At 43.5% G+C, this 61854-nt stretch overlaps 2 protein-coding genes across 9 annotated transcripts; both read left to right on the top strand.

Moving 5' to 3' along the window:
• The first annotated feature begins 1175 nt into the window (after positions 1-1175).
• Positions 1176-31746, top strand: C1H5orf34 (chromosome 1 C5orf34 homolog). 5 transcript variants are annotated; one of them, XM_061617487.1, is made up of 14 exons: positions 1179-1296; positions 7619-7848; positions 8234-8323; positions 8551-9197; positions 11578-11679; positions 13127-13247; positions 14491-14526; positions 15295-15386; positions 15907-15979; positions 17663-17833; positions 21711-21805; positions 23963-24055; positions 30470-30510; positions 31226-31746. In XM_061617487.1, exons 2-14 carry the CDS (start codon positions 7654-7656, stop codon positions 31465-31467), a joined length of 1998 nt encoding a protein of 665 aa, XP_061473471.1. In that variant the 5' UTR covers positions 1179-1296; positions 7619-7653; the 3' UTR covers positions 31468-31746. The 5 variants fall into 5 exon arrangements, with proteins under 5 accessions (XP_061473488.1, XP_061473498.1, XP_061473471.1 ...); XM_061617477.1 differs by having other exon boundaries at positions 1179-1305; XM_061617504.1 differs by lacking the exons at positions 30470-30510; positions 31226-31746 and adding an exon at positions 28684-28907 and having other exon boundaries at positions 1176-1305.
• Positions 31747-36493: 4747 nt separating this feature from the next.
• Positions 36494-51252, top strand: TMEM267 (transmembrane protein 267). 4 transcript variants are annotated; one of them, XM_061617404.1, is made up of 3 exons: positions 36494-36587; positions 39748-40135; positions 46485-51252. In XM_061617404.1, exons 2-3 carry the CDS (start codon positions 39812-39814, stop codon positions 46818-46820), a joined length of 660 nt encoding a protein of 219 aa, XP_061473388.1. In that variant the 5' UTR covers positions 36494-36587; positions 39748-39811; the 3' UTR covers positions 46821-51252. The 4 variants fall into 4 exon arrangements, with proteins under 4 accessions (XP_061473388.1, XP_061473378.1, XP_061473359.1 ...); XM_061617394.1 differs by having other exon boundaries at positions 36496-36602; XM_061617375.1 differs by lacking the exon at positions 36494-36587 and adding an exon at positions 36628-36758.
• Positions 51253-61854: the final 10602 nt, after the last annotated feature.

The raw sequence follows: 61854 nt of genomic DNA, 5'->3' as shown, positions 1-61854 counted from the left end.
CATCCTGTGTTATCTCCCATTTCCCAATAAAAGGAGAGGCAGCAACGTGTGGTTGGTGAATTTGGTAGGTCTGGCTCATTGGGAAGTCGCCGTTCTGGGCTGTCTTACGTAGAAGAGTATTATAGCCCAGAACAGGTATCGGGACATAGTTTTCATGGAAGTTTTGTGTCTTATTGCATGCATCCCATGTAGTCATGTGGGACTGGTGAATTTGGGAGGTCTGGCTCGCTGGGAAGTTGCCATTCCGTGCTGTTTCATTCCGTTCCAGAGGGCATTTTGGTTGTTAAAGGGTTAATAAAAATCCTATCGGAATGGTTTTTGTTCCTAAATGTTGTTCTCAAGTGTCTCTAACACATCCCAGAGAAAAGGCAAGGAAGAGTATAACATTATGCATAGTATAAGGAAGTGGATAGAGAAAAGTTTTTCTGTCTCAACACTAGAACTTGGGTGCATCCAATGAAGCTAAATGCTGGAAGGTTTGATGAAGCTAAATGCTGGAAGGTTCGGGGCAGGCAAAAGAAAGTACGTTTTCAAACAGTGAAATTATGTAATTTCCTCCCACAAGAGGCAGCGATGGCCAACTTGGGTGGCTTTAAAAAAAGGAACTGGGACAGCAGCGCTCGTTTTGTTCTCTATGCACGGACAGTTTTACATCCCGGTGTTGAAAATCCAAATGATGCAACTAAATGATCAGAGACGTAGAAACACTGAAAAAGGGGTGTTCTGGAGGAGGAGGCTAGGTGGTTATCAGCTAAGATTTGAGGGTGGGATTTCGGTACATCCGCTAAAGTGTGGTTTTGTGTGCCTTGATGGCGCTACGCAATTTTGGATCCACAACGTTACCGTGATCAGTGATTTAACGGCGGATTTTTGCGTTCTGCGTAAAACACACGAACACTCAAATTCAGCAAGCTTTGTCAATAATCCGAGCTTGGGTATGGGGGTTGGGAGATCCATACTTGCATTCAGGACGCGGGAAGAGTTCTTTGACACGTATGTTAAGTAAAAAAATAAAAAAAAATATGCAAGCGAACAAGCACACCTTCCGAGAAGTCCTACGCAAAATTGGCAGCGCGCTGCTGTCCAGCAAGGACACCGGTCTTGGAAGCCTCCTATCCAACGGGAGAAGGTCAACACCCTGCTTCCTCGTACAGGAGCAGCTACTCCATACGATCGCCCGCCCGGCGTTTCTCTTTAGCCCCGCCTCTTCGGTTTTCTCCCGTCGCGCCCTCGGGTTGGTCTTTCCCCGCCTTTCGGCGCGCCGGCTGGAAAGAAGTTTTGCTGAGCGGTTCTTCCGTACGTTGGGTAGGCTGAGTTTGATTGTCCGTCCCTTTAGGTGCATTTTCCCCCTTTCTGCTTTGGAAGCAGGACTTGCGCGGGACATGGTGCCTCGGTTCTGGCCCTGCAATAAAGAGGCGGGAGGCTCACTAGGCGGGGAGGGGCGGACTCCCACGGATAGCGAGGGGGGAAAATAGTATGTACAAGACAAGTGGGAGAAAATGTTGTTGCTGTATCCTCATTTCCTAGCCGGGCTGCTTCTGTTTGGGGTTCCTTTCAGCCAGCCGTGCCCTCCTCCACACGGGTGTAGTTGTTAGGGGTCTTGGACTCCTTACTTTTTTGGGAGCAGGGTTCCACTGTCTTCAGCATCCTACAAGCCAATCAGCATGAAAGGGGAGTGTATTAACAGCCGAGAAGAGTCTTTTAACATGTCCTTCCTGCTGCTGGAGCCAATCAGAGTGAAAGGGAGTGAGTTAGCCAGTGAGAAGACTCTTCTCAGTAGCTAACTCTCCCCTTTCATGCTTATTGGTTCCTAGGGATGTCTGTTCTTGTGGGAGAAGGCATGAGCAAGGAACTCATTCTCAACCCAGCAGCAAAAAAGGAGGGGAGGGGTGTGGCTATCACTAACATGAAGGGACTCTGCATTTTTGAATTTGTCACTATGCTACTGCTCCTCCAGCATACTACAAGGACCTTAAGCGGGTTGTTCTGCTTCTTGCCTTCCATTGACACTTTTTTGTCTGTGTCTGCTGACCATGCTCATTTCTGATTGGGTGGCTTTGTGTTGTTGTTTTGTTTTGTTTTGTTTAAACCCCTTTGCAGGGTTGTTGCTGGGGGGGGGGTAGGGTGCAGTTAAACCCAGAATGCAGAGTTTGGAAAAATATGGTGCAGTTGGAAAGCTGATAATGTGTATTTTGAAAAAACAGGATGGAATTAGACACATTAGGCAATTAAGTATTTAATTGACAGGCAATGTCAGGGACAGCATGTACACAAATTATGTAAGAGTAGAATGCACTCAGTTTCCGTCCTTAAAATAAACTGCTCAACCTGTATTAAAACACCTTCTTTTTGGCCAGAACCTCCACTTCTATACCTTCCTCTTTGGCCAGGTAACGCTTTGTCACATCCTTGTAAAGTACTCTTTTTTGTGTGCCTGTTAGTTACTGAACTAATGCAGATTCATAAATGAATCATTGCTGAATAGTAGATAAGAACTACCGACTCCTTGGAGAAACCGTCAGTGATGCAGGGTGTAAGCAAAGAGCCAGACACACTTTGTTTTATTTATTAATTTGGAATGTCTGATGGAGGATTTGTGCAGTTGGGAAAGCTGCTTTTAAAAAAAACCTGCCTCTTTGTTGCTGTTTTTAAGATGTTTTGTACTTCTGTAAAGCTTGGGGTTCCCTTGAGCATGTGGATTCCTCCATTTTCTTTCTTAGTGCTCAGTGACATTTTGGCTCAAGTCCTATTGGCATTCAGCGCTTGAGGTTGCTATTAGAAGGAATGGTATTGGATTCAACTAGATGATCAGAGTGTTTCCTTTGGGTGATGAGCCGATGATGCCATTGCTTTTGTATTAGCAAGCACCACAATGGGTAGCTATGTTGGCCCATAAGAAAAAATTGAGAATACATAATTAGGGCATTATCTTTATTAGGCCAATCAAGATGACATAAGATAGTGTGCAAGTGTTTGAGTTCTCCAAAACTTCATCAGGCTAGATGGTAAACAAAGCAAGAGGGGAGCAAGGAAAAAAAGGTGGCTGAAACCATGGGGTCTGTATCTGGTCACAATCAGTGTAGGTTATCTAATTTTATTCTCCCCACAACCCTATTAGGTAGACTAGGCTCAGACAGTGGCTGGTATCAGGTTACCCATGGCTAATCAGGGATGTGAACTGAGGTCTCCCCAGCAAAAAACCAAGACAGTCACCACTGTACTCCCCATTTTGCCCGCTCACCATTCTATGATTGTCTGCTGACTCTGACAAATTGGATTATTAGGTTAGGTATTGCTGCTCGATCAACCATTGCCTGCATTTTTGGACTCTCCTTGGGGGAATAGCTAAGGCTGTCATGGTGAGATCCTGCACTTCAACATTTACCACTTCCCAACTGATCCCTCTCTCCCACTCGTGCCTAGCCAGGGAAGGTTGTAGGACAGGCTTTCAGCTGTATGTGTGTACTCTTTCGGGTGATTTCTGACAGAATGCACATTGTAGGCCAGGAGTAGCCAATTTGGTGCCCCCTAGAAGTTGTTTAATTCATTACATTTATATCCCACCTATCCTCCAATAAGCTCAAAGCAGCATACATGATTCCCCCATTTTATTCTCACAACAACCCGGTGAGCTACATTAGGCTGAGCTATAGTGCCTGGCCCAAGGTCACTCAGTGAGCTTCATGGCCTAGTGGGGATTGAACCTGGGTCATCCTAGTCCAACACTCTAACCATACTGGCACACTGGTGGGATCACAACTCACATCATCGCTGACCATTGGCCATGCAGGCTGGGGTTGATGGGAGTTGGGAGCCTAACAATATCTGGAGAACACCACGTTGGCTGTCCTTAGGTACTTTTTTTTCTCCCCAGAGGAGTGTGAAGCCAGACACATAGGACAGGAACTCAGCTACCTGGCCACAAAAGAAGAGGAGGTAGGCCCCACGGAGCCAAGGCCTGCTTCTCCACAAGAACTGCTGCCATTTGCAGCGATAGGAAGGAGGGCCTGAATGATGCTCTGATCCTGCTAAGCAAGGCCCTGGCTGTGCTAGGCCAGTGTTATACTTGCTCAGAAAGGAGGGTGCAGATCCTTGAAGAGAGAATTTTTCTTCGGGGGATGCAATTACAGTTAAGGCAGTTTTGATCTGTAGACCAGACATTGACTTATTAGAGAGTGTGGCAGCGAAAGGACAGAAACAAAGAGTAAGAAAGGACAATCCCATCACTCTCTAATACTACTGCGCCTAGGTGTATTTTCATGAGAGTAAATTAGCAAAATTATTATTATAATTTATTATAATAATTAATTAAATTTAACTAGACTAATACAGTGGCCTAGCTGTGACTGTTCTAAGCAGTTACTCACTTTTTAAATAAATGTTATCTGGCCAGACCTTTGTTACCACTTGCTAACTTTTAATGTATTGTATTATGGGACTTTTTTTAAAAAAAATCACAAACCTATTTTTATTATAACAAAACCACACCAAAAATAAAGAAAAACACAAGAAGCTGCCTTGTACTAAGTCAGATCATTGGTACATCTAGCTCAGTGTTTTTTTCACTGACTGGCAACGTTCTCCAGGATTTCAAGGCAGGAGCTTTTCCCACCATATGTGGAGACGCCAGGGATTGAACCTGGGACCTTCTGCATGCAAAGCGGATGCTGTACCACTGAACTATGGCCCTTTCCATGGAAGAAATAAGAGAAAAATAAGAGAAGATTTAAACTTATATAATATATGTAGCTGCCCTCAGTTCTTGGGGTCATTTCCCAAAAATAGGTGTTTAACAGCTATAAATTCCCCTTTAGAGTGGTGGATAGGAAACATAAGGCTGAACCTTTTCCTGAATCTTATAATTCCACAAATGTATAAGAAAGACTCATGTACCCATGAGTGTTCCTTCTAATTCCAACTCAATATGTTAGTTGAAATAACAGTGCTGTATCCCTTATTTTCCTCAAGCATTCTGAGTTGGGAGGGGGATTTACAGTTTTCTAATAGTGCTCAAGACATCGGTGCACTAGTCAAGAAACAAACTGTACATCAGCTTTTTCAGCTACTGTCTTAATCATAAGTAACAAAATTGTCTTAGGACTTCTGTGTATACAATACCCTGTAATGGAGGCAATAGTCAAGAAATTAGAAGAAGGCTAGGACTGGGGAGGGCAGCTATGAGAGAACTAGAAAAGGTCCTCAAATGCAAAGATGTATCTCTGAACACCAAAGTCAGGATCGTTCAGACCATGGTATTTCCTCTCTATGTATGGATGTGGAAGTTGGACAGTGAAAAAAGCGAGTAAGAAAAATCAACTCATTTGAAATGTGGTGTTGGAGGAGAGCTTTGCAGATACCATGGACCACAAAAAGACAAATAATTGGGTGTTAGAACAAATTAAACCAGAACTATCATTAGAAGCTAAAATGATGAAAATGAGGTTATCATACTTTGGACACATCTTGAGAAGACATGATTCACTAGAAAAGACAATAATGCTGGCAAAAACAGAAGGGAGTAGAAAAAGAGGACGGCCAAATGAGATGGATTGATTCCATAAAGGAAGCCACAGACCTGAACTTACAAGATCTGAACAGGGTGGTTTACAACAGATGCTGTTGGAGGTGACTGATTCATAGGGTCGCCATAAGACTTGAAGGCACATAACAACAATGGAATATTGATTATAGGATTTTTTAAAGAGAGAATGTGGGGTTAAGGGATGAAGCTTCAAATCAAACTACCTTCGAGTATGAGCCTGAAATCCTAAATACACTTAAAAGGGAGTAAGCCCCATTGAACACAGTGGGACTTACTTCTGAGTAAACATGCCTAGGATTACCATTTTGGCAGAGTGAGCAGGCAATAGTCAGAGTAACTGAATAACCCAGGGATGGGGAACTTTTAGCCCTCCAGATGTGTGTTGGTGTTTTTTAACTACAATGCCCATCAGCTCTAGCCACAGTGGCCAATAGTGAGGGATGATGGAAGTTGCAGTCCAACAACTTCTGGAGAGCCGCAGTTTCCCCATCTCTGGAATAATCTCATGTACACTGCACTAGGTTCTTTGTGAGATTTGTAAATAGAGGACAGTCCACTATACAGCACGTAATAGTAATCTAGGCATGAGATCTTGAAAGTGTGAATGATGCTTGTGAAGCTCACATATCTGACAAAAAGAAAAGAAAAGAAAAAAGAGTCAGCTGACTAGATGTGGTTTCTGGCCACTGTCTCAGTCTGGATTTCTCCGTGCAATGATGGATCTAGGCATGCAGTGAGGCTGCAAGCCAGGAGAAGACCAAACACAAATCTTCCAACACCAGGTCACAAGACCTGTGGGCTTCATCATTCTTTAAATCTTGCCTGGGTTCAGCTTCTATTGGCTGACTTATGTACAAGTCTCCAACCACAGGCAAATGCCCTGTAAGTAGCGAGATTGCAGATCCTGGGTCAGTTGAAAAGGAGAGGTATAGTTGTGTTAGACGGATGAAGCCTGACCATAGAATATTCTCATTTCCGTGGTTACTTGCTGTAAGTGTCGTTGCTTATGTAGCCAAAACAGTGCCATCCACACACAAGAAACAGGTATCAAGGAGCTTAAGGGAAACCCCAAGTTTTACAAAATTAAAAAAAACTTTAGAAAAAAATTCTAAAGGGGGGGGACCCCCAAAACAGCCTAGTGAGGACTAAACTTACTCAGTGGTCACGGAATGCTGGCTGGTTGTTGGGGTATATGTGATGGAATGGTGTGGCTGGAATCCTGAGCAGAAGCAACCTAGGTCACAACATTTTGTTGAAGGTCCCACTTCTCTCTCTCCAGTCTCAGTCCTGCCGCACTGGCCCTTTTAAGGTAGAAGAGAGAGCGGTGTGTACAGCCAGTGCAGTTGCTGGATTTCCACCCCCCGCAAGGTGGCTTCATATACAGTTCTCTTTTCAACACTCTGTCCTTTCAAAGAGAGATGTGCAGGGGAATGATCCCTGTTGCTCCTTGCCTCATTCCCAGGACCCCCCTGGATCTGAATAAGATCATGGCTCAGGTCTCCCTATGGGTGGAAGCAGTCACAAGGAGCACACAAGCGGACTCTTTTCCTCATATTTCTGTTTGTGGGACCCACTGGCTGCAACGCCAGTGGTACTGGAGAGAAGGTGCGATTACCCCTGTAAAGCTATCGTAATTGGATAAATTGAGCAGAATAAATATAGTGGACTTGCCAGGGGAAACCCAGGTTTGAAACACTCTTGAAACACTGGGCCAGTTGCTCTTTCAGCCAGATCTCGAGAGTTTGTGAGGCTAAAGTGAGAACTCTGAGAGGCCTTTGGAACAAGGTCAGAATGCAAAAGACTATTATCGTCACTCCCCAATCAGAGCTTGGAAAAGTTACTTTTTTAAACTACAACTCCCATCAGCCCCAGCCAGCATGGCCACTGGATTGGGCTGATGGGAGTTGTAGTTCAAAAAAGTAACTTTTCCAAGCTCTGTCCCCGTGGCAGTCTTTCACTGTTCTGCAGAGCTTTTTTCGCTGCTCAGAGTTCTGAAAAGATGTGTAATGTAAATACTGAGGAATGCACCCTGTTACTTGCCTCCATCCCCTGAAGTTGTTGTCCTCTTCTTTATAGATTGCCTCTGAATTAAATGCCTTTTATCTGTTGCAATGGAGTCGGAGAGTCTCATGATCCTTTACGAGGATAATTCTGTTGAAGTGCACTATGCGGGTGGATCCAGGCTGCTGCTTTCTCCTTGCGGGTCTGAATTTTTATTTGAGAAAGCCATTCCTGCCTCTCCCCATCCCATGCAGCCAGCAGAGAGGGTTCGCCAGAGGACACAGTTTGCTATTAGCATCTACCGGGTAAACAAGAACATTATTTTGTCTAAGCAGTTCCAGAAGAGAGAAAGGGTTGTTGTGGGATAATAAGGTACCCCATATCTGCCAGCCCATGCTTTAAGGCAGAGGTGGAGAACCACTGTCAGCCCAAGGGCCTTATTCTCTTCTGGGGAACCTTTTAGGGACCACATGCCAGTGTTGGACAGGGCCAGAAGCAAAAGTGGATGGAGCAATGAGTGTCAATTTTACCTTTGCAAAGTAGGCTAGTTTCTAAATACATACAGGGAGTATTGGAACTAAACGTGGATTCTTAATTGCCATTCCTGTGTTTTAAAAGGGGGGGGAGATTAAATGGATGCTTATGTTAATCTACAAATTCTGTGATATATGTTGTTTTTTGTATTTTTAGGACCAGCTTTTGCATGCAATTGATTTCCGGAATCTGTATTCTGATCGTCCCTATTTACCTTCAAGTATTATATCTCCTGAAAGGAAAAATGTAAGTGCTTTTGTAGGATTTTGGGTGTGCGAGGGGGTTGGAGATAAAAGAAAAGGTCCAAATTAAAGTGCTGGCTGGGGATGATGAGCGTTATAGTCTAAAACATCTGGAGGAGGGCACCAGGTTGGGGAAGGCTGATTAACGTTATAAGTTGACTAAAATATAAATAAATAACATAGGTGACATTACGCTTAAGATACAAGTCATTTTGCTTCCTCTTTTAACAGGTTCTTTTTGCAGATATCTCCAAAGCCAAATGGCCCACTCCTCATACTGCTGATGGGGTGATACGTCTGTGTCACGGCAGCGTGACAGTCTCATCTTTAGATGGCCATGCTTGTCTCTTCTTGCCAGAGCTTCAGCAAGAATTTACAGTGGAGTTTTTATGCAAAGTTAGCCAACAGTTATTGGCACCAAAATTACCAGTTTTGGAAAAAAGGTCTGACGAATCGGTCCAGAATTGCTCTGGAAGGTCCAGCCAGAATCCTGCCTTGAAACCAACTTCTAAGCAACAGAGAACAGAAGAGAGAGAGGACAACCTCTGCAGGGATACAGAAAAAAATTTGCAGGACAGGAGATCAACTCCTATGCAAAAAGATGAGATTCCTTGGTCTTTCCAGAACTGTTCATCAGAATATTGTAGGGTTACCCAACGTATGTCGGTGTTCTCCTGCCCCGAAGAATGGAAGTACGCTTTGTCATTGGCTTTTATGTTTTATCGGTCACACGCTGGCAACAACAGTGAAACAGATGAAGGAAACAAAGGCAATGGGAATGTAGGTCATGACACTTCACCTTCATTGGAAACTTCTAAAGCAATCACTTGTTTGCCTCGGGCTTTACCACTCAGCTGCTGTGCTCCTTATCTGCACAGGTGAATTATTTTTAACGATTTATTAAGAGCGCAGTTTTTACACATAAATATATTTATTTATGTTTTATATTTTAAATGTCCCATCTAACCGTGGTGGCTAACAATCTGCTTAAAAGCAGTAAACGTTCTCCCACAGTTGAAGGAGTTGGACTCTTCAGTGACTTTTCCAGTATGCTTAGATTCCCAAACATAAATGGAGTATAAGGCTCTGTACTGGCCCCAGTGTTGCCCCTGGAGATTTGGGCAAGGTGTCATCAGTACACTGATGACACCCAGCTCTGTTTCTCTGTAACATCTGAATCGGGAGAGGCCATGCAAACCGTTGGCCGGTGCCTGGACTTGGCGCCAGGCTGGAAGCACAAGGAAACTCAGGGGACAGCAGGGGCCTCATTCTTAACTCTGGGCCCTCTCTCCCACCCACCCCGATGTGACTAGGTGTAACAACTCAGTTAACAAATGTGGCAGCCCAGCCAGAGTAATTTTGTGGGAATAAATGTTCCTGCCAGTCAATCATGCAGCAAGTTGAACATTGGGCAACTTGTAGCTATAAATGCCACCATCCTAGCTGGGCGCTGCTTCCTTCCATCTTTACTTCCTCTGTGCCTTCTGGGACCACCTTTGATCTTCCTTGCCCCTGGAGCGATCATGGTGCAGTAGCAATTCTGAATCAGAGAGGGGCACTTTCAGATCTCACAAATGTTGCTCTGGTTATGGCTCATTGCCAGTGGTCAAAAGATTGCCCTTGTATTTGACAGTCCATTTAAAGGGGAATCCCCAACAATAAGGGATTCCTGCCTCGTTTGAAATGGCTGTGTAGGGCCTAAAAACTCTGTGCCTTTTGAGCATTATCAGGTCAGATATCCTGAAAGACTTCCAGAGCCCCTGTCTCCGTATTTAAGCCATAACATGTTTTGGAGCCATCAGAAGATTGCCTCCTTAGTTTTGAATCTTTCAAAGCAGACAACGATATCTCAAGGAAGGTTGGCCATTCATAGCCTTTGACCCAATGGTACCTGCACCCATTCAGTGTCATCCACAGTGACCATAAGCCCCAAGTTCAAGCCATTAATCCAGTCCTCAATAAATGCTGGCATGTCTGCCCCCTCTTTCTTCTCGGGAACCTCAGGCATTCTTGATTTTCCTGCCCCATCTGCCTTTGTTCTAAAACTGTGGTCTCCATATTATGGATGGGTGACAAATTTGATTCAGTTTGAAGCTGAATCTAACAAATTTGCACTTTCTGAAAAGAACTGAAGCACAGCCATTCCTCGAAATTTGAATTTTGCAATGCAGTTCGCCAACCAGTCAGTGTCTACACTGAACTGAATTTAAGATTGGAAAGGTGAGAAACTGAGAGAACCGAAATTGACATCTTTCCATCCCTACTCCAACCTCAGTAGCTGTAATTCAGATTGATTATCACATCACAGTTGCTTGGACATTATGTGCCAGGCCTGCTATTTGGGAGGAGGCAACTTCAGTCTTTGCTTCGAAAGGTTGCAGCACTGCAACCCAGTCTGCTGTCAGAGCCTCCCACAGCTTGGCCACAGAGTTGTCAGTTTCACTTGTCTCTGACAGCAGGCTTGTCAGTTTCGCACACACACCCAGCTCTGAGGAACTTCCACTGATAACTCCTCCAGTAAGTAACTTGGGGATCATCTTGTGCTGCTCTCATGTTGCCCCCAACTTCACCTTGCTGCTGCTGATTTTCCCACTGTTACAGCTTTGTTAATGCTGCTGCTTGCTGCCTATTACACCCCTTAGTTATTAGAGACTCGAGCTGCCATTAGGCCTCATGCAACCACACCCCAAATATCTTTAAAGATACACCAGAAAATTATAGATCAACCCTCGCCAACCTGGTGTCCTCTTGGCCTGCAACTCCCATCAGCCCCAGCCAGCACACCTGATGGGAGTTGTAGTCCAAAAGAACTGGAGGGTACCAAGTTGGTGAAGGCTAGTGTAGATACCTCTTCATTTAGTGGGGGAAAAACTTCTTAAAGGCTCAGAAAGCTTATCTGTTTCCACATAGATAAGTAGATTGGTCTAAACTTCTGGAAATTGTTACCATAGGCTGCACCCCTATACATGCTTACCCCAGAATGATTCACACTGAATACAGTGGAATTTCCTTCTGGGAAAACAGATACAGGATCAGACTGATTTTTAATTTAAAAGCAATATTACCTACAGCAGGGATAGGGAATCTGTGGCCTGCTGACTTCCCCACTCCTCTCTGTCCCAGCCAGCATGGCCAATAGTCAGGTTTCTGATCTCTGCTGTACAGTATGTTTCCTGGATTGTTTTGGTTTTTAGTTATAACAGTAAATATTCCAGTTGAAGTTTGCTAAGTGAAGTGTGCTCTTGGTTTATTTCACAGGTGGAATTTCTCTGATTTCTTCCAGCTGAGAAAGGAGGGCAGTGGGCATTATTTGTACTCCCAGCCAATCAAAGTAGTCTGGAGTGAAGGTGTTATTTTCAGGTGCGTGGATTTTATAAACAAAAAAATTTAATGGCTAACTGTTAGAATTTTTGGTATATGTTACAGCAGAGTGCAGAAATAACTGGTCTGTTAAGACTGGTAGATGAAAGAATAAAGAAACTTAAGCCATGTGGCCTGCACTCAAGGAACCATTACTGTAAACTGCCCAGAGAGCTTCGGCTATGGGGCGGTATATAAATGTAATAAATAAATAAAATAAATAAATAAATTACTAATTAACTGAGAACAAAGACAGGAAGAGAAGGGAGGATGGAGCAAATGAGGAGCAAAGCCTGCAAAAACAACAAACACTTTAGAGGAGGAATCGGCAAAGGAAAAAATAGATTGCCTTTTTTCCTATCTCTCCCCATTGGTTCAGGTCACCAGCATGCATTGGTGCTTTACTCCCAACACTTACAAATTAGCTTCCCTTATCTAAAGTTAGGAAGGTTTTATATATGGTTTCCTGAAAAAAGCCTCCATGTGATTTCTCTCCTCCGCCCCGCAGTAGGGTCCCTTGATCCTCAGAGGACCGTGTTCAGGGAGGGACTGCTATAAGAAGGTGGGGCAGAGAAGTCAGTTTCTGCTAGGGTTGCCTTGTGTCCTACTTTACAGAGGACTGTCCTCTGTTTGAAGGGCTGTCTGGTCCAAATGTGGCTTAAGATAAAGAATCCGAAGGAGGGAGACTTAAAGGGGCCTTGAAGTTGCCCATCTATTGTTAGCACCTGGAGACCAGGCTAAGCTGGCACACAAGACACCTATTCACAGTCTTCCCCACTACTACGAGATAAATTGTATTACTATTTAAATTATTGTAGTTATTTCTAAATCAGAGTAATAGAAATTAGCGTATGTAACTTGTATGCAGATCTGTGTCCCCTTTTTCTGGTGCTGCATTTCCTATATTTTGGTGACATATCAGTGGCCACTCTTCTTTCCGTTGGACCTCTTACGCATGCAGAACTCAATTGAATTCACTGGTTTGAATCTAGAGTTCCTGTGAGCAGGGTTCCCTTCATAGGGTGCTCCTGCTGATGGAAGGGTGGCAGGGACAATTTTTACCAGTGCCTCCTTCACCCTGCAGCCCATGTGTCCTTTCAAGATCTATTCCAGAAGAGGGGATACTGGGCATCCCTACCTAAAAAGAACAACTTTTAAAAGTTCCCAATAGAGTGACTAGCGTGATTGTGGAAGGTGAGTTTCACAGTCTAGGACAGTGAGGCTGAAATCTGGGAGTATGTGTCTACTTCTGAGTGCAGTATACATGTACAAGATTGTACTGTTAATGCACTTAAGGTCCTGTTGACCTCAGTGGAACTGAAGCACAGGACACTGGCTGCAATTCAGTACACAATAGGACTTCAGTCAATACCAGTATTTTATTTGTCAACAATCTTACAAGGTAGTAAAATACTTAGCAGGACTAATTATCAATGTTTTCTCATAGGTTTTTTTCTGGAGCTAGACGCATAGAAATTTACCCTGGCGATGGCTCAGTTTTCAAATCAGAAGCTTCCTTTTTAGGAAAATATTTCACTCGGTATTGTATTCAGGAACAAACAAGGCAGGTAAATGATACAATTTTATCTTTCAAACCCTTTCTCTAATATTTTAAGAATGCTGAAAGGTGAATACTGATGTAGGTCTTCTGTTAAAAGAGCATATGCTTCATGCATACATATATATATATATAAAAAAACACTACAGTTTCCATTGGGGTAGTCTTCAATACTAGGCCTACTCGGAGTAGACCCATTGAAGTTAATTGAAATGACTAGCTTAGGTTCTTTAATTTCAACTGGTCTACTCTAAGTAGGTCTCAGATGGATACAATCCATTATGTTTTTCTTGCCACTTGAAAGATGGCAGGAGATGGAACACACAGGAATTTTTAGAACTACCAAGTAGTTCTAAATATAGGACTACACAGGAATTTTTAGAACTACCAGCGAGATCCCCATCAAATGATAGAGATGTTTGAAATCTGCAAACATTTTTCAGTTTGAAGTCAACATTTTTAAACCTGCACATACGAGTGTTGTGAGCCAAGCAGGGAGGGAGCAGATAGATGAAGGCGAAGCAGAGGATGAGGACTTGGACTGGGAACCTGGGGAGGGGGCAGACAGTGGGATGGACTCATGGGGCACCCCAGCCCCATCTTGGAGAGCTCAGCCCCCTCATCTCCTGACTCCCCTGTGAAAGTGCCATCTGGTGTGTCTGACACTGTCCAACTGGACACGCCACCACCAGAGATTCAGGCTTGCACGTCAGACATTTCTCAGCCAAGCACTGCCCAGCATCCCCCACCCAAACTGACAGCTATCAGCCCCCCTCTGTCAGAAGCTGAGATCAAACCACCTTTGCCCCATGCTAGACTGAGCCAAGGAGGAGCCTTTATTTGCGTGCAAGATCCAAGCCTACTTAAGGGGACTCGGGGGGGGGGGTAGGGAACCCAGTCGCTGCGTCAACATCTTAGAGTCGCAAGGTCATGCTTAGAGTTAGAGTAGTGCAAAATTCCTAAAAAGAGTAGTTAGGTTAATGAAGCGAACTGCTTTGGATGCATCTATTACTTTAATAAAAAGAGAAAAAGTCATAGCCAAGTCTGAGCCTGATTTCCTTGACTTCGGGCAGGACAATGAGAGATGGCAGAGGGCAAGGTTTAGCCTCATGGCTGCTGCTGTTGCTTTAATGACTCTTGACTGTGCATTGAGAGAACCTTTTCCTTACTGCTGTAGCATTTTCAAAATCCTGCTCTATGTGAAATGTCCCAAGTTCCACAAATTTGATCTATTGTCTTACCATCTCTCATAGATCCGTGATGGTACCTCTCCATGTCATGTGCACACAGTAGGTTTTGTATTTTTCTTAATGCCATGGAAAGGTTTAGAGCAGGATCCCACCTCATCAGTGGCTCTCAGGATGTACCAAAGCTGCTTTATGCAGAGTGAGACCATGAGCCTATCTGGCCCTGTGCTGTCTACTGGCAGCATCTCTCCAGATTTTCTGGCTTTGTTTTCCAAGGATCTCTGGCAGGCAGAGATGCCAGGGATTGAACCTGGAACTTTATTGCATGCAAAGCATGTGCTCTACTGCTGAACAATGGCCCCTTACTGCCACTTTGGGATTCCCACAACTGTCAATGGTGCAGTCATGCATAGATGGCTTTTCAGACTTTATTCCTTGTCAAGGCTATTTCAGAAAATTGCGTCTTGATTTATTTGTTCATCCAGAGGTTGGAGGGAGTTGCTTAAGTAACTTAAACAAGCTCTTGCAATTTGAAGTGCTGACATCCACATTTTATTTATTTTTGTTTTTAGTTTGAGCAAGCCAGAACAATGGTGGACAAGGCTGGGATTTTGTATACAATGGTTTAATATTAATTTCCTAAATCTGTGGTCGCCAACCTTTTTGGGACTAGGGGCAAATTCAGATTTTTGAAAGAGTGCTGAGACACTGCTCACACGATGGCTGCCACAAAATGTGGCTTAACACAAAATCACTGCCTGGGGGGGAGTGGCCTCACATCCAAGATTTGCATTGGCAACCCCCATCCTAGATCGCGATTCTTGCTTTGCCCTTTTGTAAGCAGCTTTCTTTCCTTCTTCCATATTCAAGAGAGAAGAAACAATGTATTCCGTAAGTGGGCTGCCACCTGATATACCTGGGAGTCTCTACTCTGTGTGGACAATTATTACACAAGCAGTAAGGTGAAATGTTTTGGCTCAGTATTTTTATAAACTCTCTTCCCCTTGGTATGTGTGGTGGGGAGGGGGGTGAAGGATCACTTAACTACATATTTCTGTGTCTTATAAAGTGCAAATTTAGTAGTTTACTCAATTTATAACCTGCTCCATCCTGAAAAGTTGGGATTGTATTGAACTTAAGTCCTACTCAGAGCAGATGCATTGAAATCAATGAACCTAAGTGAGGCTGCAGTCCAATACATGTCTACTCAGAAGTAAGCTCCATTGGGTTCAATGGGACTTACTCCCAGGTAAGTGTGTATTGGATTGCAGCCTTAGTCATGTCTATTAACTTCAATGGGTTTACTCTGAGTAGGACTAGCATTGAATACCACCCCTGGAGTGAGAATTAAGTTTAGGAAACTCTTGTTTTATTGGTAGGATAAGGTGCCATCAATAAGAATCTAAGTAAAGATAAACTGGCAAAAGATAAAATTATGAAATGTGTGTATCTTTTTCTCTTTTTTCTTTTTTTGCTACGTAGAGTTCTTCAACATAATCTTGAGAACATGCTTTCATTAACACATAATTACACCGTCTGCTGCTGGAAGATGGTGGTAAGTAGGAAAATGCTGATACCTTGTAAAATATTATGCAGGTCTTCCTCATGAGGCTTCTCCTTGTTTTCCATGATGGAACGATTCAGGCATATGTTTTTGTTTTCAACTTTTATGCTGTACTTTTATTTTACACCCAACCAACCTGATGATTCAGGGAAAGAAAATAAACCTAACAAAAAAGAAAGGTTCCAAGTATGCTCATGTTCATGTGACATGCTTTACCTCAGGTTGGACAGTCCATAAGACAGCTTGTGGGCCACTGGCCAATTTCTGCTGGAGCTCTTAGTACCTGCTGTTCTATGGGATTCTTGAATGCCGAATTAGGTGGATCTCTGGTATGGCAAAGTGTTTCTTATGTTACATTACAAAGTTCCTCTGTGACTCCAGAGCAATTGTCCAAAATTTTCAACTCCTTAAATGGCTTTTTAATAAAGTAAAGAAAAAAGAAGCTATGCATGGCACACAGTGACATAGTCCTCAATGAGAAGCAGCACAATGGATATGTGGTTCATGGTACTCATGATAGACCATAGTCCACCAGTGGACCACTGGCAAGTTTTCTGATGGACCACACAGTGCCTGCTCACTGCTAAGATTCTTGCAAAGAATTCTGGACTGGTGTGATGCAGCTGTCAAGACACTTTCTATATTTCATTATCTCATTTATGAATTGCTTCTCATGAGGTATCCTAAAGCAATTTGTAATACAATGAAAACATAAACAGAACAATTGCATATATAAACCTATTAAAACAATAACAGCACACATATAAAGCAATTCAGATCCACTACCGATGCCAACTAGGATAAAAGTCTCCAATTAGAAGGCTTCTTGAAAGAGGAATGTCTTCAACAGACACCAAAATGACAATAGAAAAGATGTCAGTCTGATATATAACGTAAGGGAATTCCAAATGGAAGGTGCCCCCATGCGAAAGGTCTGGTTCTGACATCATGCACAATAGACCTCCTGATAGGATGGAATCTGCATGATGCCCTCTCCTGAAGAACACAGTGAATGGTTGTGCACACAAGGGATGAGACAATCTTTTAGGTATTTTAGATCTTTTAAATATTTTAAAGCAAGAGTGTATGCTCAGATCATTGATGGCAAAGCACAACTAATCCAACTAGTGCGGAATCTTGAATGTGCATTCTTGATTTATAAACTTAAAACTTGGGAGGGGACCCCAAAGAGTCTAGTTTTAAAATGTGACTACAGCATGCAAGACTGATGCTGGGCCACATACATAAATTGCATTGTTCAGTTGTTAGCTTCTTTTTTGTGGTCTTCAAACTTTTTGGCTAGTGAGGCACTGGAAAAGAAGGGAAATAGATTTATAAGGCCAGAGACAGCAGCACCCAAATCCAGTGGTTCCCTGTACAAATCACAATTGTGTTGTGACAGAGATTGTACATGTGTGTATATCTATATTGGCACATTTTGTACTCTGTATTTCTTCCATCATGAAACTGAAGGCAACTTGCATGCTGTGCTCAGGCAGTCTCCTCAGCATTGACCAGACCCAGACCTTAGCTTCAGCAAAGTTGCTGCATCATGTGCCCTTGGATCAGGCCATTAAAGGCCTGAAATTAGCCAAATGCTAGCATAAAGACGTTTACTAGTACTGAATTTATATTTGTTCTATACAAATCTGTCCTATGCATGGTTTGTTTTAGTCTCCTGAAATGGGCGGAGGAAGAATGCTACCAGTCCCTCTGGCTGAAACGGTTATTCCTAATGTAGGAAGATTCTTTGCCTATTCAGATAATAAAGTACATGCTGTTTTTTATGATGGAATGATCCTGAACATGGCGTGGGATTTCAGTTGTCACTATGGAAAATCACAGGTGAGCCTGTAACGCTTCCTTCCCTGGCTCTCCCTGTCAGGTTCCTCTCTGCTTGTCTTTTTCCTCAGCCTCCATCCTCAATCTCTCAGCTTCCAACTCTCTCTGTTTTTCCTTCTCTGCACCTTCCATCCTCAACTTCTCTCTCAAGTACTCTATATAAGCGGGATTGCTTAAATATCCTTCTGGGGTCTCTTCTCTGACAGGTTGTTTTTGCTGGGCAGTTGCAAATCCTATAAGTGCTACCCTCAATTCATCTACCCCTTTACCCTCATGAGGTAAATTGAATGTTATGCACTTCTCCACCAGCTCCTCTCTTTTCATTTTTATGTATTCAGCCATGGTCATTCACTCTTTGCCACACACTCTTTGCCAGTCACTCTCACAAGTAATCTTGTTTTGTTATTTCTGTTTGCCACACCACTGTTAGGGATTCTCTAGTATTCGTATCTGGATTCTCTGTTGTTCGTATCCCACCGCTACTGACACCACCTGTGAGGCGTCCTTCCCTGGCTCTCCCTGTCAGGTTCCTACCTGCACGTGGCTACTGCCTGTCACTAGGCACCACCAGTCCGGACCGCACTCTCTTATGGTTTACCTATCCGCCCTAGCACAGATCTCAACAGATCCCCCTGCTAGGCAACCACCAGTAATGTCCCAATACTAGTATTCCCAGAGACTCTGAATACTGGTATTGTTATTCTCTTCACCGCTGCCACCATTTGTTACAGTTCCCCTTCAGCCTTGGTCATTACCTTACCCTCCCTTCTGGTCTGTGAAACCCCAGCCAAGGATCAGGCCTTTGGTAAACCAAATTAAGTATTTATTACAGATAACAAAGCTAACAAGATTAACAAGATTTCTTCTTAAGGCACATAAGCATATGGTTTTACTCAATACTAATCCGAACTCCACCTCCCTCCTGGTAAACAACTCTCTAAACCCCACCAAGCAATCCACTCTTTCTCTTCTCCCCCCCCCCCAGATTCCACAATTCACCACCTCACATTCCCCCAGATTTACCTGTCATCCTTTCATTTATACTGTCAGCCATTTTAAACATTCAGCCAATCATCAAGCATTCTATTGCCCATTCACCCCCCCTCCTCTTTCACTACTTACCATGTATACTCTAAACAACCAGCACTTACCATATATACACTAATATATAGGAACATCACAGAGCCATATAGGGAGTTGGCTTAATTTTATTCTGTGCTTAGAGTAACTACCTCCCACCTCTCAATTTCCTATATGTAGAATGTGCAGTACATGTGCAAGATCATCCTGACTGTTTCCTGTTTTTGCTTTTTCAGTTTTGTCATGCAGTTGGTCTTTTTCACTTCACGAACACTTAAAAAGAAAAATCATTTTGTGGGAATTTTTTCTCCTTAACAATGATTGTATGAATTGATCACAAAGTATAGTTCAGGGTGCTTCCACTGTTGCTATTTTCAGGTGGGATTCAGTCACATACCCTAAAATTCAGGTTGTGAAATTAAAGTTCATGTGGAGCTCTTGTGCAACAAACCTGTTCCCCCACTCAAAGAAAAATGTGATAAATAGCAGGAGAGTGTGGGATAACATTTGCTTGACCCAATTCCATCTAACTCCCTGCAAGCAAATCAAAATGGGTGCTCAGTATATACCCAACATTGTCTAATTCTCCCCTTCCCCCAAAAAACAAACCTGGATGAATGTTCAATAAATATGTTCTCTGGGAATGACCTAAAACTCTTTGAGGCAGTTTCAGGTGTAAATGAGATACAACACCATAAATAATACAGATGAACTACAAACAGTATTTTGAAGCAATGTTGTGTTTTGTTTTCTTTGCACTTGGGTCCTGCTTGCAAGTTTCCCATGGGCAACTAGTTGGCCACTGTCAGAAGAGGATACTGGACCAGATGGGCCATTGGCCTAACATAGCAGGCTCTTCTTAGGTTCTTATTAAAGCATAAGGGAAGAGTGAATATTCCAGCAGTCTCAGAAAAGGCTGTCCAAAAATATTTTGGATGACTGGGCTTTTCTGTGACCACACCAATCAAAGATATGATAATTTGATCCTTCCAAAGGACAAGAAGAAGCATTAGAGCAGCGTTTCCCAACCAGTGTGTCTCCAGATGTTGCTGGACTACAATTCCCATCTTTCCTGACCATTGGCAATGCTGGCTGAGGCTGATGGGAGTTGTGGTCCAACAACATCTGGAGGCACACTGGTTGGGAAAGGCTGCGTTAGAGGAATCCTTTTAAAAACTCCACTCACCTAGGGAAGCACCTGATGTAAAGAGAAAATGATAGGAAACCTACAGCTACAACAGACTTTTTTCACAAGATAGAATACTAGAAACAGAAAGCCCACACCCAGTTGGATGGAGCTATGTAAACATAATCTGTATAAACAAGTGGAAGAGGACTTTCCCAAGTGATCAAAAATAATCCAGATTTTATTTGTAGAACCTTGGTTCCAGTGAAGATTCAGCAGCGCAATATCCCATCCAAGTGTAATTGACAGGAAGAGACAGAGGATGGCTTTTAAATGGAGAGAGCACTTACGTGTTTGAGTGCTAAGTTGGAGAAATGTTTTTGTTTGCAAGGATTTTTGTTTAGTGTGATAACTTCTAAAATTCACAAAATGGCACAAGCAGGGTGGAGGAAAGGAATTGCTTCATAACATGAGGCTGCAGTAAGCGTCCAACACTAATCACATTGTGCTCATTTTTACATGTTTCCTGGACAAGAAGCTGCATTTTCTCCGCCATAAAATAATTGCCATTTGAACACTGAGAATATGTAATCACACTGTAAGCAAAGTACGATTTCAAACCAAACTGTCTGGAATTCATGCAACAAATAAGTAACACATGCAGAATTTTAGCATAGGAAGATCATCAACTGGGAAGGTCTTCTTGGGTTTCTGATACTTTTGCATATTCTCTCTCATTTAGGAAATGGTAGAAACGGAAGAGCACTTGGTGTATAGGCTAAGAAGGTTTACACTTGAGCCAGGATTATAAAAGGCAACTAGCAAAAGGAAATAATGTTTCAGATTTTTCTCAGAAGAGGGATAGCAAGAAATGAGCAAAGCTACATTGAGTATTGTATGACTTTTGAGGACTACTGTATTATGTAGAAGATGTATTCTGGTACAGTTGAACCAAAATTTCTCAAAAATGCATTTTTTTTCTACCCCATAGGAAAAAGGTCAATTTGCAGAGTTTGCCCCAAATATTTTCTGCCATTTTTCCTCTGCAGCAGATACCATCACACACACACAAACACACACACACACAGAGCGCCCTGAAATGACGCTAGGTCTAAAGCATTGTAAAGAATGCAAAATGAAATCTTGGTGTACCACTGCCACTCAGTGTAGATAATACTGAACAAAATGGACCAATGGTCTGACTCAGTAAAAGGCAGCTTCCTGTGTTCCTATGTTTCACTTGCTAACGGTGAGCCACATCCCTCAGCAATTCTTGGGAGAATTTCTCCTCCCCTTGAAGTGAAATGTTCTCCCACAATTTCTCTGCTCCAGGTGGTGTGAATGTCCAGCAGGTGGTAGTCAAGAACTAATGTAGAGTGGCTCTGCTATGTCTTTAAACAGCGGAAGAGGAAGGAAATTTATCAGTACATTGGAGAGTTCTGGAGGGGCTAGGTTGGGTTTGCTTCTGGGCTTGCAAAAGAACTAGAGTGATAATAGCATCCAGAATGATATTGACCCACTTGGCTCCCAAGGAGAGCTGAGACATGGAAGTGTGCAGGGAATCTGGTGGCCCCAACTTGGAGGGCAAATTCAGAAGCTAACCCCTGCCTGAAACAAATTACAGTGGACAGGAAGAAGTGATAAAGTATGATACTTCTCTTTTTTCCTTCTAAGAGACCTCAAGATGCTAACATAGGTTGGTGCAAACTGACGTCTCCTGAAGGAGCACAGCATCTTCTCCAGATAGATCAGCCCGAGCTCTATGAAAGGTATTTGTAGATCTTTTTGATATTTTCAGGAATTTTAGTACAATTTAATCTGCCATGCTGGAATTGTTAAACTTGCCCAAAAGAAATACAGGGGAAATCTTTTTCCAAGTTATGTTTAATGATTAAATCCTCCCCCACCCTACTCCATTGTTACTGATTTCAGAAAGAGTCACCAATTTGTTATCTTTGACTTTTGTGGCATACATTTTGAACAAATGCTTTTGGGACAATTTAATATTCGGCAATTATTTTCCTAAAGATGGCCAATTTCTGTGCACTGGCAGAACAACATACAGGATCAAATGCTAAGGTCCCATTCCCCCTCTCCCCCACCTATTTTTACAATGCTTCAATAAGAACGTAGGAAGCTGCCTTATACTGAGTCAGATCACTGGTCTATCTGATGGAGGATCCCCCAAGCATCCTGGCCCCAAGCAATTTGGGCCCTTGAAGATGATGAAGAAAAAATGGATTTCTTTCCCTATATTCACACACAACAGGCATTAAAAGCAGGCCTATGTGTAGGGAGAGCAGGCAATGGTCAAGTTCACCTTGCTGTAAATTCCTGAGCTCTTTCTGTGCCAAGATTTTTGCTAATGCATGACTGGTAGATCATTAATTTGGTATTGTTTTATAATCTTTTGATTAATATACTTTTTACTATTTGATCTTGGAAAAGAGGTTCTGGTCTTGTATGCTGCAGAGCAATGGCCTCAACTAAGGGAAGTCTTTATAGTGGAATCAAGGAGAGCTTGATATTGATTTTATAATAGCATGATGTGTATAATCTTATTTCATAAATATAATGTGTTTTCTCGAGGTGAGAGGTATTCTGAGGTGGACTGCCTCCTTCATCCCTCTGTGTTTGATGGAGAGTGGCTGGCTCAGAGTTACCCCTTTTCTTTATTGCGTTCCCTAATTATCCTTTATATTGTGTGGCTTTCAACTATAATATGGTGATTTAAAAATCTTTCTCTATAGCAGTGTAATTACAAGCGGAATTTCACATAGAACTTCCAGTCACTCTAAGGAGAACCCAAACTTGGCCTTGCCTCATGGTATCACTTAAAAGAACATGTTGTAATGTCCTAAGAGATGTTCCTGCCCAGCTTGACTGATCAGAAGCCATAATAGAATGGAACGTATAGTACAAAATCATCAGTAATATATGACAGTAGAATAGTGGTAATATCAGTCAGGGGGACAGACTGACATCAATAAGACAAGACAATAAGATGGGAGGTATCTGCAAATTTATGAATATGCATGTATTCATTAAAATAAAGCTATCTGGTTGGTTGGAAATATTTCAAGAGGGAAGAATTGTGATGTTATGGGGGAAGAAATCTTATGCGATTGGTAAACTAATGTCACATGTGTATTCAATAAGGTATAAAGGATCTGTGCAGACTGTACCTCAGTGCAGTCCTCTCCAGATTTTCTGCGGGACTGACCTGCATATGCTTGTAAGAATAAAGGCCTACCTGTTTGCTTTAAGCCTGTGTCATTGATTACTTAAAGGACCCCCAGCAGAGATCCCACAGGAGAAAATAAAAAAATTCTCCATCACATCTAGGTCAGTATTGTCTACACTGACTGGCAGTGACCCTTCAGGATGTCAGATTGGTCTCTCTCAGCCTTATGTGGAGATGCCAGGGATTGCTCAGCCACTGAGTTACCATCTGTCAACAGGTGGTGACATCAATATGCCCACATATCCCTAATATATATATATATTTGTGGAGATTAAGCCACTTTCGGAGCCAATCTTGACTGATAAGTGATGTATAGAATACATTCTTCCAGGCAGCTAGCATCTGGAAGCCTAGTGCTACTGATCCTTTCAACCCAGACTTGCTGGTCTCCAGGTCACAGGTTTGAGAGGAACTAGCACAGGTTCTTTAGACTGCACAATGAGCTTGATAGGCCAAACATCAGTGTATGGCAGGGTATCAAAAGGAAAAGAGGAACACTTGGCTTGCTTTGGATTGTGTGCAACACTACCTGGCCAAGTCCAGGGAAAGCTGGATGCATCCTAAGAATGAAGAATTTGCCTCCCCATCAGAGACAGATGATATGCCCCAGCTGCCATTGGTACTTTGGTTGGTGCGGCCTGTTTATTCTGGATATAGCATAACCTCTTCCTCTGTAATGCAGATACATCACAACTGTGGTAGAATGGTGCAGAAGCGTAAACAAGGACGGAGAGATGCCTACTGATGCACCACAGTCTAATCCTGAAGATAACTGGTATTCATCTTAAATGTCTTTCATATAGTAGGCAGGCACGGTTTTTATTTATTTATAAATGTCAATTTTAGACATTCCTTTTTACTCAACCTTTCCCAAATACGTGAGCCAGTTTCTATGTTTGTTGGGTTTTTTAATGGTTTTAATCCTTGATTTTGCTATGTTCTCTTGCTTTTATTATGTACACTGCTTAGATAAGACTTTTTCTTCATATGTGGTTTATAAATTTATAGAATAAGTAATTTACAAATCTAAAATTACTCCTCCAGGTCTACAGAGGTATTTTGAAGGAGCCATACCTTCCATTGGATTTGTTAAGCTTGAAGGTCCTGATATAACAACAGATTTTTAATTAAAGCCACTGTTTGTTCTGCTGACAGGTGGCAGACGCAGTGTTCACCTTCTGGGAGTCTGTCTAGAGATGTGTTAGAGTATGGTAACTGGAAGCAAAGAGATAAAATGTTACACACTGTTAATGCCATATCTGTAGACTTTTTCTTTTGGGCTTATATTACCGACAGAACATTATCTATGTCATTGGCCATATGCAACTTGTTAAAATCCTTAAAGGAGATAAGCCTTAGGCCTGGGAACCAAATGCATACCTCTTTATCTGGCACACAGGACTCTTTCTTCCCAGGCCACACCACTCACTGGCCCTATACCAAGCTAGAATGTGTACTTGAAATCTGATAATGTGTTTTGGAGGACAGAAAGGGATGTCCTCCCCCAATTGTCACCACAGGGGCATCTGCAGTAGAACCATCCTGACCCAAGAGGAGAGGAGAAGAAGCAGTAACAGATTCTTCTTAAACAAGCTGTCTTTTCCATTTTTTAAAAAAAACATTGCTTATTGTTGTAATAATCTTATATAAACCACTTTGTGAGGTCCTCCTGAAAAGTGGTATATAAATGCCTTTATTATTATTAACAACAACAACGTGATGATGATGTGGGAGTGTTTATAGAAACAAGCCTACTGTACAAAGATAAAATTAACATTAATTGCCCTGTCGTCTTTGCTTCTGGCCCTGACTACCACGGGCATGTGGCCTCTGAAAGGTTGCGTAGGAGAGAATGAGGCCCTCTGGCTGAAAAAGGATCCCCATCCTTGGCCCGAGACTACGTGTTAGCCATCTGTGAGCTGTTGCCATCTAGGGAAGCCAAATAAATGAGATGGATGAGGACCCAAATTATTTTAACATTTCAGTAGCTAAATATGTTGTGCAAAGTGACCCCACCCCCCAAAAAACCACCTCAGTACTGTGAGTGATCTTAGCAGTATTTGACTAAAATAATGATTTGGGTTCTGATCTGGTACAGGATAAATAAAATTTTGCCTTGTTGGAGCTGGAACTTGAAGTGAAAAGTGGATCAGATATCTGTTACACACACACGCACAGAGGACAGATCAAACTAAACATTACTTGTCAAAATGTTCAGAGCAATATGCTGACGACACACAACTCTACTCTTTACATCTCCAAGTGTAGCAGTGGGTGTGCTAGACCGATGTCTTGCCTCAGTAATGGACTGGATGAGACCCAATAAATTGAAGCTCCATCTAGACAAGACTGAGACAGTGGGTGGTTCCTGAAACCAGGTGGAGTAGATGTGACCTGCTCTTGCTGGGGTTACCCTTCCTCTGAAGGAGCAGGTGCATAGCTTGGGGGTACTTCTGCATCCATTACTGTCGCTTGAGGCTCAAGTCGCCTCAGTGGCACAGAGTGCCTTCCATCAGTTTGGCTAGTGGCCCAGCTACAACCCTATCTGGATAGGGATAACCTAACTTCTGTTGTCTATGCCCTGGTAACCTCTACACCCTAGATTCACTAATAAGGAAAACAAACCTTGTGGTGTAAGAATGTACCTATAGCCAACAGATATTTCTATCAAACTTTAAAAAGCAGGGAGATTGGGCAGCTATAGTGAATGTACCAGGGGAGCAGGAGACCTGACCTCCTCTCTGAGATATTGTACTGCACTACAAACTGGTAAAAACGCAAACACAATTTGGGTTGGTCTTTCACAGTCCAATCCACTTCCTGTGTAGCTTGAAAGAATTTAGTAACAGGGAGGGAGGGGAGGAGATTGGGTGGGTGGGCACTGTGCATGGGGAAAGCTCCTTTCCTTTCCAAAATGAAAACATTGTTAACACTATAGTTGTTTTTCAGGGTTACCCCTACCTTTTTATTCTACAACAGATACAGTGCCTTGCAAAAGTAATCAGACCCCTGACTAATGCTCTCATATTACTGAATTATTGGTACATTATAATTTTGTTCTGTGTGATATTTTATTTTGAAACGCTGAAACTCAAAATCAATTATTGTAAAGTGACATTGGTTTTATGTTGGGAAATGTTAGTAAGAAACATAAAAAACCAAAACATGTTGCTTGCGTAAGTATTCAACCCCTGTGCTGTGGAAGTTCCCAGTTTACACAGATGAAAGAAATTGCCCTATCAAGGACACAGTTACCTTACCATTGGCCTCCACCTGTGAACCATTAAAGTTGTTGTCACATTGCCAGGATGAAAACCCCACTGTTGAAGGATCATTGATCAGGCAGTGGATCTGAAGGAAAATGAAGACCAAACAGTATTCTACAGAAGTGAGAGATAATGTAGTACAAGTGCATAGATTAGGAAAAGGGTATAAAATAGTATCCAAGTGTTTGGATATCCCAGTGAGCACAGCTGGATCAATAATCAGGAAGTGGAAGCTGCATCACACCATCCAGGCACTGCCAAGAAAAGGCCATCCCTCAAAACTCAGTGCCCAAACAAGGAGACTTGTGAGAGAAGCCACAGAGAGGCCAACAATCACTTCTGAAGGAGCTACAGAGTTCAGTAGCTGGGAGTGGAGTAATGGTGCACCAGTCAACCATATCAAGAGCTCTGCATAACACTGGCCTGTATGGGAAGGTGGCAAGAAAGAAGCCGTTACTCAAAAAGTACCATCTGAAAGCATGTCTGGAGTTTGCCAGAAAACATGAGTGTGCCCCAACTGCAAAGTGGGAAACGGTTTTGTGGTCAGATGAGACTAAGATAGAGGTTTTTGGCCAAACCTCAGTGCTATGTGTGGCGCAAACCTAACACTGCCCATGCCTCAAGACATGAAGTCTGGTGGTGGCAGCATCATGTTGTGGGGATGGTTCCCATCAGCATGGACTGGGCATCTTGTTAAAATCGAAGGAAGAATGGATGGAGCAAACTACAGGGAAATACTGCAAGAGAACCTGCTCCACTCAAAAACTGAAACTTGGGAGGAAATTCACTTTTCAGCAGGACAATGATCCCAAGCACAAGGCCAAAGCAACACTGGAGTAGCTCAAGAATAAAAAGGTGAATGTCCCACAGTGGCCCAGTCAAAGTCCTGATCTCAATCCTATTAAGAAACTGTAGTGCTCTTTGAAAATTGCAGTCCACAAGTGATGTCCAACCAGCCTGAATGACCTGGAGCAAATCTGTCAAAAAGAATGAGCCAAAATCATCCGACAGTGTGTGCAAAGCTGATATATACCTACCCCAAAAGACTTAAAGCTGTTTTTGCAGCGAAAGGTGGATCTACCAAATATTAATATGTGGGGGTGGAATACAAGCAACATGTTTCAGTTTTTTACGTTTCTTACAAACATTTCCCAACATAAAACCAATACCTTACAACAATTGATTTTGAGTTTCAGTGTTTCAAAATAAAATATCATACAGAACAAAATTACAATTGTAATTCAGCAATATGAGAGCATTGGTCAGGAGTCTGATTACTTTTGCAAGGCACTGTACATGTGGTCTCCCACTCAAATTTAAACCAAAGCTGCCCTTGGCCATATCCACAGCAGACATTTATTTCACTTTGAACAATCATGGCTTCCCCCAAAGAATCCTGGAAAGTATAGTTTGTGAAGGGTGCTGAGAGTTGCTAGGAGATGCCCTATTCCCCTCACAGAGCTACAATCATCAGAAGAGGGGCTGACTGTTAAACCACTGACCACTAGAGCTCTGTCAGGGGAATAGGAATCTCCTAATAACTCTGAGCACCCTTCACAAACTACACTTCCCAGGATTCTATGGGGGACGCCATGACTGTTTAAAATGGATAAAATGTCTGGTGTGGTGTGGCCTTCTAATTAGCCAAGCCAAGCAGTCTGGCTTTTAGAACACTGACAGTTGGTTCTTACTGAGCATGCCTGTGCTATCATAGACTCCAATGTTAGTTTTCTTAAATTAATTAAAAATCAGCCATGCATATTTTAAACTTTTAAACTGCAGAAGATGAAGGTCAGAGCATGTGGCAAGGTCAGTAATTACAGGTACTCTGTGAACATGGCTGATTTTTAATTAATTTCAACAAATTGCAGGCAGGTTTGAGGCAGCAGTTGTAGGCACTACATCTCTCTGCAAGTTGGTTCCATGGAGAGCCAATTGGAATGGAGTGTAATAAGACCTACATCAGGAGTTAGAACTTCCAGGAGGCTGGGGAAAAGAAGTTATCATCATTGCCCTCCTCAGCATTTCCCTTTTTGCTGCTGTTGGTCTCCTCTGGAGAAAAGGAGAGAGCCAGCTAGAAGTCATCTAGCCTGTCTAGACTTTCTTTTGTAACATGATGGGTGCTCTGTTTTGTCAGGGACTCAACAGAAGTGCTGCCTCGTCCAGCGTCTTGCCTTTCTGCAGTGTCCATCTGGCTGCTTTTGGGGGGAGCATACAAGTAACAGCCTTCTCCCACTGTGGGTTCTCTCCAGCCACCGGTGCCCAGAGTTAGTCTGCCTCTGAACATGGAGTCTTCATATAACAGCAGCAGCCATCAGCAGAGACTCTTAACATCAATACTAGAGTGACAAAAACTGTTTTCTTATGCTTTCATATTGGAATGTTACGTTATTAATGTTATGTTATTAATTTGATATTTTTAATTGATTGATAGCTTGTTTTATGATGACTTTAAATGTGATAATGTTTAGGTAATCAATTGGAGTTATTTTTGGATTGTTTTGAAATGATTTGAAACGATTCTTATGTTTTTTTAATTGATTGCTATTGAAGTGGTCATTTCCATTTTTGTAAGCTACTTTTGGTATATTTGAATGGAAAAGTAGCATATAAATTCAAGGAATAAATAAATAATAACAAATTATGAGACCACTGACAGAAAAAAGTCCAACAGGGGTGTGGATTATTTTACTTGTGTTTTAGACTTAGAACTCTGGATTCTCTATGTGTTTGGTGTATCGCTATGAAAACTTAGAAGGTTGTGAAGCAAGCGTTCCTGAATTCAGGACTATACGTTTTGTAAGATTTGGTTTTGAAATGAGCTTATGAGAATCAACAGAATGGCATGGGGTGTATTTTCAAGTTAACATTGCGGAACGCAAAAAGTCCATGCTGGCTATAGTATACAGCCACTCTTGTGGCTATATAATTACTGCAATGTATTATAGTTGGGGCTGCCTTTGAAGACAGTTCAGAAACTGCAGCTTGTGCCAAATTCAACAGCCTGATTGCTCACAGGGGCAGGACAGTCTGAGCACATAACACCAATTCTGGCACAACTACACTGCTACCAGTTAGTTTCTGGCCTCAATTAAGAGTGCTGGTTTTTATCTATAAAGCCTTATCCGGCTCAGGACTCCAACATCTCAAGGACTACCTCTCCCCTTATGAACCAACCCGGACCCTGAGCTCCTCACCTGAGGCCTTTCTCCATGTGCACCTTCCGAGGGAGATTCAGAGGATGATGACATGGGAGGGGGTCTTCTCAGTGGTGGCCTCCTGCTTATGGAATGCTCTCCCCAAGGAGGCACACCTGGCACCATCATTATCTGTGTTTAGGCACCAGGCATTTCTCTTCTCCCAGGCATTTGGCTCTTAATTTTGGAGGCCTCTTAGTATTGTAGCCTTTTGGGGAGGGGGTTGTTCTGCTGCTGTTATATTTATGTGTTTTTAAACTTTTAATTTTGTGTAAGTTTTTATACTGGTTTTAACTTGTTATTGATTATAAGTTGCCTTGGATTCACATCTGTGAAGAAAAGCAACTAACAGATTTAATAAATAAAGAATAAAGCCCATGCTTTGACTGCTAGTGACAATTTCAATGTTTTCTGAAGTTAGCTGACCCAAAGCACCAAGAGTGTGAGAGCTATTATTACAGTACACAAGGATTTATATAGTTTGTAGTGTCTCATTTTCTTCTGCTTCCTTTACTGTTACAGAAAAAAATGCTTATTACAAAAATTAGGAATACTTTGAAGTCTATTCTTCAATGCATAAAACAAAAATAGGATGCGGTGGATGAAGGGTTAGATGCTCACCTATATCTTTTTTCTCTTTTGTAAAGATTTCTTTTTTAATTTAGCATTGTAATAATTGAAATGGCATTTTAAGAAACATGTTCTCAGTGTTTTTGTTTTTTACAGGTCAGTTGCTGCTGAACTTGAAAAAATAAAAAGATTCAACTGTATCCTTTTCAAACATGTTGAATTCATAGAAATGTTCTTGATTCTTTCCTTGGGACTACCAATAATAAGCCTTTTCCATACTTTGGATCAGTTCATTAGTCAAAGTACTAATAAGATATCTGTGAATAGTATTAAAATATTACAGCTCCTTCACATGACTTATGTCGCATTACAGTTTAGATTTGTTTATGCTAAATACTTTTATTGCTTGTTAAAATGTTTGTCTGATCTTGCCGCATTCATACATACTTAATTATATCTTGAAATAGCCTTGTAGAGGTTTTTTTTTAAAAATCATGCAGGCCAATCCTAGAAGTAGGTCAGAAGAAAGCCCCACTGCGTTCAGTGGGACTTACTCGCAGGTAAGTGTGTATAGGATTGCAGACTTATACTGCAGTCCAAACCCTGGCATGGGGGCCACCACTACATCTGCAACCCTGCCACTCACACCAGCTAGGGCAGAAGGTGGGGGGCAGGCAAATCACTGCAGTAGCCTCTTTTGGGGCTTTCTGTGGGCTGCCGCCAGTGGAAATCCCCGCCCAAACCCAGTATAAAGGGAGTTTGGATTGCAGCCATAGTGTTATACATGTATTGGATTCTGTGATGCCACCAGAGATAGCATCAAACAGTGTATAGATTTCTCCTGTTGCTGGTGTGGGAAGAGGCTTGTGTTTTGTCGTCTTGTTTTTTTTCCCCCTTAACTTACAATTACAGTTTTATTGGAATACAGCAATATTCCAAGCAAGGTTTCAGCTGTGAAAAAAAAAACATCCTCCAACACAGACAGGCGAAACGGACCAGAAGAAGTCTTTCTAGACAAGGACATTAGTAAAAAGAACATAACTGAGACTCTTGAAAAAACTTCAAGAGTTATCAATGATATTGATTCTCTTTTAGCTTCCTCTATAAAGCGAAACATGATCAAAAGCAGTTCAGGTAATGCTGTCCCCCACTAACCTGATTGAAGAAGCAGAAAAATAAATTCAAACCATCAAGGTCAGGCTGTAAAGAGTTGTTCTCAGTCACTCACTTTATATATTTTTAAAAGGCAGAATTATCAGTTAAGGATATTGTTAATTTATTAATTTGAGTATATGTTGGGAGGTTTTAGGGATTATGTTTGTTTTTTGTGTGTATTACTATTTCTTAGCTGATTTGCCTCTATGGAGAGATAGGTGTGACAGAATTTTTTTAAGTAAATAACAATAAAAAATAAACTATGGTTTGTTATAAAAGGCCACATATGAGAGGATTTGTTATAATGTCAGATGTAACTGCACTTAATATCCCTGTACTGAATCAACAGTTAAGAATTAGCCCTTGTTTCCCACATACATGAAAATCTCACATCACTGGCTTTGAATTTTCAGTTGGAATTTCTGATAACATTTATTTTTATTTATTTATTTATTTGTTTGTTTCATTTATAGACCGCCCATAGCGAGTGGCTCTCTGGGCGGTGTACAAAAAGGTTAAAATACAAAATATCAACAATAAAATCAGACAACAAACAATAAACACAAGCAGCAACTAAAGAAAAAAATAAAAAATAAAAAATTTAAATTATAACATAAACGCTTAAAATGCCTGGGAGCATAGCCAGGTCTTAACCTGGGCCCAAAAAGTTAGAAGCGTAGGCGCCAGGCGTACTTCTTCGGGGAGGCTGTTCCACAGTTCGGGGGCCACTACAGAAAAGGCCCTAGATCGAGTAACTGTCCTCCGGGCTTCTCAATGGGTTGGTACCCGGAGGAGGGCCTTAGATGCTGAGCGAAGTGACTGGGTAGGTTCATAGCGGGAGAGGCGTTCCACAAGATATTGCGGTCCCACGCCCTGTAAGGCTTTATAGGTCAAAACCAGCACCTTGAATCTGGCTCGGAAACAAATAGGTAGCCAGTGCAAACGGGCCAGAACAGGTGTTATATGTGCTGACCGGCTGGTCCTCGTCAGCAGTCTGGCTGCTGCGTTTTGCACTAGCTGAAGCTTCCAAACTGTCTTCAAGGGCAGCCCTACGTAGAGCGCATTACAGTAATCCAGCCTAGAAGTTACCAGAGCATGAACAACTGAGGCGAGGTCATCCCTGTCCAGATAGGGGCGTAGCTGGGCTACCAACCGAAGGTGGTAGAACGCATTCCTTGCCACCGAGGCCACTTGCGCCTCAAGAGACAAGGAAGGATCGAAAAGAACTCCCAGACCACGAACCTGTTCCTTCAAGGGGAGTGTGACCCCATCTAGAACAGGGTAAACATCCACCATCTGGGCAGGGGAGGCACTCACCAACAGTGTCTCAGTCTTGTCTGGATTGAGTCTCAGTTTATTAGCTCTCATCCAGTCCATTATCGCGGTCAGGCAATGATTCAGCATATCCACAGACTCACCTGTAGAAGATGAAAAGGAGAAATAGAGCTGCGTGTCATCAGCGTACTGGTGGCAACGCACTCCAAAACTCCTGATGACGGCACCCAGAGGCTGCATGTAGATGTTAAAAAGCATGGGGGACAAAATCGACCCCTGAGGGACTCCACAATGGAGAGTCCAAGGTGTCGAGCAATGTTCCCCAAGTACTACCTTCTGGCGACGATCCGCCAAGTAGGAGCGGAACCACTGCCAAGCAGTGCCTCCAACTCCTAACTCCGCGAGTCTCCCCAGAAGGATACCATGGTCGATGGTATCAAACACCGCTGAGAGATCAAGGAGAATCAACAGAGTCACACTCCCTCTGTCCCTCTCCCGACAGAGGTCATCGTACAGGGCGACCAAGGCTGTTTCAGTGCCAAAACCAGGCCTAAAACCGGATTGAAACGGATCCAGATAATCGGTCTTATCCAAGAGCACCTGGAGCTGATTGGCAACCACCCGCTCCAGAACCTTGCCCAAAAAGGGGATATTTGCCACCGGTCTATAATTGTTCAAGTTATCTGGGTCTAAGGAAGGTTTCTTCAAAAGAGGTCTCACTACTGCCTCCTTGAGGCTACTAGGGACTACTCCCTCACTCAAGGAGGCATTTATCACTTCCTTGGCCCAGCCGGTGGTACCAGTCCTGCTAGCCTTGACCAGCCAACATATTTTCCTGATATTTAAGATTTTCGTAGAGAGGAGAAAGACTATACAACTATTTCAGCTCATAGATATTTGAATAAAGAGACACAGGCTAATTAAGTTAGGTCATAATCATACAGCCACCAGAGTGTCTGTATACTATAGCCAGTGTGGATTTTTTGCATTCCACAATGTTAAATTGAAAATACCCCCCATACCATTCTGATGCTTCCCATAAGCTCATTTCAAAACAAAACCTTACAAAAGTTATAGTCCTGAACTCAGAAATGCTTGTTTAACAACCCTCTACACTTTCATGGTGATACACAAAACAGTCAGAGAGAATCGAGACTTCAAAGTGTAAAAAGAGAGAGAGAAAATCCAAACCCCTTTTGGTCTTTTTTCTGTCAGAGTCCTCATAATTTGTTGAAATTAATTAAAACTCAGCCATGTTCACAGAGTACTTGTAATCCTATTACTGACTTTGCCCCATACTCTGACCTTCATCTTCTGCAGTTTAAATGTTTAAAAAATGCCTGGCCAATTTTTAATTTAAGAAATTTAGCATTGAAGTCAATGATAAGCCCGGGCATGCTCAGTAAGAACCAACTGTCAGGGTTGTAAAAGCCAGACTCACAGTTGCTTGGCTTGGACAATCGGGGGGCCACACCCACACCAAACCTTTATTTCACTTGAGACAGTCATCACTTCCCCCAAAGAATCCTGGGGAATGTTTGTGATGGGTGTTGAGAGGAGACTCCTATTCCCTTGACAGAGCTTCAGTGGCCAGAGTAGTTTAACAATCAGCCACTCTGATTGAAGCTGTCCTGAGAGGAACAGGACTTCTCCTAGCAACTCAGCACCCTTCACTAACTACACTTTCCAGGTTTCTTTGGGAGATGCCATGACTGCCTAAAGTGAAATTAAGGTCTGGTGTGGATATGGCCAGGCACAGCTTTGGTTTAAATTTGGGTGGGAGACTACATGTGCCTGCTATAGAATAAAAAGTTGGGGGAAACCCTGAAAAAGAATGATACTGTTCACAATGTTTTCCTTTTGGAAAGGGGCTTCCCCTCTGCCCATTGCTTGCCCACCCAATCTCATCCCCTCCACTCCACTCCCTGCCCCTCCCCCAAGTCAGTTTCACCTATCCTAAGCATGATTGCACAGGAGTAAATCCCATTGAACCCAAGAAGCATGTAAATGATCAAACCTGCCCTCCTTCCTCCTCCTCCTCCCTCTCTCTTGCCCCTTCCCTCCTCTCATCCCCTTCCAATCCCCTCCTTTCCCCCCCCCATGGTCAGTTTTACCTATCTTAAGCATGATAGAACAGGAGTAAACTCCACTGAACTCAAGCAAATTATCAAACCTGCCCTCCTCTCTCCTCTGCCCCATCACCTCCCTTTTGCCCCTTCCCACCCCCTTTCTTTGCCCCTCCCCCTCCTCTTCCAGTCCTCTCCTCTCCATGGTCAGTTTTATCTATCCTAACCATGATAGCATGGGAATAAATCCCATTGAACTCAATAAGCATGCAAATGATCAGACCTGCCTTTCCCCTCTCCTCTTCATCCCCTCCCTTCTTCCTGCCCCCCCCCCATGGTCAGTTTTACCTATCCTAAGCATGATTGCATGGGAGTAAATCCCACTGAACTCAATAAACATGCAAAGGATCACTCACCATATGCTCAAAGGCACGTTACCAAATTCTTTCAAGCTGCACAGGAAGTGGATTGGACTGTGAAAAACCAACCTGAATTGTTAGCATTTTAACAAATTTGTAGGACATTCCATAGCTCAGAGAGGAGGTCAGGTCTCCTGCTCTCCTGGTGCATTCACTATAGCTGCCCAATTTCCCTGCTTTTTAAAGTTTGATAGAAATATTTGTTGGCTGTAGTGTGGCGTAATGATTAAGGTGCTGGACTATGACCTGGGAGACCAGGGTTCGAATCCCCACACAGCCATGAAGCTCACTGGGTGACCTTGGGCCAGTCATTGTCTCTGAGCCTCAGAAGAAGGCAATGGTGAACCCCCTCTGAATACTGCTTACCATGAAAACCCTTTTCATAGGGTCGCCATAAGTCGGGATTGACTTGAAGGCTGTCCATTTCCATTTTCATAGGTATGTTCTTAAACCGCAAGGGTTTTTTGTCTATTAGTGAATACTTTACTACTCAGCTTTCTGTTCTGTTGTCTGTTTGTCAAATAGTTACAATCAAGTTCCATTATCACCTTTTAAAGTTTTTTTTATCTGCCCTTGCAAATAATTGTTTCATTCTTTTCTTGTGCATGTATCCACGGAAGGATATTCCACAATTTCTCATCAATAGCCTTTCACTTTGCACCCCTTATTGGTAGTGTACACAGACTCTGATATTATATGCTTAGTAGTTTGGTAACTTTTAGCAGGGAAGGGCTGCAACTCAGTGGCACAGCATCTGCTTTGCATGCAGAAAGTCCCAGGTTCAAGCCCCGTTATCGGGTAGGACTGGGAAAAGCTTCTGCGTGAAAACCTGGAGAGCAGCTGCCAGTCAGTGTAGACAACACTGAACTAGATGGGCCAAAGGTCTGACACTGTATAAGGCAGCTTCCTATGCTCCTAAACATTGATAGCAGTGAATGCCAGCCTTCTTTTCTTTGCTTGCCTGCCTCTGTTCGGCAGTCTTATCAATCTCTTTTTTCTTTGCGCGTCTTGGGTGTTCAAGGGTCCCCCTAAATCTCAACCAAACAATGAAGCCCCCATTTGCTTCTTTGCCTTGCATACAAAAGTGAACCACCAATATTTGCTTCCCCCATGCTTTTACCATACATTAATTTTTAGCCATAACCCAAGCAACCTCTAAAAATGGTCCTTTTTTAATGGGGGTGGGGTGGGGGCCTAAGCCGTTGCTAAGGAGTTGCTGGGTAGCTCGCAGTCTCGAGATAGCGCGGGGAGAGGACGGGAAAATGCAAGCAAGTGCGCGGCACTCCCTCTTGCCCTTCGGCCATCCCAGAATGCTGCGCGCGGGTTGCAGGTGGGCGGGGCTCTCGCGTGATCTCTGTGGTACGTCTGAGGGAGGTGAGCGGCGGGTGTTGAGGGGATTCTGGGTGGGGGAATAACCGAGTTGAGGGGGAAGCGGAGAGGGTGATGCTTGATGCGACGTGCGTTGGAGTGAGGCTGGCTATAGGGATGAAGATGAAGAAGGAGGAGGGAGGTGCAGACGCTGTTTTAAGGGTACAGTAAAAGCGGGGGCGGGGAGTGGGCTGTTACATGGGAGTCGGGCTAGCCACGGGCTGCTTTCCTTGCAGGGTGAGAGGAAAGAATGGGGCTAGGAGTCGCCCAATTGCGTGCCTGCCTAACCAGTTTTCCTCGACACCATCGCCATGTATGGGTGCCATTTGGTGTGGGTGTGTGGCTTCCACGGGTAGCTCTCCTGTGCTTTTAAGCCGTAACGCTGTGGGTAGAAGCTCAACAGGGAAAGCTTCACCTGCCCTTGGCAGGTTTATAGTGATGGGGAAGAAGGGATGCGCTGGATCAGACAGAAAGTTGACTATATTTATTCTTCCCTTCCCAAAAAATCATATTTCCATACTAGGGTAAAGCTTCACCTCTTGAGTTTCTGCCTGCTGTTGTTGCTGCTTAAGAAAACAAGATCCTACTGGTGGTGCTTGTAACTGGAATAATTGCACATTCTTCACTCATTTCTGTTTCTCTGTTGTTTCTCGTGTGTCATATTCATCTAGATTGTACACTCCTCGAGGCAGGGACCAACCCCCTCAGGCTCTGTAAAGTCCCATGCACACTGATGCTGCTATACAAGTCTGTTATAATAATAAAATGGAGGAGTAATGATTACAAGGATCTGAAAGCAGTAGGGGGACCTTGACCCAGTGATGGCAGGAACTGAGAGATGTTAAAATTTGGCTGTGGGAGAGAGAAGATTGGGCAGGGAAGCTCAGGAAGATATTGTTTAGATAAGAGCTGGGTTAGTCTTTAAAACAGTCACAATGAATGGTGTGGGCATTAATAGACACTAGGAGAGAGGGGAATTCAGTTAAGGAGGTGCTTGGAAGAAGGGCAGTGTAGGTATGAGCTGAACTGAAGGGTAGAAATGGAGGTAATACCAAATTGGAGATGGGTCTTGGGGTGTGTTGTTGAAGCAACAGTAAGAACAGGGCTGGGCTGTGATGTGTAGGATTAAAATAAGTCAGAAACTTTATTTAGCAGTAACTGCAATGAGATGTTTTTAAGAAGCCATGGGGAGTTGGAGGGGAACATGAATTGCCTTGCAAATAAGTCCACCAAGTCATTACTAACAATCTGCCTATATATGCCTTTGTTAGTCATTTATGGCCTAAAATAAAATAAAGGGCCAGTTTTTGTAATACTTCCCTGCCTGGTTGCCTGTTCATGATTTGTGCATGCCTTGGGAGAATGGGTATTTATTTACAGGCTGAGCTACAAAGAGGAGCTGCAGAATCTTGGGTTGGGTCAGTGCTTATTGCTAGGTGGGGTGCCGAGGCAGGTTAGGAAATGATCCTAGTTGCCTGGATGGCACTCAACTGGCCCATCTTCCTGGAAACAGTGAGCTGATAACAAAAAAGATGGGATAACTAGGAAAATGTGCAGTAGTTCACATTGGATTATAGCTTACTTCACATGCTGCATTTTACATGTACTAATGTAAAGGTGAAAGCAAACGTGTTTGGAAGGCCGTGTATTATAACCTACTCTTGTTAGAAAGATGCAGGTTTGGCTGCCCTCTCAGCACCCCACCCCCACGTTAATTGTGTGCACAGTGGCAAACCTGGGCTTATTGTCATGTGTTGTGTGAAATGGCCCCTTAATGATGAACTGTTCATTTAATAACACTCTTTGTGCCACTCTTATTGTAGGATCTAAAGCAGGGGTGGGCAACCTGCGGCCCTCCAGATGTTGCTGGATTCCCATTCCCATCAGCCCCAGCCAGAATGGCCAAGGGTCAGAGATAGTGGGAAGCTGTAGTGCACCTGTAAATGGAGGGCAATAGGCTGCCCATCCCTCATCTAAGAAATGGTAGACTGCGCATGCAACACTGTGGTCATGACTTCTATACAGTCCTACTTTCTCTTGTGTTGCTGCTGCTGCCAGTAATACTTGCACGAATGTAGCTCCTTCTGCTTCATCCAACGCTTAGCCTACCAACCAACATGTGTCAAACTCCAATACATTCCCCTAGTAGCCAGACCTTTGTTCATCATTTGCCATTTCTCCAGTTCAGGCTTCAGACTTCCGACTTCCCTCCCATTGGCATTGCAGTACTTGGACTGGTAGAACACTAGCTCCTTACTAATTTGTTTTGCTTCTATCACATTCTCCAGTGTTACTTTTTTATAACTTCTGCTACTTGAACCTTCCCATGGTAGCTGACCCTGTAGACCCCCTGGGTCAAAATGTTCTTCATTACAGGACCGCAATAGGGGGATTTATCCATATACTCATTCAGTGTTCAAGTATTATCTAGGATAAATTCTGTCCCTAATTTCAGAACCTCTGTTGTAACACTATAGCACAGCTTTGAACATAGCATTCAAAAAGCATCCTCCCTGTTTGTCCTAAGAACTGGGTGTAGGGATTGTGTTTGGCAAGCAAAAGTGAACCGATCAGATATTAATAGTTGATTAACAAACAATATTAAATATGGCTGATGTGTTTAGTGAACATTAACTTAGTGAACAATGATTTCCTTTGCTGCTAGCATTGCAAAACTAGTCTGCTTTGATAACTGAGTATCATGTGCTGATCTTCCTCAGAACAGCATGAGCTGCAAAGTTATATTTATCTTTTTGAAGATGTATTTATGAAAAGCAGAAAAGAGCAGACCGCCACACACACTGAGTGTTTCTGTTGGAGCCAGGACTGGGGGCGGGGGGAGAAGCAGGGTTGAAGAAGCCTTATATCAAAACAGGCATGACAGATGAGATGGAATAACAACTTGAAAAGGTCCTAGTTGTGAGCTTTGAAAATGTAGCCAAGCAGAAGGGGGAGAGTGGTATTGTGATGTCAAAATGGTGACAGGGAGTGCTATAAGAAACACAGGTTGCATCTAGGACACAGTTTGACACAACTTGCATGGATTTTGTTTTGTATGAGACAGTGAACCAGAGAAATATGTTTACAGATATTCTTACTTAGCTCTTAGATTTCTGTTCTGTTCTGTGATCTTTCTCTGTGATAATTACAGAATGACTGAAGACTTAACAGACAATGGACCAAATGTACCCTGATGGCATTTTGTGTGTGGAGGCATGTTGCTTGCTATGGCATCTGAGACTGAAAAGGCCCATGCTCTTCTCCAGTCATTCAGCACAGCTTCTGTCATTTCAAGCCTAGGATTGGGGTTTTTTTGCTTTGTAGCAGACAAACTTCTACAGTTTTCTTTCATTCAGCAAAATGACTGGCTGCGAGCACTCACTGATAATACTGTGCATGGAGTTGTAGGATTGTGGTCTTGGGCAATAGTGATAGGACTCAAGAAGAAAAGTGACTTTCCAGAAGTCATTTTAGCTGGCCTCCTCTCATCTGTCATTGATGTGGATCACTTTGTTCTCGCTGGATCTCTTTCATTACAGGTAAGGAAAACCATGGTTTAATAACCTGTATTTTCTTTTATTTATGCATAATTTGATCTGAAACTATTGGAAGCATTTTTAATGCTGATTTCATATTGAAACTAACCCTCAGATTACTTGGTGGTGCTAAGGTTTGAAAGGCAGACCTCAGTGCAGGCCATCCTGATGCGCCACCTCCCTCTTTTGTCTGTGCTGGATCTGATCAAAAAAATCTTGGATAGCTTTTTATGCCAATTGGTGTCAGAGCTAGGAGATACATTGCATTTAATTTTAAGGTGAAACGACTATGAATTTCATTCTAGAAATAAGAACAGGCAAGTGGTGTTCATGGTTCTCAGTTGAAAATCAAGTGGTGTATCTTAAATCTGAATCTTTCACAATGCCAGTGTGAGAGCCAGTGTGGTGTAGCGGGTTAGGATGTCGGACTGGGACCTGGGATACCAGGGTTCAAGTGTCCAATTGGCCATGAAGCTCACTGGGTGACCTTGGGCCAGTCACTGTCTCTCAGCCTAAACCTACCTCACAGAGTTATTGTGAGGATAAAATCAGGAGGGGAAGAACCATGTTTGTATATCACTTTGAGCTCCTTGGAGGAAAGGTGGAATATAAATGTATAAATAAATATATATTGATGAACCTCAAACCTGTTTCGTTTTGATGCCATTTCGGTTCTGCTCTTTGATAGTAATAGAAAATATTTCATCTGTGCTTAACTTGAAAGGAAATAACGTTAGCCTGTATAATCCTTAATACGTTTTTAGTCCTCAGCTTCAATAAGACTGAAACCATTGTAGCAACAGTATATCAGCCACGATATCAGCGCAAAATAAGCCCACCTCATACACATACTAAATAATTTGAAATATTACTTTATGCAAATAACAATGATTGGTGGGTTGTTGGTACTATAATGTTCAATTATGTGTTCTTTAAAGGGCTCTTTAAACCACACACATTTCATTTGGTTGCTTGTCAATATCCTTTGATTGTTTCGGTAAACCTTTTTTCTGTCTTTTCTCCACTTCATGTAGGATTGTAGCTTGGTTCATCACACCAGTGGTAACCATGAGGCATGATGGGGGAACACTGAGCTGTTCCATCATCCTTGCTGCATCTAGTGGAGATCCTGCTGTTCTCCCTTTCCCACTCTATGTTCCATCATGAAAACATCTGAAGTGAGATGTGTTGGAGGGGAGGGGGCATCACTTTATGCAAACTCATCATAAGAAGAGAAGCAGTAACAGTTTTTGTTGAGCAGTGTCAGTATATGTGGAAGCATAACCTACAAATTGGATTGTCACCTTCCACGTTCTTGAAGAGCCCCTGTGTGATAGTGTGCAGCTTTCCCCAAGAGTTTCTCTGCATTCTGGGCATCATTAAACTTCTTATGTTTCCATCTGTTACGTACTTTGTAAAATACAGGAGCCCTGGAAGGAAAAAGGTGACAGCCCTACATAAAAACATCTGATTTCCCACTGGTTGCTGCTGCTGTTGTATGCCTTGGTTGTGCTGTGCATGACCCTGGGTGGGAGACATCCTTGCCTCTTGGGTGTTTGACAGCTGCCTGTTTGCCTATGGAAAGACAAGAGACAATGCCACATAATGGATAACAGGCATGGGGTGGTAAATGACTAATTATCTTATCTGAATGTTTCAGGATGACTGCCATCTGAATGTTTTCCCACCCTCATTCCTCCTCCGTTGCAATTTCCCTAAAGCAGGGACAGGGAACCTGTCTAGGTGTTGCTGGACTCCAGCTCACATCATCCCTGACTATCAGCACTGATGGCTGGGGCTAATGAGTGTACAGCAACATCTGGAGGACCAGCCCAGGTTCCCCACCACTGTCCTAATTTAAATGTTTTGGAATTCACTGATGTGGGAAATGTTGTCCAGACAGTAATGGAGGTAGTTCTATCAGTCTCTGTCTCCAATTACTGTTCATTTTGTTCCATGTGCCCTGGCTGTGATTGTGCAAGAATGGACCAGAAATGTTTGGCTAGCAGTACCTATCAGTAGGATGCTTGACATTCACCAAGAAAGTGGCCATGCATCCTATGTTTGTTCCCGGTGCATGGTGTGAAGCTTTTCCCATCTGGGAGTTCATGGTAACAAGGTCCATTTTCCACACAGAAAGACGCATACTATCTGTTTAGTCCAGGAGTATTGTTACACAGTATATAAGGCCCTGTACAGCTCGGGATCAGACTTGAGAGACCACCTTAGCTTTTGTATACCCAGTGGGTCACTGGATTTCTGTAGGAGAGTTGCTCCTTTAAGTTCCAAAGAAATCAGAAGCCCTCTCTACAGTAACTCAGAGCAAGACTTTTAGTATGGCTGCCCCTGTCCTGTGGAACAGCATTCCTGGTGAGATGTGAGAGGCACTCACTATCTGCACTCTCCAAAAACAACTGAAGACATTTTGTTCCAATAGGTTTTTCCAGCTGGATAAATAGGTCTCTGCCATAGGTGTCCATTTTGTGTTGTTTTTAAATTACTTTTTGTAATTTTTTTAGCTGTTTTTATTCTGTTTTGTTAATTGTCTGGAATATGTGGAAGGAGATTGCTAATAATAATAAATATAGCTTCTCCATATTCCAGATGGATGAGGGAGAGGCTCTGCAGTAGTAAGTGTTTAAATGTTCTGCACACAATGAGGTCTTGTGGGGAGTTGGGAGATTCATACACTGAAGTATAACCTCCCCCTTATTTGTTTGTGGGCTCCTTCTCTGTGCAGGCCTAGTTGCCACCCTGGGCTCCTACTGGGAAGAAGGGCAGGATATAAATCAAATAATAAATAAATAAATAAAACTGTGGAGCTGAGGTTTCTGGTAGGTGTTGTATCTGGAGTCCTTAGAGTACCAATAAGGGGTATAAGAATATAAATTATATATATGTATGCATGCTCTTTCTTTTTTATAGGCCATAGCTATTTGTTCAGACAAAGTGTTCCATATATGCTGAGTGTCCTTTTCACCAAATTTCTCATTTTTGCACTTGTATTCTCATAGCTCTGTACAAAGAGTAATCCTGTGGCATGTGCGTCACTGGATTTATACCATGATTGACTACATGATAGTCAGAATCTTATCCTCCAAAGTGGTGGGGATGGGGGTGGGAGGGAGACTGGTGTGTGAGGCTCTCCACTGATTTTAGTGGGTATATTTTTATATATAGCACTTATTTTTGTAGCCATATCTTTGGATCCCCTGAGGAGGTATGAGTGATCCCTGAGGAAGGATAATTTTGTGATTACAGCAGCTACTTCTCTTCTACCACGCATCTGTATCCATCCCTTTTCCCCCTAGCATTGTCATTGTCATATCAGCTAGTACTTTTGCTGTGCCAGACTTCCTCCAACACAACAGCTTTGCCATGCTGGCATGGATTCACTGTGATGGTGTAACTTTGTGTTCCACTATTATAAGGAGATTTGGTTGTGATGCTGTCCTTGTCTAACCAGTGTAACGGACAGAAAGTATCTGCTGGAACTCTTTCAGAGCTGCTATTGTAAGGGATCACAGATTAATATCAAGTTAATATTGACAGAATGCATTGAAGGTCCGCATTTCATTTTTCTTGGCTTTCTTCACCTCTTTTTGTGCGTGATTTGATGAAAAGGAGATGACTCTTTTTAAAGAAAATATGAAACAAAAAACTAGCTTTCTAAGAATTTTGATGTTTCATTTGGAAGATCCATCCTGTCTTTTTAAGCAGGTGGAATTGAAACAATTTCTTTGCATCTTTTTCCAGTAGATGGCACACTTCCCAAGAAATACAAGTGCAGACTACCGTATATTCTGGCATATAAGACGACTTTTTAACCCAGGAAAATCTTCTCAAAAGTCGGGGGTCGACTTATACGCCAGGTGCTGAAAAAGAGCGGGAAAATTAAGTCAAAAAATGGCGGACAATAACGAAGCGGCAATGGCGGGCGGGGGTAGAGCCGCTTGTGCTGCAGCCGCGGGGCCGATAAGCAAGGTCGCGGCGCAGAAAATCAATAAAGGAACGGCTAGGTAAAAAAGGCAAGAAAGCCGCCGCCGCTAAGGAAGCAGGAGGAGTCAGCCGCAGCCGCCGTATGCAGGGACCGTTGCGGCGCGAAACTGTCAGGCAGTGAGGCTCAAGGCAGTCCGAGATAAAAGCCGCAAAGGAAGAGAGAGAGCCACAGCCGCAGACTCTCAATGAAATATTCCCGGGACGGGGGAGACTCAAACGGCCAGGAACGGGAGGGAAATAACGACGGGAGCTGCAGCCGCAAGCTCCCGCTGGGAATAGAGAGAACCGCAGCCGCGGTCCCTCTGATGGCCGTTGGATGAAAGGCTGGGAAAATCAACAGCCCGGGCTACAGGGAACCCCCCCAAGGGAACTCCCCAGGAATGGAAAACATGACGTTAGATACAAGACAGAGGGAAGGGAACACTTGGTAAACACACAGTTCACAAAACCTCCACACTCTGTCAAACAAATACAGCAACAAAAAACACAGAAAACTTAGCTAAGCTACGAGTGGGAGGGGCCTGACGCCCCTAGTCTTGACTTCAAAGACATTCTTGCCTTCGCACGATAGGCTTTGTATACAACAACCAGCCAATCGCCGGTAAGGTACATCGCTTGCATGTCATAAGCAGGGGTAGTCTTATACGGCGAGTATATCCCAAACTCTATATTTTAACTGGAAAAGTTGGGGGTCGTCTTATACGCCCAGTCGTCTTATACGCCGGAATATACGGCACTTTTGCATTTAGGTTTCTTATTTTCATACTTTTATTTTGCTTCTCTTCCCTTTCCCCCCTTTCATCTAAATTAAAATGGCAGAATTATTATATTTTTAATTTGTTTTTACTTGGATTGATTGATTGATTTAAACAGATTGTGCGGAATCTTTGATCCTCTACAAATGTTGCTGATCTGCATCTCCCATCAGCCCTAGCCAGCATGGCTAAGGCTGGGGATGATGGGAGTTGTAATTCAACACCATCTGGCAGGCCAAAGGTTCCTCACACCAGATATAAAACATTTTTCTCCTGCTCTTCAGCCGCAAACTACTCCCAGAGTGGCTTACAAATTATCAGTGATTTACTGTATTGTTTGAGGTTGTATGTTAAAAATGGGCTGTATTCAACATAGTGCTAGATAATTCCATCAGTGCAACAGACCAATCTCCATCTCTTCCTCCTGCACACTCCCTAAATCTCTTCTGGGGTTTTCCCCTAACCCTCCAGAGCACATTTGGGGATTGTGCGGTAGGGGGAGGAGAGGAGGGAAATCACGTTGCACTAGTGCTAACCCTTGTATATTAGTTCCATGCATTTTGAGTAGTTGAACATCCCCAAGATTATATCTGAAGGTTTTTGTTCAGTTTGGATTGATGAATCAAATTACTGAAAAGTAATAACAGAAATGTATGAGAATGGCACTATTTGACAAACTGTTGTTGTTGTCATTTATATCCCATTTTCCAACTCATGAGTTGTCCAAGGCAATTAAGAACAAACACAAGAATTTAAAAAACAAATAAAAAGCAATATGGCTATATTAGTCGCTTTAACCTGACTGAACAGAGGCAAAATCCACATAGTCTAGAATAGCCTTTCCCAACCAGTGTGCCTCCAGATGTTGTTGGACCACAACTCCCATCAGCCTCAGCCAGCATTGCCAATGGTCAGGAAAGATGGGAATTGTGGTCCAACAACATCTGGAGACACACTGGTTGGGAAAGGCTGGTCTAGAACCCAGGCTCCAGCAGTGATCCGCTACATGATCCTGGGAATTCACAGGCATGGCATGTTGATAATAGCTATCCTCTACTGCAGCCTTCCCCAATCTGGTGCCTTCCAGATTATGATGGACTCCAACTCCCATTGGCCCCAGCAAGCATTGCCAGTAGTTAGGGATGATGGGAGTTGTAGTCCAGGACGTCTGGAGGGCAGCAGGTTGTGGGGCAGCTTCTCTGTTTTGCCTCCAGCATTGGAAGTACTAGAAGTATATTGTTTCTGATCATGGCAGTTCTACTTTAAAAAAATACCAATATAGAATAGGTAGTAGAAGTTATAGCAAAATGCAGAAGAGCTATACAAAAATTAGACAATAATTTATAAACCATCTCAAGTGCCAAATGTTTTTGAAAGAACTGAAAGGAATATATTACATCAAAGCATAGAATAGCAGAGAAAACTGGGGCACACAAAACATGAAGTATACAAAAATTGATCATGGAGTCCTTTTTAGGTTGTATGATGGTTTCTGTCAAAATGGAGATAAATGAAGTTGTAGCTGTTAAGGGTCATATAAATTGTTGTAATTCAGGCTGCCACTGTATACTGTGTTTTGTTTTGTTGTTTTCACTTAGGCTGCCCTGACTCTTTCACGAAGACCATTCCTTCACTGTTCTACTGTGATCCCTCTTGTGTGTCTGACATTAAAGATTATTATGCACCTTTTCAAGCTGAAGGATTCCTGGTGCTTTCTTCCCTGGATGCTGTTTATCTCCTGGACTTCGCATCATATTCGAGATGGAATTCGTCACGGCCTGTGGATCTGCCCGTTTGGAAAGACTGCCCCCTTGCCTTACTGGCTTTATGTGGCAATCACGGCATCGTTACCTCATCTCTGTTCTTTTATTATGTATTTAACAGGAACAAGCGAACTGATGGCGATTAAACATGGTATGCATATTGATGTCTAACATTAGTCTAGAACAGTTGTGTTTGCATCACTGAAATAATTCCCTCGTGATTTCTGAGTTAGGTCTGACCTGAAGTTTCAGAGCCTATTATAGCTGCTTTATTGATTCTCCGAAGCCTCTGCTGCACAAGGTAATGTAACTGATTAAATGTCCAAGTAATCTGTGCATTAGCATCTCCTTCTGTACATTTTCCTTCTTTTTAATTCCAAGATTAAGTATTTTGTAACATATCAATAATAGCTGCTGTCCCTTCCTGTGCCAGTCCCTGGTGGCTGAATCAACCCCTAGCTCTTGAATTCTGGTTTCAGGAAGCAGGCAAAATACATCCCTCCCTTCCCAGAATCTGCATTTTATGGCCAAAAAGGGCTAATAAACTTGGGGACAGACATAGCTGTTATATGGCTGTTGGGGCAGGGGGATTTCTCCCAGGCAGCAGAGGAAACGGGTGCATATCCTTCACCCCAGTGCACATTTAGCTTGAAAAAGTTAATAATGGATCAAATGGGAAGCAGAAGAGGTCATTTTTCTCTGTGCAGACACTGCTGGATATTTTCTTAGTGACTCCTTAAAGTTCCCTTGCTTCTGTCTTCTCTGCTATAGGGCCTTTATGCTAGTCATTTTCTGCTATTAGTATTTCTGTTTTCTGAGCCTTATTTAATTGTAATTGTCTTAAGTACATTACTTCGAAGATTGGAAGCTCGTATAAAGAGCATTACATATTGTTTAGAAAACTCTAGCAGCAGTGGTTTTGTACTTTAGATTAGTGGTCAGCAGCTGGAAGTCTTAGAGCCAAGGATGGCTCATTGAGGAGCATTGCTTGTCTAGAGGCAAAAAAGGTGAGGAAAAAATTGTGTGTCTGGCAACAGAGCACAGTAACAGACCCAAGTATTCTGTTTGTCACTTAGAGATTTTACATTCATATAAAGCAATCCTAACTACATGAAGCTGATGTAACTTAGGCTCGCCTAAGTTACCCCTATTCCAAACTGTTCAGGAGCCTCTCGAAAGGCTACTGCCAGCCGAACTAGCGGATGACTGTGGGCCCAAGTTTTGAGGATTGGGCCTTGGGTCACATGACTGGGCTGAACAGGGTTAGGAATATGTGTAAGTCTCTTCCTGCCCTGTTCCTCACCCACCACTCTCCTGGGATGCCCCTTTTTGGGATTTATAAGTTACCCCAGTTTAAGTTCTGCTGGCTGAGCCAGGGTAAGGGACTTGTACCAGCATAGCCCCAGCTCAGCCAGGAGCACTCAAGATCCTATAACTCCAAATTCCCAGTGGATCTTGGGTTTAGATGCATTGGTAGTATTTAAAATATTTGAAAGATTAGGGATTTCATTTTGAACAATGTGAAAGGGATTAAACAAAAATGCTTTTATCAGAACTTTATTTGTGGTATAATAACAGTTTTAAGGAATTTCACTGGAATTATAACAAAATTAAATCAGTGCTGGAAAGGTATCTGCAGTTTGAAAGGTTTTCCATTTACTGTACAAGTTCTTATTTATTTGAGTACCTTTCCGTGAATATTAATAATAATTCTGACTCACAGAAGAATACAGAACTGTATAATTTTATGTTGTTGCAGTTCATCAAGCACTGTTGATGAATGGCTTCCCGCATTTTTTAAATCTATAATACGAAACAGCTGCTTTTAAAATACAGTGATTAAATTCAAGAAGATGGAATTAATGGGGGGGATGTTTTTCCCACCTTCAGCAGTTTTCCAGAAGAGCACTCTTAAGTTAAAACCACTGTAAACATATAGTTTCCTGTTATTTAAAAAAGCTTTCTAATAGCTGTCAGTTCTTCTTGCAAACCTTAGCTGTTGATGCTTTTACAGAGCAACTTCTGTATAGGTGGACACCTAGAATAATAAGTAGTTAAGACAAAAGTAATGAGAAACCTTTGCACATTTTGTGCGCCTTTCTTGTGGTCATGTGTGAGCTAACTTCCCCACAGCTCAAAACATGGTGCATGTTTGCTTATCACGTTAGAGAAGCCACAGTTGCCATATTCTCAAGTGGAAAGATTTAAAAACACAGAACCTGCTTGGGACGAGATACACAGGAGCCATAGTTCTCATACTGGGGCAGATTACGAGCATGGTCTAGACAAAAAGGAAATTGCTTTTGTGTGTATATACATTACATAGCAGAATGTACACTTGACAGTGAGCTCCACTAAATTTTGGTGCACTCTTGAATATACCTCTATAAAGCTTGTGTTTCCATACGTATCTTTCATTTGCACATTCCGTTTTTGGTGTAATGCTTAAAAAATCCTAGCTGTATACATTTTTAGGTATTAACCTAAAAAGTCTAATGCATGAGTTGGCCCTCAACCAGAAGTGTCAGCAGGACCATTGTGTCAATCAGACAGGTTGTGGGAAACTTCTTGAGTTCCTGAATCTCCCAGCAAATTCCTTTATGCCTTAATGTGAATTGCATGCCATAGAAATCTTGCATGTGACTTTTTTAAGTTAGTGTTACCCTGAGAGAAACAAAGTGCTATGAAAACTGTTCATCTATATTTTATATCATTGCCATGCATTTTGAAGAGTTAAACCATAAACTCTTCCAGACTTGTTTTATATGTGTTGTTTTAAACCATAGGGTACCAAATGTTACCAGTTAAAACCCTGTACTGCACAATAATTTTTAATTAGGATACAGGATAAGTTTAACTTTAGCTGCATTCCTGAAAGTCAATATTTCTGAAATCCTTTTATTTGCTGTCTTTTAAAAAATGAATGACAGCACCTCTTTACTATGTTAACTTGTACTATAAGAGCATTACATTTTGTTTCACTATATATTCGTTCATTGTAAATTAAGGGATTTTAAGCATCCTGATTAGGGCTGCATCCTATATGTAATTACCTGGAGAGAGACTCATTGAACTCAGTGGGACTTACTACCATAGGATTGCTCTGAAGTAGCCCCTCATCCCAGTGTTTCATAGTCCTTATCCAAAATAAGAAAATACTCTTAGCTTCTCTTCTTCCCCCCCCCCCCCAAGGAAAAGCTCAGTAATATTTGTGGGCTAACCCGTGGCTCTCCAAATGCTAGCTGGGACTGATGGAAGTTGGAGTCTGACAACATCTGAAGGGCCACAAGTTAGCCACCGCTGATTTATTCCTTGTGTCTAGGATTTGCTGCCATTTATACTTTCTATAAAAAAAAATTATACCACTTTGTTTATATGTTAGAGGTTTTTATTAAGCTATCAAAATACAACAGTATTCAATAAAATTTCGTAAAACCTAGATAAAAACAAAATGCAACTGTATAGAATCCAGGAAGCTTGGGTAAACACCTCTTTTTAAGAGGCGTTACTGTCTCTCCCTCACAAATTACCCAAGAGAATGCATTCTTAGGGTGAATGTTACCACCAAGTGACAATCAGCTGGTCATGGAATAGCCAGTAGGGTCTTCTCAGAAGAGCTAAAAGATCAGCGGGGAAAGGTGGGAGTAGGGAGGCAGTTTGCTAGGTATCCTAGTCCCAAATTTTGTTAGGGTTTTAAAAATCAACAATAAAACCTAGAACTTGGTTTGGTAGCTAGTTAATAGTCCTTGGTGATATGAGCTTCTCTTCTGATTCACTGTAAATTGTCTTATACATGCTGCATACAAATGTATTAGCAACAGGCCAAATTATCTATCTGTATCCGCAGACAGGAATTCTTGAGACTTTGTGGAGATTCTTTGTTCATTTGGGATTTCTTCTTTTCTTTTTTTAGCTCCATATATAAGTTATTATAACAGGAGACTGATAGTTCCAATTAACTTTCATCCTAAAAATTCATTAGTTCTTGTAAATTCTTGAAGAAAGGTCCACGGTATAGAAATATAGCAAATACTCTGTAATCCATTATTATAGATGTCATACTGGGATATTCCTGAGAGAAATTCTAACATGGTAAGAATAGGAATAGGATGCAAAATGACTTCTTAGAACTGTAGAGTGTACCAGACTATTTGACTATAAAGTATACTAGGGCTCTTAGGACCATAGAGTATACCAGACTGCTTGACCATAGAGTGTATTCTCTAGGACAGCTTTTCCCAACCTTGGGTCCCCAGATGTTGCTGGACTACAGTTCCCACGATTCCTGACCATTGGCCATGCTAGCTGGGGCTGATGGGAGTTGTAGTCCAGCAACAACTGGGAACCCAAAGGTTGGGAAAGGCTGCTCTAGGATTCTCAGGGCCATAGGGTATACCAAGCTATCTGTCTCAGGCAGAGGTCTTTCCCATCACCTGCAAGCTAATCCTTTTAACTAGAGATGACAGAGCTTCAATCTGGGATCTTCTGTTTGTGAAGCATGTACTGTACCATGGAGTGATGGTTCTTTCTTGGTCCCTCCTTCAAGGCCAGAGCGACTGCATTGCTGTGAAAAAAGAAGACCTATAAAGAGATTTTATAAGTATTTAGTAGTGTATGTTATTCCAAGATGAATTAATTCGATAGTTCTCAAGTTGTATTCCAGATAACGTTGAGGTTTCTCAGTGGGAAGGTTAAGTGGAGCTTGTCCACCATTATTACAGTTTACCCACTGCTATCTAGCTATAATACACAGCCAGTGTTGGGTATTTCTCGGACTCCCTGTCAGTTCACACAGGACAACGATCAGGCACAGTAAGCCTGGCCAGCAGTAAGCCTGGCAAGCATGGCCAATGGCCAGGGATGATGGGACTTGTAGTTCAGAATATCAGAAGTTCCCACACTTGCCCTAAAGCACATCCCAAAATCTTATACAGTGCATAGGGTTCCTTGGATAGACCCATCAATGAGGAAAAGTTTTCTGATGACAGAAAACATAAATCATTGCATTGTTTGAACTTTTGCTACACAATTTACAAGTGTTGCGCTGCAGCCAACTCAGAAGGGACAGGAAGGGGGGAGGCATGAGTTTCAGGCACCTCCGCAGCCAGAAGAAGCAGAGTTGGGGATTGTTGTGTCTGAGCAGGATCGTGCGGGAGGGGGGCAGCCTGCTCTCCAGCAGGTTCCCACGAGTAATGCCCTTTCCGAGGAGCCGAGCACACCGCCCCCAGTTGATGCAGAGGACTTGTGGGGGGGAGCTTCAGAGTCAGTGCCAGCTCCTCCTTTACCAAGCAGTTCCCAGGAGGATTCCAGTGTGGCACCGCCCCCTGATCTCGAGCCCGTTGCTCGGGAGCAGGTGTCTTCAGATGAGCTGTTGGATGCGCGTCCCCTGTCTCCTCGTTCCTGTCGCCGCGAGAAACGGACAGGGCAAAGACAGGAATTACGAAGGAGTCAGAGATTACGTTCGAAAACATTTCCTATATAAGCCTGCCGCTCCCAGTGGGGGGTCGTTGAGTCAACTTCCTTCACACGCTGCAGAGCATGTCTAGAGTATAGTTAGGGACTCTAGTGAGTTAGCGTAGGGTTTCCTATGAAGCGCAATGCCTTTGATGTATCCATTACTCTAATAAAACGAGATTTACTTGCACACACACTCCAGCCTCATTCTTTCGGCTCTGGACGGGACAGATTGACTCAACCACCATCCCTACTCGAACCTGTTCCCATGGCGGATGACATGGACCAGAACGGAGCAAGAGGGGAGTACCTATCACCATGGAAGCTTTGTATGCTGAGATCCAAAACCTCCGAGTGACTACGCAAGCCCTACAAGCCGAGAACCAAAACCTCAGAGCCGCAACACAAGCCTTGCAAGTGGATAACCAGAATCTCCATGCCTTGGTCGCCCAAGTCCAGGCTGTGCCTCCCGGGTCGGCAGCCCCTGTAAAGTCTCCATTGGGGCTCCCCGTGTGATACGGGGGCCAGAGTGAACAGTTTGCCACGTTTCTAGCCCAATGTGAGTTGTATGTTCAAGTGCGCAGAGCTGAGTTCCCAACTTATGACGCGAAGGTGGCGTTCATCATCAGTTTATTGGAAGGGGAAGCAGCAAAATGGGCCACCCCGTATTTGATTTGCAACGACCAGATATTGCGCCAGTTTGACGCCTTCAAGAATGCGATGGGGGACATGTTCCGAGGCCACCAGAGGAAGGAGACGGTTGCCCGCCAGTTAGGGACCCTGAGACAGGGAAGGGGGTCTGTAGGGCAATACACGAATGCTTTTCGTGTTTTGTCTCAGGAGACAGAGTACAATGACCCAGCCTTGATGTACTTCTACAGAAATGGACTTGAGTCCAGAAGTGTTGGATGAACTGGCGTGCTCCACACACCCCGACTCACTGAGGGGTTTGATTCAACTGAGTTTGCGGATAGCCGCTTAGAAGGAAGAAAGTTGGAGCAAAGAATGGAGCCTTCATGGAGTCAGGTTGCTGCTCCGCTGCCCCGTGCGCGCCCCGTGCCCAATCCTGGCATCCCTACTGTCTCGGGAGAGGAGCCCATGCAGATTGGGGGGGCTAGACCGCAATTGACAGAGGAGGAAAGGGAAAGACCCTGGAGGGAAGGACTGTGTCTCTATTGCGGAAAGTCTGGACACGTCGCCAGAAATTGTGCAGCCAAAACCAGAAGATCCCAGCCGCCGGAAAACTTCACATTCCAGCTCTCGTAGAGGCTAGAGAGTTGGGGGGTGCTACAGACACTGAGCCTCCGTTACGACCCCTTCCCTCCCAAAGGGCCCTTCGGTTGCCCATTCGCATCACCCTATCCTCAGGCGAGAGCTTCTCAGCCAAGGCTATGATCGACTGCGGAGCATCCTCTTGTTTCATAGACCGAGAGTTGGCGCTACACCACGCTATTCCCACAAGAGAACTGAGTCAGCCGTTGGCAGTGGAAACTATAGATGGCCGGCCTCTGAAGTCTGGGGGGGTGACTCGGGTGACTGAGTCCGTGGAAGTGAAGGTCCCTGGGCATCGGGAAGACCTGTCGTTCTATGTGGCGTCCTTGCCGCGTTTCCCGGTGGTGTTGGGTATGCCTTGGCTGGTTAGGCACAACCCACAATCTTTTGGGATGAAGCTGTGGTGGTTTTTACCTCCAAGTACTGCCATCAACATTGCCAGCCTGAAGAGGAGCCACAGGTGTTGGCAGGGGCGTCTCCCCCAAGGGAGATAACTTTGCCTGCCAACTATGGGAGTTTTCGGGATGTCTTCGATAAAAAGGAAGCAGAGCAACTCCCTCCTCACCGGCCCTATGATTGTGCCATTGATTTGGTGCCTGGGGCACGCATCCCCGCCGGGCTGATCTACTCTCTATCTGAACCAGAGTTGGCAGCGTTAAGGGAGTTTCTGGATGCCAATTTGAAGAAAGGCTTCATTCGCCCTTCACAGTCCCCAGCTGGTGCACCCCTGCTGTTTGTGAAGAAAAAAGGGGGGGAGCTCCGTCCCTGTAATGATTATCGAGCCCTAAACCAGCTCACTATCCCCAATAGTTACCCGCTGCCACTCATTAGGGAAATGTTGGAGAGGTTGCGTTCTGCCAAAATTTTCACGAAACTGGACTTGAGAGGAGCTTACAACTTGGTGAGGATTAAGGCAGGTCATGAATGGAAGACTGCGTTTAAGACCCATTACGGTCAGTTTGAGTATTTGGTGATGCCATACGGGTTGTCGGGAGCACCTGGAGTCTTCCAAAATTTTATGAATGACATCTTTCGGGACTTTGTGGACCGCTTTATGATAGTGTATTTGGATGATATCCTGATTTATTCGAATACTCCCGAGGAACAGGACTCGCATGTGCGTGCAGTGCTGCAGAAGTTATGGGAACACCATCTTTATGCGAAGCTGGAAAAGTGTGGGTTTGACCCAACCACGTTGGACTTTCTGGGGTATCGGATCTCTCCAGCAGGAGTAGAAATGGACCCAGAAAAAGTTTGTTGTGTACTCACGTGGCAACCCCCCCAAGACCAAGAAGGATTTGCAACGCTTCTTGGGCTTTGCGAATTACTACCATCGTTTCATAGCCAACTACTCCCATCAGACCGCACCGCTCACAGATTGCCTGAAGGGCTCAGGATCTTTCCAGTGGACAGAAGCTGCACAAGAGGCTTTCGAGAGCCTGAAGCGAAGGTTTGCTACCAAACCCATACTACAGCATGCCGACCCGGCGCTCCCTTTTGTGGTAGAGACGGATGCGTCGGATGTCGCAATCAGAGGGGTTCTTTTGCAACCGGCCCAGAAAGGGGGAGAACTGATGCCTTGTGCCTACTTTTCCAGAAAGTTAACCGACTCTGAACAAAACTACACTGTGTGGGAAAAGGAGCTATTAGCCATTAGAGATGCCTTTGAAGGCTGGAGACACCATCTGGAAGAGGCGCAGCATGAAATTGAGGTGCGCACGGACCATCGTAATCTAGAGAGTCTTCATACCACCCGTAAACTCAATCAGAGGCAAGTGCGCTGGGCTCAGTTCTTTGCACGGTTCAATTTCAAAATTCATAATATCTCCCAACCACAGAATAAGCGGGCTGATGCCCTCTCAAGGAAGCCAGAATTTCTGAGGGATCCCACCCCAAGACCGTTACAGTACATAATCCCTCCCGAGCGGGGAGTAGTAGGGGCCTGCCAAGATTCTTGGGAAGCTGAAGTGCGTGAAGCGCAACAACAGGACCCTTTCGTGCAGGAGCAGCGGGTCGAAGAGGGCGCGTCACCCCAGGCAGAACAGAAGGACCTTATATGGAAGGATGGCATACTGCACCATCAGGAAGCTGTTTATGTGCCCCCCAGAGAACTGCAAGTGAGGGTACTACGTCAGTGCCATGACGCCCCCACGGCAGGCCACTTTGGGGTTTTTAAGACCATTTAAGCTGTCACTCGGGAGTTCTGGTGGCCCAAGGTGAAGAAGGACGTAGAGCATTACGTTCGCTCTTGCCCCACTTGCATGAGGGCTAAACATGCCACTGGGAAGCCACCGGGGCTACTGGAACCCCTTCCTACTCCAGGAGGACCTTGGCGAATGATTACTATGGATGTTATAACAGACCTTCCACCTTCGCGGGGGAAAACCACAGTTTTGGTGGTCGTTGATGCCTTCTCGAAAATGGCTCACTTCATTCTGTGCACAGGGCTCCCAAGCGCTCAAGACACTGCCAACTTGTATGTGCAAAATGTGTATCGGCTGCACGGTCTGCCAGACAGCCTGGTTTCCAATCAAGGCACACAATTCACCTTGCGTTTTTGGCAAGCGTTGTGGAAGTTGCTGCAAAGTGAGCTGAGACTGTCATCTGCCCATCATCCCCAAACGGATGGGCAGTCCGAGAGGGTCAACGCAGTGTTGCAACAATATTTACGTTGTTTTGTGGGGTATCAGCAGGACAACTGGATGTCCTACCTGCATTTAGCAGAATTTGCCTATAATAATGCTGTGCATTCGCACACGCAACAGACTCCTTTCTTCGCCGATTTTGGCTACCACCCCCGAGCCTTCCCTGCCCCAAAAGACAGTCTCTCAGTCCCAGCCGCTGAGGATTACTTGCAGGAACTTCACGCTATGCAACAGCTACTCCAAGAGCAACTAGAACAGGCCAAAGCGGATTACAAACGCGCAGCTGACCAGCATCGGAGAGAGGGGGACCTCATACGAGTGGGAGACCAGGTCTGGATCTCTACACGTTTCCTAGCTATGCCTGGCCGGTGTCGTAAACTGCAGGATCGGCGTGTAGGGCCCTTTGAGGTGGAAGCTCAGATTAACCCCATGGCTTACAGACTAAAATTGCCGCCCACCTTCAAGATGCACCCAGTCTACCACAGGGCATTGTTGACCAAGGACGCTGCCCCCGACCCTCACCGTCCGCGAGTGGAGCCTGCACCGCTGTTGTTGGTAGAGGGGGAGGAGGAATACAAAGTAGAACAGATTTTGGACTCGCAAAAACGCCGCAGGCGTCTTCAGTACCTGATTCATTGGAAGGGGTACGATCCAACTGAACGTTCCTGGGAAACAGAGGAGAATGTGCACGCTCCGACTTTGGTGAGAGAATTCCATGAGGCTTATCCAGAGAAACCTAGACCTCAGGGGTGGGAAGGGTTAAAGCATGGAGGGGGGGATGATGTTGCGCTGCAGCCAACTCAGAAGGGACAGGAAGGGGGGAGGCATGAGTTTCAGGCACCTCCGCAGCCAGAAGAAGCAGGGTTGGGGATTGTTGTGTCTGAGCAGGATCGTGCGGGAGGGGGGCAGCCTGCTCTCCAGCCAGTTCCCACGAGTAACGCCCTTTCCGAGGAGCCGAGCGCACCGCCCCCAGTTAATGCAGAGGACTTGTGGGGGGAAGCTTCAGAGTCAGTGCCAGCTCCTCCCTTGCCAAGCAGTTTCCAGGAGGATTCCAGTGTGGCACCGCCCTCTGACCTTGAGCCTGTTGCTTGGGAGCAGGTGTCTTCAGATGAGCTGTTGGATGCGCGTTCCCTGTCTCCTCGTTCCCATCGCCGCGAGAAACGGACAGGGCAAAGACAGGAATTACGAAGGAGTCAGAGATTACGTTCGAAAACATTTCCTATATAAGCCTGCCGCTCCCAGTGGGGGGTCGTTGAGTCAACTTCCTTCACACGCTGCAGAGCATGTCTAGAGTATAGTTAGGGACTCTAGTGAGTTAGCGTAGGGTTTCCTATGAAGCGCAATGCCTTTGATGTATCCATTACTCTAATAAAACGAGATTTACTTGCACACACACTCCAGCCTCATTCTTTCGGCTCTGGACGGGACAACAAGAAGTTTATGTATATAGGTGTACAAAAGATGCTTATCCCCAGATCCAGTAACGTTACCATGTCACTGTTTATGGTGCAGACGGGATTGTTGTTCCATCTCCTGCAGGAGTGGGAAATCTGTTGCCCTCTTATTTATTTATTTAGTTATTTATTTAAAAGTTTAAAAACATATTACAAAGCAATTCCAACACAGAAGCAGACTGGGATAAGGTCTCAACTTAAAAGGCTTGTGGAAGGTCTTCAATAGGTGCCGAAAAGATAACAAAGATGGTGCCTGTCTAATATTTAAGGGAAGGGAATTCCACAGGGTAGCTGCCGCCACACTAAAGGTCCGTTTCCTATGTTGTGCGGAACGAACCTCCTGATAAGATGGTGTGTGCAGGAGTCCCTTACCTGCAGAGCGCAGTGATCAACTGGGTATATAAGAGATAAGATGGTCTTTCAGGTACCCTGGTCCCAAGCTGTATAGGGCTTTGTACACCAGTACTAGAACCTTGAACTGGTAGAAAATAGGCAGCCAGTGCAATTCTTTCCGCAGCAGGGTGGCATGTTAGCAATACCCTGCCCCAGTGAGCAGTCTTGCCACCGCATTTTGCACCAGATGCAGCTTCTAGACCAACCTCAAGGGCAACCCCACATAGAGCGCATTACAATAATCCAGCCTGGAGGTTACCAGAGCATGGACAACAGTGGTCAGGCTATCCCAGTCCAGAAACGGCCGCAGCTGTCTTACCAGATGAAGCTGGTAAAGGTCACCTGGTCCTCTAGCGACAAAGATGGATCCAGGAACACCCCCAGACTATGGACCTGCTCTTTCAGAGGAAGTACAACCCCATCCAAAGCAGGCAACTGACCGATTATCTGAACTTGGAAACCACCAACCCATAGCGCCTCCATCTTGCTAGGATTCAGACTCAGTTTATTGGCCCTCATCCAGCCCACCACTGAGTCCAGGCAGCGGTCCAGGGCTTGTATGGCCTCTCCTGATTCAGATGTTACAGAGAAATAGAGCAAGGCATTATCAGCGTAGTGCTGACACCTCGCCCCAAATCTCCTGATGACTGCTCCCAAAGGCTTCATATAGATGTTAAACAGCATGGAAGACAAGATGGTACCCTACAGCACCCCACAGCACAACTGCCAGGGGGCTGAAAGACAATCACCCAATGCTATTCTCAGAAAATGACCTTGGAGATAGGATCGGAACCACTGTAAAACAGCACCTCCGATACCCATCTCACCAAGTTGGCCCAGAAGGATACCATGGTCAATGGTATCAAAAGCCGCTGAGAGATCAAGTAAGAGTAACAGGGTTGCACTCCCCCATCCTCCTGATAAAGGGCATCCATCAGGGCGACCAAGGCCGAGTCAGTTCCATAACCAGTCCTGAACCCAGACTGGAATGGGTCAAGATAATCTGCTTCATCCAAGAGTACCTGCAATTGCTGCGCCACAACTCTCTCAATCTGCTTCCCTAAGAAGGGGGTATTTGTGACCGGTTGGTAATTGTCACAGACCAATGGGTCCAAGGTGAGCTTTTTCAGGAGTGGTCGGATCACCGCCTCTGTCAGGGCGGCTGGAACCATTCCCTCCTGCAATGATGTGTTGACCACACCGTGGATCCACTCTGTCGAACCCCCTTGACAAGCATTAATAAGCCAAGAAGGGCAAGGGTCTAGAGGACATGTTGCTGACCGCATCATCGCAAGCACCTTGTCCACGTCATCAGTCTGCATCAACTGTGTTAGTGTGTTGTTGAACTCTAATTTGCATTGTCCCTGACCATTGAGCATGCTCCCTGGAGCTGATGGGAGTCCAGCAAAATCTGGAGGGCCAGATGTTCCCCATTCTTGATCTTCTGTCACACACTGTGAAGGTGGTATTAGAGAGCAACAGAATACGTTGCTACAGGTTGATTCTCTATAATAAAGCTGTTCTCTTATCCAAGTGCCCGGAAGCCTTTTATGACTGATATAGCATCAGTGATTCAGGAGACATGCTGCAACATTATCTTCCTGGCAGTCATATATTTGCTACTGTTCCACATTCCAGTTCTTCCCAGCAAGCTCTATACTGGTGCACTCTACTGGCACATGGGAACAGGCTTAGAGTGACTGCTTTGAGTGTCACCTGCCTCATTTGCCTCTGGTCTCTGCATTAGTTACAATCATTTACACAGACAATCAAGCCAAGGGTGGAACTCGAATTCCCTGCATTGGACAGCTAATCAGGAAGGGTACTATTCAACTAACTTGCTCCACCAGCACAAGGATTTCTGCTTGCACAATGACACTTTCTGCCTTCACACACATGCCCCGTGCCTTCCCCAAAGCTGCTACAGAGGGTTGGGGGGAAACCCAGAACAGATTTAGGGGTGTGCATGGGGAGGAGAGGAAGGGAAGTTCCGTTGCACAAGCGGAAATCCTTCAGCCGATAGAACAAGTTATTTGGATACCATCCTCAGATAATAGTTCAGTTAATGCAAGCTAATATTAAGTTTCAGGGAACTATCTGTAATGCTTTAAGCCATCTTTTCTATGTTGAGCAGGAGCCTTATTTGAAGTTGCTTAGCACAATGCCAAAAATCCTAGTTCAATGGGTTTTTTATGAAGATATATATTTTTTTCCTAAATAAAGTATTTTGGGAATGTGCTCCTTTTCCCAATGTGGTACATTGTCACTGTGTTGAATTAAATAGTGTTCAGTTTAGTAAGTGAAGCTTTAGAAAGCATTAAGTAGATTAAAATTATTATACTTCTCTGATGGGCTTTATAGGAAAATAATCAGCAGCCCTGCAGAAAATCATATGCTATGTTTTGGTGAGTGTTGTTAATTTTTGTTTTTTAAATTGCAGTTGTTACTCTGAAGATGAATACAATTCACCTTTTTAAAAAGCTATTATATGCTCATACTTGGGTACCTTAAAGTTTTTTAGTATGTATCACATAACTCATTAGTCAGCATTTTGTTCAAAGCTTTAAAGTTAAATTGTTACACGATTCAGTCCTGCAAACAGTGACACAAAATTCTAAGTTTTATCTGCCAGTAAATGGAGTGATTGCAACTTTATGGTGAGTTTACATGTTGCAGTGGTTGGCCTCTTGGATTTGGGATCCAACATCTCTGTGTTTTACATTTTTAGATATGCTTCTTTTCTAGATGGGAACACATAGGTTGTCTCACCTCACCCCATATGTGTTTGTTTTGCTCTGTATCATTAAAAAAATTGTGTATTGCTATGTAGTGGTTGTGTTACAGCAGCAAAGGCAATAATCCTCATAGAAGAAATGTATCTGTTTAACCCTCAACACCCTCTCCTCATTTCTCTACTGTCTGTAGTAGGGTAAGGTAACCCATTTCAGTTTTACTGAAGTAGAATGAACATATTTTACACAACCAGCTAACTATGGGTAGAAAAACTACAAAAGCAAAACCATGTGGGAAGACTTTCCAAGATAAAATATTTGAAATAGGGAAAATTCTCACCTACATGGCTTTTACTACATATGGTGCAATAACCATATGAAATGTAGGTAAGGGAATCATACCTACATGGGCAAATCGCCCCTAGTGATCATTCCCTGTAGAGTTCTAAATGGTTAACCCATCTTGTTATAGATCATTTTTCTCTCCCCTGGAGAGACATATCTTTAAGGAAGCAGGTGAGCTAAGCTGTGTGAAAATGTAACATTTAATTGCTTTTAAAAAAAAAAAGATTGACTCAACAAAAATGCCCAAGTTCTGGATGGGTGGATTGTTCCGCAGTGAATGACAAGGTGGGCGTATATAGAGTATCCATCAAAACAGTTTATCTACATTTGTTACTGCATTAACATTTCTGCAGCTAGCTGTATTTTATTTATTTTTAATAACCTGCTTGTCAACCCAGCTTAACTTCCCAAAGCAGTTTAAAATCAATCATAAAGGGCAACTTAAAGCAGCAGGATTTGTTTGGTGTGCGTAGCAGTTTCTTATGGCACCTAGCAGAACCAACTTGACATTGTAATGCTTCTTGCATAACTAGCTATCATTTTATGATAGGTTAGTTATCAGGCTTAATATTTGCAAGACAGATAGAAGGCAAGTTTAGAAATAAGTCATTATCACTTGAAGTTGCTACTTAACTTCATTTTATGACCTGCATAATATATTAACTGTAGCAGATCAAGCACCCTGTGTACCCTATTAACAAAAGACCATTCAGTGGAATCAGGCTAGTACACAGCAAGCATGTCATACATTAACCCTTTGAAGCAGTTACTTCAATTTCCCCAAAGTAAATAAAAGAAAGTTCACCTGCTGTAAATTAATTGATTTCATCTATGAACTTTGTATGTTATAATGGCTAAATTTGAAACTGCAGTTTAACGCCATATCTTTACTCCGTGTTTAAGCGTGCAT

This window comes from Rhineura floridana, chromosome 1 (assembly GCF_030035675.1).
Source record: "Rhineura floridana isolate rRhiFlo1 chromosome 1, rRhiFlo1.hap2, whole genome shotgun sequence".
In the NCBI taxonomy this organism is placed as follows: Eukaryota; Metazoa; Chordata; class Lepidosauria; order Squamata; family Rhineuridae; genus Rhineura; species Rhineura floridana.
The sequence above is the reverse complement of the archived record's forward strand: the minus strand, read 5'-3'. Positions and strand labels throughout refer to the sequence as shown.

Bases quoted from the DNA above. Each gene is read 5' to 3' on its own strand.
- TMEM267 (XM_061617404.1), top strand. From the start codon at position 39,812: ATGTTGCTTGCTATGGCATCTGAGACTGAAAAGGCCCATGCTCTTCTC. The intron at 40,136-46,484 runs GTAAGGAAAACC...GTTTTCACTTAG, and splicing joins CTGGATCTCTTTCATTACAG to GCTGCCCTGACTCTTTCACG.
- C1H5orf34 (XM_061617487.1), top strand. From the start codon at position 7,654: ATGGAGTCGGAGAGTCTCATGATCCTTTACGAGGATAATTCTGTTGAA. The intron at 8,324-8,550 runs GTAAGTGCTTTT...CTCTTTTAACAG, and splicing joins TATCTCCTGAAAGGAAAAAT to GTTCTTTTTGCAGATATCTC. The intron at 9,198-11,577 runs GTGAATTATTTT...TTTATTTCACAG, and splicing joins TGTGCTCCTTATCTGCACAG to GTGGAATTTCTCTGATTTCT.